The sequence below is a fragment of the Candoia aspera genome, chromosome 2, assembly GCF_035149785.1.
Source record: "Candoia aspera isolate rCanAsp1 chromosome 2, rCanAsp1.hap2, whole genome shotgun sequence".
Lineage (NCBI taxonomy): Eukaryota > Metazoa > Chordata > Lepidosauria > Squamata > Boidae > Candoia > Candoia aspera.
The window spans coordinates 15978660-16039607 of record NC_086154.1 but is presented as its reverse complement, the minus strand read 5'-3'; the positions used below and the strand labels follow the sequence as shown (position 1 = coordinate 16039607).

General features: G+C 46.0%; 4 protein-coding genes across 8 annotated transcripts in view; all 4 read left to right on the top strand.

Annotated features, from left to right (window-relative positions):
* The first annotated feature begins 671 nt into the window (after window positions 1–671).
* LOC134492201 (butyrophilin subfamily 1 member A1-like) lies at window positions 672–2993 on the top strand. The gene is made up of 2 exons (XM_063296389.1): window positions 672–765; window positions 2204–2993. Exons 1-2 carry the CDS (start codon window positions 720–722, stop codon window positions 2722–2724), a joined length of 567 nt encoding a protein of 188 aa, XP_063152459.1. The 5' UTR covers window positions 672–719; the 3' UTR covers window positions 2725–2993.
* Window positions 2994–19395: 16402 nt separating this feature from the next.
* LOC134492200 (killer cell lectin-like receptor subfamily B member 1B allele C) lies at window positions 19396–29450 on the top strand. The gene is made up of 5 exons (XM_063296388.1): window positions 19396–19519; window positions 25030–25128; window positions 27816–28004; window positions 28730–28884; window positions 29337–29450. Exons 1-5 carry the CDS (start codon window positions 19429–19431, stop codon window positions 29448–29450), a joined length of 648 nt encoding a protein of 215 aa, XP_063152458.1. The 5' UTR covers window positions 19396–19428.
* A 7896-nt stretch (window positions 29451–37346) lies between these two features.
* Window positions 37347–42475, top strand: LOC134492198 (killer cell lectin-like receptor subfamily F member 2). 2 transcript variants are annotated; one of them, XM_063296387.1, is made up of 3 exons: window positions 37347–37441; window positions 41661–41815; window positions 42296–42475. In XM_063296387.1, the coding sequence occupies exons 1-3, from the start codon at window positions 37429–37431 to the stop codon at window positions 42407–42409; spliced, it is 282 nt and encodes a 93-aa protein (XP_063152457.1). In that variant the 5' UTR covers window positions 37347–37428; the 3' UTR covers window positions 42410–42475. The 2 variants fall into 2 exon arrangements, 1 of the variants encoding a protein (XP_063152457.1); XR_010067398.1 differs by lacking the exon at window positions 37347–37441 and adding an exon at window positions 40873–40935.
* Window positions 42476–58816: 16341 nt separating this feature from the next.
* Window positions 58817–60948, top strand: part of LOC134488949 (C-type lectin domain family 2 member D-like) — an 11521-nt gene continuing 9389 nt past the window's right edge. Inside the window, exons 1-2 of one of the 4 annotated variants that reach the window (XM_063291309.1) lie at window positions 58817–58856; window positions 60753–60810. The gene's annotated coding sequence lies outside the window, so the exon portion shown is untranslated. Of the gene's footprint in view, window positions 58857–59652 lie in introns of those variants that run through there. The other 3 variants (XM_063291312.1, XM_063291311.1, XM_063291310.1) reach the window with 3 other exon arrangements.

Sequence of the window (60948 nt, the reverse complement as noted above, 5' to 3'; positions counted from 1 at the left end):
CAACCACGTGGTTCACTTAACACCTGCAGTGATTTGCTTAACAGCCGGTGCAAAAAAGGTTGTAAAATTGGGTCAGTTTCACTTAATGACCGCTTCGCTGAGCAAACAAAATTCCACTCCCGATTGTGTTCACTAAGAGAGGACTACCTATATGTCACTTGTAATTTGTGAAATTGTAGAAAGTAAGGGAGATGGCCTTGACAAAGATAGGCCAGATCTGTTACTACCTGTAAAGCAACAAGGGGAAAACGCCATCCAGAGTCACTCTCATGAGATGGGCGGCCATATAAATTCAATACCAATTAAATAATGGATTATTTAAATAACAAACAAATAAATAAAGAATAAAAACATGGCTTGAGTCCAAAATAAGGAGGTATGCCCTCAGGAAGATACCTCCCTAATTCACATAAGTATAAATCATAAATCATATTTGAGATGATTTCACCCTAGACAAATGTACTTCTTGATGTTTTACTCTTATTCATAGGGTTTTTCTCAAATAAAATAACTCCTTAAACTGCCTCCCACTGCAAAACACACACACACCCATACACCCCTACAAAATTCTAATAAGTTTTCTATTTAGTTGAGGCATTTATTTTGTGAACCAGAATAAATTATCTCGGATGGCATCCATGTTCTAACGTCAAATTATTTCTTAAGTTTCACAGAAACACGCTGTTCCAAATCTTCCATCAAAACAGATCTCAAGTTGCATGCTGAATTGTATTCCTTGCCAATCAGCGAAGAATAGTATAATAGGTAAGCTCTGCTTTTTCCAGCATGGAGTTGGACCCCCCTCCGCCTGTGGTTTCAGAGATAGGCAGCACACAGCCTCTCGTTTTCTCCTTTTGACCAGGTTGGCAAGGCCCGAGGAGGTTCTGGAGTGAGTGGTGCTAGATTACAAACCCCAGACCAGAGTAATTAAAAAAAAAGTTTATTTTAACAAAGGCAGCTAAGGAAAGATGTGAAAAAATAGGTGATAAACATCAAGTTTACCTGGCATATCTGTATATTGTAGATAGCAATTAGTATTAATCTGAGCAAATAAGGAAAAAGAGGAAGGGAGCATGGGAACAAAACTGAAACCACAATCCAATCTGGATTTTACAGAGTATTGCAAGGGAAGGGTACCTCTTAAAGCCAAATGTCTGTTAAATCAGAATTTAAGCAATGCATATAGATTTTACAGAATGGACATACTTTGTAGACCATATATGCAAATATTATGTAAAACGGATATATGCAAAATACATAAATTGTGTGACTTTATAACATACATAAAAATTGGGTTTTTTTTCCACTGCATCCGAAGTGTATTGTTTGGGGGCAGAAGGTAAAATAGAGGTTTTACTGTATATAATGGAACAAAAACAACCCTAAAAAAAATTAAATACCTTGATGCAATTGTCCATCATTTCTTGGCCAAATTTATCTTACTCCCAAGGCTTTGGGGTTGAAAGTCTTCATCCTATAATGAGGCTAAGAAAATCTGTTTCTTAACCAGCTTGCTTTTCTTGAGGACTTCCAGCCAAGCCTCCCTGGGGACAAAGAAACTTCTAACTTCTTCTCTTCATGGATCCTATACCCCTTCCTCTCATTGGAAGAGGGCACTTGCTTGAGAAAGACAGAATCACCGATTTGTGAGCAAGCCTCTTGATCTCATAGAAGATATGATTTCAGGACAGCTTGGCTGAAAATTGCAACATTTTTGTTAATTACATAAACTACAGGTAGTCCTCATTTAATGACCATTTGCTTAGTGATGGTTCAGACTTACGACGGTACTGAAAAAACCAACTTACAACTGGTGCGCACACTTATAACCATCACACCATCCCCACAGTCATGTGATCATGACTTGGGTGCTTGGCAACAGGTTCACATTTATGAACATTGCAGCATCCTGTGGTCATGTGATCACCATTTTTGACCTTCCCAGCTGGCTTCTGGCAAGCAAAATCAATGAGGAACTACATGATTTGCTTAATGACCATGTGGTTTGCTTAACGACTGCGGTGATTCGCTTAATGACTACCACAAAAAAAGGTTGTAAAATCAGGTTGAATTAGCTTAATGACCACTTTGCTTAGGAACCAAAATGCCACTCAATTGTGGTCGTTAAGCGAGGACTACCTGTAGATGGCATGAAAAAGATGATAACTCCTTCTCCCCTACACGTTTTCTTTCTTCCACACAGCAAATCTGACTCTGGATCCAGGCACAGCTCATCCCCAGCTCTACGTATCTCCTGATTTGAAAAGCGTGAGATGGAAAGACATGAAACAGCAAGTGAACAGCAGTCCTCTGAGATACGACCTCATGGCCAGTGTCCTCAGCCACGAGAGCTTTGCCTCTGGGAAGCTTTGCTGGGAGGTGGAAGTGGTGGAGGGGGGAGAGTGGTGGGCGGTGGGAATAGTTCGGGAGACGGCAAACAGAAATGACAAAATTGTCCTCGACCCTAGTGGGGGTTACTGGGGAGTGCAGCGAATTGAAGGACGGTATGAGGCGATCACCCATCCCAGGACAAATTTGACATTGTGCCATCCCCCGAGAAGGATCCGAGTTTCTCTGGACTATTCACAAGGCCTCGTGTCATTTTTTGACGGCGATACAAATGCTGAAATCTTTGCCTTTCCGAAAGCAAATTTTGCTGGGGAGAAGGTTCACGCTTGGTTCTTGATCTATAAGTGGAATGGGCAGCTTGTCCTCCATCCATGACCGGGTGGTCCAAAGGGCTCATCACACTGGAAGAGCTTCAGACCACCTGCCTCAAGCTCTCCTCCACTCCTTGTGTTTCTCCATGCGCACCATGCCATGGGCGTCTTCGGTTCCCTTTGTCCTTCCTTTCCCCTCTTTCGCAGTTACAAATGCTTCCTCCAGAACCACCAAGGTCTCATCTAGATCAACAATTTCCTGAACTGCAATAATTAGCTATGTTTCAAAATAAAAATTTCCTTCTAACTCAAAGAGCTGGATGAATAAATGATGTTTCAGTCTTTCTCCTGAATTTGAAAACTGGGCTGAATACTTATTTGTGGAATGACACACAAGAAATTACTTTGACTTTGAAAGCTCCCTGCCAACCCACCACCCAAACACGTATCTCGTGGTCACTCGCTCTCAGTATGCTGCTGGCAACTCCCAGTCCCAAGCTTTCTGCTCAGGCTCCATTATTGGTGGGTCAAACCAACTGTTCCCAGTCAAGGGAAGTTGGAGCTGGGCCTTCTGGCTTCTCTTATCTTTGCCCCCTAATGTATCCTAACACCAGTACTAGGCAGACAACCGGAATCAAACATTTAAGGAAGGACAGAGCCCCAGATATTTTTAGATGCTCAGAAAACACAGACGCACGTACATTTAAGCACAGAAGAGAGGACATATCTGGGAACCCTGACGCGTGGTAATTATGACAAGCTTAATGCTACTGGAAGAAAGAGGAAGGTTTGAAGGAGGGCATGACTACGCTGATGTACTTTCATGGGCTAGATTATCCCCAGATGCGTATCCAAGCCTTTGAAACCTCTACCCAATCCTCGCTGCAATTTAAATTGTCCCCCAACTCCATGTTCTTTGGCATTCCACTAATCCCTGAGCAAAAGATCTCAGCAAGGCCAAAGGTTAAATTCTTGCATGATGCCCTTTCTGACAAGATGGTCACACAAGGGCTCACAAAAATCAGAATCAAGATAGGCTGCAGAGTTAGAATTGAAAAGTCAAAACGCAAGGACAAGAGGTGTGGGAAGGAGGTGTGAAAACCCCACTCTAGCACTAGATTCTTGCTTACCAAGTCTGGCAATTGGACCTGGATATAAGCATGATCAGCAGGCTGGTGGTCCCTTTGCTGCCCTATTCCCCTTCTGTGTTCCTCTTTCTCAAAGGCACCCCAGCCCAGAGCAGGCCATCTTATTTATTTCTTTATGGAATACATGTGCATCATTCTGTCAGATATTTGCCAATTTACAGGTATATATAGTGAATAATAATGAATATACAGAAAAATAGAATGCAATATAGGTAGTCCTCGACTTATGACCACAATTGGGACTGGAACTTCTGTTGCTAAGTGAGGCAGTTGTTAAGTGAGTCATGCCCGATTTTACTTATGCTGCGGTCATTAAGCAAATCACCGTGGTTTTTAAGCAAATCTGGCTTCCTCCATTGACTTTGCTTGTCGGAAGCCAGCTGGGAAGGTTGCAAATAGCGATCACGTGACCCCCCAGAACGCTGCAACCATTGTGAGTGCGCAGTGGTTGCCAAGTGCCTGAGTTTTGATCAGATAACCTCAGGGACACTGCCATGGTCGTAAGTGCGAGGACCAGTCATAAGTCACTTTTTTCAGTGCTGTCGTAACTTCGAACGGTCACTAAACAAATGGTAGTAAGTCAAGGATAATATATAATAATAATATTAATATATAATAATAATAATAATAATGTACAATAACGTAATAATGTATAATAATTCTAGTTCCAGCATTGATGGCTTGTATATGTTGACTCTGCTCACTGCTGGAAGTCAGTGGAAGCTATCCTTCCTTTTGTTCAGTGCTTGTGTCATGAGTGCCGTTGAGCTGAAGACATCAGCGCAATGGCACACATGACAATAACAAGGAAACAGGGGAAGGGGCTCAAGATAAGTAGCCATCAACTTACAAAGACTAAAGAACAAGATACAATGGCTAAGCGGATCGCGAGGCACACCCAAGCTGTTAGCGCTAGCGCAACGGAGATCGCCCAGCTGACAGCAATCACCGGAGGAATAGGGAAACCGATGATGGGCGATCCCGGAGCGCCAGCGGGGCCTCGCAACCCCTCACCTACCGGCAAGACAGCATGTTGGACAAAGGGGGGGTGACGTAACCGCGAGTGAGGGGGCGCTGACCGGCGCGGGGTATTTAAACCCCGCACCGGCGCGCTCCTGTCACTCTCAGCTTTTTTCTACTACTGTATCTACACTACGAATAAACCAGAGCCTGCTTCAACGGAATCAGTGTCTGTGTGTTACTCGGAGGTAGGCAGCGCATGACAGCTTGTCCTTTACCCCATCTATAATCATCAGCTGCATATATTTGGACCTGATGACTCTTTTGATCCATGCTTTACACTGAGGACCATGTTCTACAAGCTAAACAATTGTGATTTAATTAAGTCATAGTTATTAAGCTATGGCTTACCATGCCCGATCAAACAGGATGTTATGAGCTGCAGAAAGGAACTTTTTGGACAAGATGCACATTTCACTCCATTATAGATAATTCCAGCTGCTGAGATCTGTAAGCCCAAGGTGTGAAAACTACACGTCCAGTTTCAGTGGGCAAAAAGTAGATGAACCTGGCATCTTCTCTAATCATTTGGAACCAGAGGCAAAGCCACTTTCTCCCATCTTCCTTGGGAAATCCAAAGTCATGTAAGTCTGGAAATTGTTTGTAGGCTCATCGGAAGACAAAGAGCTCTCTTTTGTTTTCCGTATTATGGCTAGTTAAGCTGACAAAGTGTGTTGGACAATTATCATCATCACACATGGAATTTCCTGATAGGAATCTGTACATTAATCATCCATATCACTCACCTCCATGGTAGCAAGGAGTACTTACACCACTTCAGCAAAAACCCTTGGTTCTTTGGTATAGACCTTCTTCCTGTTCTTCTCCTAGATACCCAAACCACAAAGTCAAAATGTTCCCAATCTCTCATATTCTAATTAAAACAGCCTTAAGCTCCTCACCATCTATAGCTATTTCTTTGCCCCTGTTAAGTCTCAACTTGCACAGGGCCTCTTGCCGGGAAGAAAGCCAGCTGCCCGAGACGCACCTTCTTGGCTGGTTCAGATGCACGACTGCAGCCTAGGCATTCACAGTTTATAGATGTTTTCTATATGAATTTAAGAAAGAAAATAGCTTTTCACACTATGCATTATTCTTCCAAGCATGGAATTCATTGGTACAAAACCTGATGCCATCAGTCAAGTTGGCTTGAAAAGAGGTTAGATACCGTTTTGGGCATCATGACTAAAAAAAAAGGTTCTATATTGTGAGCTTAGCCAGAAGGCTGGGAAGAGGAACTAGATGGAAGGAACTGGAATGACAGGACCGCATTCCATATAATGCTGATCTCAGCCAATACAATGCTGAAAGTATCTGGCATCAACTTACTATCTAGCATTCATTTTCAAGCACTAGACCTTGAAATATGAGTTCTGGGAGCAATATGGCAGGCCCATTGCCTTAAACCTCTGATTGGAAAAAGTATGTGGGAAGCCAACATATTCCTCTGTGGGAAGCCAACTGTTAACTAAGTCAGCGATGGAGTGCTGTTTTCTATTAAGAACCATACTGAAGACTGTAGAATCAAGAAGATGGGTGGGGTTAGGAGATGAGTGGTGCATGAATATTTATGAGAAGCCAAGATGAAACATCTTGCTTCTAACCAATTAATGTTTTCAGGAATAGCTTGCAATGTTTTCTCAGTTGAAGGTTGTGTTTGGCCTTTGAGCAAAATGTAGGGAACAGAAATACAAAAGATAGTAGGTGGAGTCCAAACCAACAACATGTTTTAATTCACACTGAAATACTTACATTATGCTCACATTAATTTGCTGTAATTCTGATGAGAAGGCAAGAGGGATTGTTTGCAGCCAGTTATTTGAAGAAATCTCAAGGAGGCCTCCACAGGTATACAGAAGAATTCATAATGCCATTGCACGCTCACCAGCAAGAGACTCCTGAGCCAGCAGGGTCCCATGACCATAAACTAGACTGATTATTTCTGTCACTGCTCAGTCAGAAGGGATCAAACAAGATATGCAGCAACAACAACTCCTTTCCACTCCTTTCCCAATCAGTCACCTGATCTCTTCCTCAAGAGTTGTGGTTGCTGGAAGTTCTGGCAAATCCAGCATGCCTCATTTGCATGTGAATTAACATGTAAATTGAGTTGTCCCACAATGCAACTCTGAGGAAGCTGTTTGTTGCCACTCCCCCTTCCTCTTTCCCTCCTTCCTTCTTCTCCACCAGAAGCCAGCACACAGATGTGTGCTGCTCTCCTCCATTCTGGGCACTGTGTGGTGGGCCTGGAATTCCCCTTTCTTCCACACAGCTCTTGGCAGCTGTAGGGCTGAGAGTTTAGGGCAAACTATGTAATTAGAAAGAAAAGAAGAACAAAGGAACTTCATCTTTTCCACCAAGATGGATGTAACACAAGCAACAATAAAATCAGTAAGAAAATTCTTCTTCTTCTTAACCTAATACGTCTAAGCATGTGATTATTTATGCTTGGGAGGGCTGAATGCGTATGATCCATAACCTGTGTTTCTCTGGCATGCTCACTGACGCTATTTTAAAGATAACCTTTTTCTGTGCCAGCTTCTCAGCTGTGTTATAAGCTCTGCTCCAATTCAGTTGGTTCTAGCAGGCCACTAAATTGGCTTCAGTGGTCAACTCCTGGAGCTGAACTTATTACAACTGGCTGAAAAGAGGAACCAGATGGAAAAAGCAGGGATGACTGGGTCTCATGCTGAACAAGGCTGAGAATATCTAATTATCTAGTGATCATCTTCAGATCAGAATTGGCCCACAGGGCCTCAACTGTCTACAACTGATTGTTACTAAGGGAAATCTTTACCGGCATGGAAGTTGGTTTTGGTAATTGCATTAAGTTGGCTGTTTGAAAAACCTCAAAGAGTTGCCACTTCCTCTTGTGAAGACAGACTACTGTTACCCAAAAGTGCTGGAAGACGGATGAAGTTGGATATATGAATGTAGATCCAACAGGAGAAATCACCACGTGCTGCTCCAAAACTACCAAAGGTATTGACTTCAGACTCTTTTGTTTCTCCCTAATTGCACTCGGTATATTAGCAGAAACTAAAAGAAGGAAAGTTAAGAAAAAGGCGAAAGCGAATCCAGTCCCTGGGCGGTTTCTTTTGTTCTGGCCTTGTTCCTCTATCTCTCATCAGTGCCTAAGCACAAAGTCATTCTTTCTTCCATGAAGAAAAAAATAGAAAACAGAGAATGAGGTTTTAAAAATGACAGCAAATTTGCTCTTTTGAGTACAATGGGACATAATCCTGGAGTGATAAAAATTATTTTTAACTTGTCATAGCAGTGGTACTTTTTGTAGATTCAGCTTCCTACAGGTCTTTATATTCCTTTTTGTTTTGCAAGGAGATCCAAGAATCCAACTCCTGCCTTGATCATGCCTTCATGGCTTCATTTTCTACTGTTTTTCCCTTCTGCCATCATCTAACAACCAAGTTATATTGTATTGTATTGTATTTTTTTTTAATCTGTTCAATCATGTCCAATCCTCAGAGACTGCCTGGACAAGTCCCTGCAGTTTTCTTGGCAAGGTAATTTGGAAGTGGTTTGCCATTGCCTCCTTCCCAGGTGACTGGCCCAAGGTCACCCAGCTGGCTTTGTGCCCAAGGCGGGACTGGAGCTCACCATCTCCCATTTTCTAGCCTGATGCCTTAACCACTACACCAAACTGGCTCTCAATTGTATGTTAATTACCTGTTATTTATTGATATTCAAGATAAGTAAGCAAATAAATTGGGCTTCCTCCACTTTGACCTTGGAAGTCATCCCACCCAATCAGGGATCATGTGGATAAGCAGATCCCTCATTCACCTGTCCCAGTGAGGTGCTGATGGACATTCTGGAGATGTGAGACAAACATGACATTATTGTGTACCCCAAATGCATTTCCTGTATCTCCACCATCGATACACCCAGTAGCCTCATCCTTACCTTCACCCTAACCCTGGATTTAAAAAAGAAAAAAGATATTGGCACAATAACCAGAGTCTCTACTCCAGGGTTTCTCAACCAGGGTTCTGTGGCACCCTCGGGTTCTGCGAGAGGTCACTAGGGGTTCCCTGTGGGATCACGACTTATTTAAAAAATTACTTCAAATCTGGGCAACTTCACATTAAAGAGGTAACTTTCATTCTTTATTTTTAGTTTAAGAATACTGTTCATGCATACATACAGGCCTACCCATGAAATGAATATAATAATTTGTAACTTCTGGCCTATATTTCCGGCCTGAATGTGCTAGAATTCCCTGAGGCCTGAAAAATATTTCAAGGGTTCCTCTGGGGTCAAAAGGTTGAGAAAGGCTGCTTACTCTAACCTAATTCTTACATCATCTGATGCAATTGATTCACACAGTTAATGTTTCTGAATATTTAAAACAGCAACCTTGCTGCGCGTACATGGACTGAGTACTTTGCTGGTGTTCACATAGGACGAGACCTGAGTAGCCGGTTTCAGTATCTTGATCTGTTTTATTTTAATATTTTAGTGTATTTTATTTGCTTCCTTTCTCCTCTAGGAATTGGGGTGCCATTCCTTCTGAAGTGATTAATAGTGAAGAGCCGTTGAACAGAGTCGAATCAAATCGAATCGAATTATCCATTCAGTCGTATCCCACCCTTGGCGATTCAGCAATGACGAATATGAATCAAATTTGGAAAAACAAGGATAGTCCGTACTATCGTGTTCCCCATAACCACTTATGGCTGTGAGAGTTGGATGATGAAAAAGTTGGATAGAAGGAAAATTGATTCATTTGAACTATGGTGTTGGAGGAGGCTCTTGCGCATCCCTTGGACTGCAGAGATAACAAATAAGGAAGTGTTGAAGCGCATAAAACCGGTCATGTCACTTGAAGGAAAAATAACAAAACTTAGACTTAGTTACTTCGGTCACATCATGGGATCAACATCGTTGGAGAAAGACATTATGCTTGGAACGGTCAGTGGCAAAAGATGACGAGGACGCCAAAGAACACGCTCGTTGGATGTAATCAAAGCAGACACAGGCCAAAATATAAAGCAACTGAAAGAGTAGGACCATTTTATTCAATGTATTCCAATGAAAAATTGAAATCGAAATGAGCAGAACTACCCAAGTTTTAAATTACAAAATAGCAGAACAACCGAAGAACATGGAAAGCCTAGTTTACATCTGGATGTCTGTTCTCTCTTATTTTATTTATCTTCTTATCCGTAATATTCAGGGCATTCTATTTTCAATACTTTGGACCTCGAATCATGGAGCCTTCCCCCCCCTCCCCATTAGTTCACATGCCAGAAAAGCATGGTGTGGTCCTAGCTTTGTATTCCGTCATTCCTTATTTATTTAATTTTTATCCTGCCTTTATTATTTTTATAAATAACTCAAGGCAGTTAACATACCTAATACTCCTTCCTCCTCCTCCTTTCCCCACAACAGCAACCCTGTGAGGTGAGTTGGGCTGAGAGAGTTACTGGCCCAAGGTCACCCAGCCGTCTTTCATGCCTCAGGCGGGACTAGAACTCTCCTACCACGTCTGATTGGCTCTTGGGCTGAGAGAGAGGGACTGGCCCAAGGTCACCCAGCCGTCTTTCATGCCTCAGGCGGGACTAGAACTCTCCTACCACGCCTGATTGGCTCTTGGGCTGAGAGAGAGGGACTGGCCCAAGGTCACCCAGCCAGCTTTCAAGCCTCAGGCGGGACTAGAACTCTCCTACCACGCCTGACTGGCTCTTGGGCTGAGAGAGAGGGACTGGCCCAAGGTCACCCAGCCGTCTTTCATGCCTCAGGCAGGACTAGAACTCACAGTCTCCTGGTTTCTAGCCTGATGCCTTAACTACTAGAGCAAACCAGCAGTTTTCTCAAATGTGATATTTCTCCTTAGCAAAAACACTGATTTATTTATATTTACAAGTTTTACCAAACAAAAAAACAAAAAAAAAACACCAGAAAATGGGGAAAAGAAAAACATAAAAAAGAACAAGAAGCTTCTCTCCATGAAATTGTTGGAGGTGTGGATTAAAGGATGCTGACTGTTTAGCTCCTCATGATTTACTAAACCCATGGAGGCTGTAGAGCAGTGTTTCTCAACCTTGGCAACTTTAAGATGGGTGGACCATCTCCCAGAATTCCCCAGCCAGCCAGTTATCAAAATATTTTTAAAAATCAATTCATTCTAGATAGTGAGATTTATTAAAGTTAATAAACATTTTTGGAGTCCAGAAGCCATAAATTATTTTACTGTCTATTTTCATCATTGGACAAAAAGCTACATTTCAGTTAAAGATAAGGGAAAACGAAGTTGTAATATTTTTCCCATCCCAGTTCTCGGATCCCTTGAAATCTATCCACAAACCCCAAAGGGGTCCTCGCCTTAGACAAAGCCCAGATAGAATGACAGACAATAAAACACACGCACACAGAGAGAGAGAGAGAGAATTCCTAACTATCTACACACTACCGCAGTGTCTCTCAACCTTGGCAACTTTAAGATGGGTGGACTTCAACTTCCAGAGTTGCCGTCTTGGCTGGCTGAGGAATTCTGGGAGTTGAAGTCCACCCATCTTAAAGTTGCCAAGGTTGAGAAACGCCGTCCTAAGGAATCACCCAGGTTTTCCTCTTGTGGCCAAACTTCAGACGAGCTGCTTTGAGTGGTAGATGAAATCCTCTACCTGAAACACTGTATGTCGCCCGTTCTTGGCCTGGGCAAAAGCTGCTATTTAATTTTTCATCATCTTCTCACTGCAGGTTCTTAAATTACCTTCCCTGGAAATCTTTGTAAAAGGGCAACCTGTTTAACTTGGAAGCAGACGGTTAGGCTGTAATGGCTCTTGGTTTTATTTCTGAATTTTTATTATTCTATTTTTGCATCTTTATTATCATTGTAATATTTGCTGATGGATGCCTTGAATGTTAAAAAGAGAAAAAAACATGATCATTTATTCATTGGATTTACAGTATAACTCACCTTTCCTCCAGGGGCTCGAGGCAATATACAGGAGTTTGCAGGAAGGAGCAATGTAGGGTGAGTAACACCATGAGCATCAGGAGGCAAACAACAGCTTTTGCATGTGTGTGTGTGACATCACGGTGCAGGTATGAATAGGAGCTTTGGGTGCAGAAAGCTGTTAATAAAACATTGTCAACCTGCACTGTTTCTATGTGTCTAATCCTCTGGATAAAAGAGGACCTGAAGTACCCCAGGTGCTTTCCAATCCTCAATACCACAATTCCTATAATACAAAAATATTGTACAAGTAGTCCTCACTTAATGACCACAATTGGGACCAGAATTTTGGTCACTAAGCAATGGGGTCATTAAGAGAATCCAACCTGATTTTATGACCTTTTTTGCCATGGTCGTTAAGTGAATCATGTGGTTCCCCATTGATTTTGCTTGCTGGAAGCTGGCTGGGAAGGTCAAACATGGTGATTGCATGACTGCGGGACGCTGCAACTGTCGTAAATGCGAACCAGTTGCCGAATGCCCGGATTTGGTCATGTGATTGTGGGGACACTGTGACAGCCGTAAGTGCGAGGACCGGCTGTAATTTTTTTCAGCACCATCGTAATTCCGAACTGTCACTAAACAAATGGTCATTAAAGGAGGACTATCTGTACATTAAAACGGAGGTAGAGATAGCAGCGTGCGTGTACAGACTTTGGCACTTTCAACGTTCAGGCAGATATAGCAGCGTGCATGTACAGCATCTGCGATAGACATCCCTTCTCAGGGTCATTTATAATCCTCATGGACCATGGAAGCCCTACAAGAGGCCCATAATCCACTCCAGCAGTGTCACTGCAGGGGTGCATGGTACTGATTTCAAGGATCTACTCCTCTATAGAGCTCAATTTCTATAGCACTGGAGGTTTCTAATTATCAAACCTTCCTGTATGGACGTCCTTCACAACTGAGTCTCGGCAGCATAAAGACATGAATAGAACCTGGTATATAGTGATTGCAGGCAGAACAACGTCCTTGCTGTTTTAGCACAGCAGTGTGTAGGAAATACACAGTTTTAGGGACACCGAATCTTATTGAAGAGTAGAACTCCTTAGTGATCCACTTACGAAAAGTTCAGTTGTTGGCCTAAACGCGAGATGAATTGCCACTAATATTTCCATATACTTGGATTTCTGTCATTCATTCTGCTTGCGGCTGCCGCCAAATGCCATTCAAAAGCTTCAGTTGGCCCAAAATGCTGCAGCCCACATGCTTACTGGGAGTTCACAACATTGGATATTACACCACTGCTGCACTGATTACTGATGTGTTTCCAAACGCAACTCAATACGCTGTTTGCAGCCTGTAAGGCCGCAGTGGTTCGGGGCCTAGGTATCTAGGAGGTGGGTGGCCATATAAAGTGGCCTGAATGAATACATAGAATCCCGTTCAAATTTAATAGACATTCTACTTTCATAGATATCTCTTCTCCCCTATTGGTCCATTAAATTGAACATTTGCCTCAACTTATACAGTAGACACTCAGTTAACTGGAACTCAAGCAACCAGCAGAAAAATCAAACAAAAAAACCTGACGCTCTCCAGGGCCGCAACTAGGGGGGGCAACCGGGGCATGTGCCCCGGGCGCTGCGCTGGGGGGGCGCCAAAATGGGCGCGGAATCCATGTTTGCCCCCGGGTGACACAGGCCCTAGTTGAGGCCCTGGCACTCTCAAGCAACCAGAAAAAAAACCCAGCACTCTCAAGCAACTGGCAAAAATAATCTGTAACTCTCTGCTGTCATCTAGTAGGTTTAATAGTAACTCTCAAGCAACCAGAAAAAAAACCCAGCACTCTCAAGCAACTGGCAAAAATAATCTGTAACTCTCTGCTGCTGTCTAGTAGGTTTAATAGTAACTCTCAAGCAACCAGAAACTACAGTTATCGGGCATCTGCCAATCCCCATGGGTGCCGGTTAACCGAGAGTCTACTGTAATTCTCATTGCACTTAGCTATGATTTTGTTATGCGCCACTTTTCTTAACTACTTCTTCTCCCAAACATAGGAGATAGTTTGCATTACAGAACTGTCAGTAAAGAATACTGAACTTATACAGGAGACCAACCTCTAAAGACGAGACTAACGGCTACTAATGTTTTATAAAGCTAATGTTATATGCAAGGTGGAGTCAGTTATAATGGCGATGGGTGCAACATTGGAAGACCGGAAGGACTATGTTTGGGAGAGATTATCATAGAGGAAATCTATGCAAGGATCGACACTGACTTGATGGCACATAATCAATCAGTCAATATAATAAAATCTCAGCTTCAGAGCAGTATAGATAGATGAAATCTATCTATAGGATCTTCATAGATAATCAATGTATCCCTGATGCACAGTAGGATGTATTTTACAAGATCACGTTCCAGAAACCACAGAGTGTGTTTCAGCCCTCAGAGTTGCCGTGATGATTTTAGGAGGCCTTCAATAGCACTTCTATACCCTTCTTTGTGGCTTTGATACACTCCTTCCGCTGTAGTGCAATGTGTGTCCACCTCTGCAGCCAGAAGAAACAGGTTTCTGCCACAAGATACAGGATGAGGGCAACTAGACGTTCAAGGAACAGGACCAGCTCTGCAAGAAGGAAAGCCTATGGCATTTGTTTACTTAGAGACAAGAAGCACTATAAAGGACTTTAAAAAGTAGATTTCTTCCTCTCTTTTAATTTTAGAAGCGGATTAGATTCAGGAGGTATAGAAAGAACCTCTTCGGCTCAGAGATATGTGTGAAAATCTTCATAAATTGCTGAGATGGGCAGCTATAGAAATCAATTGAAGGAAGGAAGGAAGGAAGGAAGGAAGGAAGGAAGGAAGGAAGGAAGGAAGGAAGGAAGGAAGGAAGGAAGGAAGGAAGGAAGGAAGGAAAGATAGATGAGGGCCACTGGTTTGTTTTCTTCAAAAAGATAAGTCAAATTTGTGGGGAATAAGCTTCTCAGTAGCTACAGGAGACATGATGGCTGTAAGATCACTTCTAAGACTGGAGCTTGCTGGCAGGAGAATTCTGGGAGTTGAAGTCCACACATTTTCAAGTGGCCAAGGTTGAGAAACACTAATCTAGATTGTCCTCTGCTGCAGAGTGGCACAAATGCAGGGCTCTTTTCTTGCTTTCTGCTCCCCTGTTTATTAACCCGAATAAAGGATTTCAGGACTGATGACAGCATGCAGCATTTCCAGGGAGGGATCTTTCCTTTAAGTAATTAGATCTGCTCAGAAAGGGCATGACAGTTACTATGGCGAGCAAATGTTGACTGATGAAGGCCAGCTCGGGCAACAAATAAAAATTAAAAGCCGTACAGGCTGGCAGATATAGAGAGTGAAGGAACACCTAATTCCTCTTCCGATGACAGTCTACATTTGCATGTTTGGCTGATAGAGCTCTGGCAGAAGGAAAAGGCAAATAGGAATGCAAATATAGACCCAGGAATGAACAAAATGCAACAGTCAGGTTCTTCCAGAGACGTTTGCAGCGGACGTAAGAGAAAGATCACTTTTTGAATGAGGCAGACAGAAACGGTCTCATCTAGGTGTGACTACCATAACACGAAACCCTTCTTAATCTGGATATGATTCCCTCAGAGCTCTCTACTCTCTCCACTTCTTCTTAACATGGACATGAGACCGTGTAAGACCATGGGAGGGGGGAAGCGACATGGGTGCAGACAGTCCTCGCTTAACACCGCTTTGACCTTCAGCTCCCTGGTTCTGGAAGCAGCAGCAGTGTCCAGGAGCACAACTGCTCAGGTCCTTCTAGGGTACCAGATGCAAGCATTCCTGACTGTTGGAGTTGTCAGCAATAAATCACACCTTGGTTACTTGGTGATTGTGCTGCACTCCATGTGGGGCATTTGGGATCTTCCGCTGGTGCAACTGAGGCAGAGCGAACATCCGGAGGGCATCAGGTTGGAGGCAGCTACTTTTTTTGACATTGTGCCCTTTCTAATCAGTACATGCATCCAGATGGCTGAGCAATTTCACCTGGAAGGCAGATCTGAATACCCCACCCCTTTCCAATCATGCCCCAATTCCGGGAATGATTTCAACATCACCAGTCTAATTTTACCAGAGGACATAATGTATTCATATGAGCTACATATATTCTCTTCTGTTGAAAGAAACACTTTCGATAAATTTGATTAATAAATAAATAAATAAAATAAAAAAATACAGTAGGTAAAATATCTAGGCAAGAATGGCTGGCTGTGGAATTCTGGGAGCTGAAGTCTACACGTCCTGAAGTTGCTGAGGTTGAGGAACACTGATCTAGAAAACTAATGTCTTTCTAAATATTGTTGCAGGCATAATCTTCCAGCCCTCCTTTCTGCAACAGGGGAGCTCAGCCAATGGCTGTTATCAGGCAAATCTGTTCTTTCCAGATCAATGGCTTTGCATCTCTTTTATTCTTCACTTGCTGATAAAGAATGAAAGGCCCCCTCTGAAGCTTATATGGCCAGAGGAGTTCCTGCCCATCTTATTTTCCCTCTTGGCCGGGGTGTGGGGGAGCCTGTCTTCAGATAATTACGTCCTTGAGTTTTCCTGGCAGCCTGGCTAGCTTTTATGGAAGTTGGTGTCCCAGCCCAATCTGTGTCTTTCACTTTGTCCCATGTTCAATTAAAAAAATATTCTCAATGCCTTTCCATTCTGTTTATGAAGACACGTGCAAATTCTGGTGCTTCGTTTTGCTTTTTAAGCAGCGAATTGCATCCTTGACTGTACAAGCCTTAAGCTCTCAGCAACAGTCAGTAGTGTTGTATTATTATTATTAATTAGTTTTTTATGGCCACCCACTACAAAAGACTCAGGGTTTCCAGACAAATTGGAAATCAATTTTTCCTTTTCAAGCAACGGCCTTCCCTTCCAGATAGCAAAATTCAAAAAACATCCTTCCAGCTCTATGTAAAATAAGTCGCTGTGTTGTTAACTAAATATTGTTGGTGGGTGTCCCTTCATACTGAGTACTGATTACCAGGTAACAAGAAAAGAAAAAGAAAAACGACTGTGATTTCCTGCTCTGAAGAATTTACAATCTGAAAACCATATTAGGAGGGGCATTCAGTTAATAAGAGACTGAACACTACAGAGAAAGAGATGGTGATCAAGCTCATGAGAATAATATGTTTTCTGTTTGCAAAAGAGCTTTTAAACCTTTTTAAGCCTTTTGATCTGAAAGTTCCTTCCTCTGACCAGAATTAGTAGCTATTATATCTTCTGATGCACAGGAAGTAAGTACGGACGTTCCAGACTATGTGGTTTGAGCCGATGCAGCAAATAGCTCACTCCTCAAAGCTGAGGTGTTTCAGTAACTGAGACAAAAGAACTCTTCAGCACCTGTCCATGACTGTAAAAATAAAAGAGTGATACTTCTGAAAAACAGCTGCTTTAAGATGGCTGCTACAGTCTGGCTAATAAAAGGGCTAGCCTGCTAAATCCAATACAGACTGAGTTAGATGCAATGTAACAAGGTTAAGCAGCTGTAGCACATCCCTAGCCTGGTGTTCTGCAGCTACATTAGGACTGCAGTTCCCAGGATATCCAATTAACAGAGTTTTGTGCAAGGGTGTTATTCTGTAGCCCCAAACCATAATCCAACTGTAGGGTTGGGATCCTGGTGCCTTTCAGCGGCTGTTGAACTACAACTCCCAGCATTCCTTGCCATTGGCCACGTTGATGGGGTTTGCCGGGAGAATTATTTATTTATTTATCTATTTATCTATGGTATTTTTCCACCACCCATCTCGACTCTGGGCAGTGTACAAATAAATTAATACAGTAAAAGTTAATATCAGTTAAAAAGATACATTATAAAAATATAAATATACGAATATAATAAAAACTCTTAAATATAAAATATAAAATCTAGAACCCAAGATGGCGAATCACAGTCTTGTTAAAATTTCCCGGGGCTGAGTCAAGGAGCCAGCCACCCCTACGACGAACTATCCCCCCTTCCACCCCAAGTGAGGTGGCACAGCCACGTCTTGAGCCCCTTTTGGAAGGCTGGGAAGGTGGGGGCTTGCCTTATCTCTGGGGGTAGCTTATTCCAGAGGGTGGGGGCTACGGCAGAGAAGGCCCTCCTCCTGGACCTTGTCAATTGACAGTGTCTCATGGACAGGGTCTGTAACATGCCCTCCCTGTCTGACTGGGTGGAACGGGTCAATGTAACGGGGATGAGGTGGTCCCTCGGGTAACCTGGGCCCATGCCATGTAGGGCTTTAAAGGTGATAACCAACACCTTGAATTCCAATTCAAGCAGACTGGCACCCAGTGCAGCTTGTGCAGCAAAGGTATTACATGTGCCAACCTTGGGGCACCTAAGATTGCCCGCGCGGCTGCATTCTGGACCAGCTGTAGCTTCCGGATGCTCTTCAAGGGTAGCCCCATGTTGAGCGCATTGCAATAGTCTATATGGGAAATGACCAGGGCATGAGTGACTGACCGGAGGTACTCCTGATCCAGGAAGGGGCGTAGCTGGCACACAACACGTAGTTGGGCAAAAGCCCTCCTGGCCACAGCTGCCACCTGCTCTTTGAGCAGGAGCCGTGAGTCCAGGGGGACCCCCAGGTTCTGCACCGGGTCTGTCTGGGGCCGTGCAACCCGATCTAGAACCAGAGATGGTAAATTTCCGGATACCCAGGAGCCCCCAACCCACAGCCACTCCATCTTACCAGGGTTCAGGTGAAGCCTGTTGTTCCCCATCCAGGCCCCCACAGCCCCCAGGCACCGAGAGAGGGTGGTCACAGCATCACTTACTTCAACCGGGACGGAGATGTATAATTGGGTATCATCAGCATATTGATGATTCCTCATCCTGTGGTGACGGATGATCTCGCCCAGCGGTTTCATGTAGATATTAAAAAGGAGCGGAGAGAGTACCGAACCCTGCGGCACCCCACAAAGGAGGGGCTGTGGCCCAGATTTCTAGCTGCCTATCACCACCGATTGGGACTGGCCTTGGAGGAAGGCTTTTGTTGTGTTTTTGTTCTGAAGAACATCGCTAGGCTACAAAATGGATGTTGTTTAAGATCTTGCAATACTTTCTGCAGGCGGGGTAAGGAAGAATGAGGTAGTGGTGTCATTTGAAGGCAGGGAGATTTCAGAAGTGGACCAGTAAGAGCCAATTGTACCCAATGGTCAGATCATACCAGGTGGTTGACGAAGGGGAGGGAGGAAGTCAGAAAGAGGAGAGCAGATGAAATGGCATGTCCTGGATTTGGGCACGATTGCCATCTTGAGCAAAGGTAATTTCTTCTGGGTGGGTGCGGAGGAGTCCCGCCTGTTGAATGTATTGGCCTGGCAGAGGAGAGCCCAAACATAGAAAAAGGAAGTGCAATCTTTTCATCTTAGTCTGCTTTGGAACTTACAAGGACGACTCAGCCTCATCTGTACTGCCGCCTGGAAACCACCCACAGAAGAGCACATTTCATTACAGCCATATTGGCTAGAGATTTTCCTCCCTTCAGCGTAGAGGCACATAACCACAACTGCACACGAGCAGAGAGAACATCCTCACACATAGGAGAGGTGATAGGTGGTGAAGATCGACAGCGTTTCCGTGAGTCATATGCAGGCGTATCAAGAATCTCTCACTTAGGCGTATTGCTTCCATTCCAGGCTGCAGCTGACCATGGATGCAGGCCCAGTCTATGCAGATATTGTGTTATCTGAAGATTCCTCATCCAGAAGAAGCACACCTTTAGATTTTGTTCCACGGGCAGGTAAGCTCGTTTACCTCAGGACAGACTCTCAGACTGAGAAAGATGGCACATGTTCTGAAAGGCTTTCCATCCCAGCCTCTTTTCCAGCAGTGTGAGTAAAAGCTCAAGCCCAAACAGTCAGTAGGGCGTAGTGATTAAGGATGTCCAGGAAGACCCAGATTTAAGCTGCCGGTTGGTTACGAAGCTCACTCAGTGACTTGGAGCCAGTCACAAATTTTCCCAGCTTCAGTTCTCTCCAAGGGTTGTTGCTGTGCAGGTAACAGAGGGGAGGCCCAGTTCGTCTGCTGCTCTGAGCTTGTAGAGAAACCGTGAGACATAATGCAGTAATGAGCACTGACAATATCCAAAATATTATTCATGGGACTGGATGTGGTTTGTTGCATCTTCTCATACAGAAAACAGAAGCATGCTGTTTGCACTGGATGTCCTGCAGGCTACTGTACATTTGCTCCCAAGTAACTGCACAAAATCTAATCACAGCTTGGAGGCCCTTGAGGTTCCCAGACACACGGAGCGCTGCATGCCTAGGCGCTTTCACAAAACTGTGGCTGCACTGCTCGGCCATGAACGAAACATGAAGGATCACTGGCAATGTGGATCTCTAAAAATCTTGTAGGCCTCCGCCAGGGACTAGGTTTCAAGTACTATTTGAATGGAGACGTTCTATGTTTGTCACCTTCCTGCTAAGAGGTATGCCCATTTTATTCTCATGATTTTCCTGTGGTTTTGCCAATCAAATTCTAAGGGCTGCCAGCCATTGCCTCTGAAGGTTGCTGTGGCCTGCAGCTACGCGTTGCTCTGAATGTCTGTTCTTCACCCACACAACTCCACCCTTTGCGAGGTCTTTGATGAAGAGGCAGTATGGATCCTCTCCCTCTCCCTCTTTGCCTCTGTTGTTCTGTTTTCTGAATCTCTGTCATTGTCACAAGAACTGGTTCTCTGCTGCTTTCATTATAATTGTTTTATGCGCATTGTACGTCTGTTATGATAAGACCAGGTTATTTGAGAGCCCCTAGTTCCTGCCTGTCCAGCAAGATGGAGCTGAGCGGGTGCACTTCAGGTCCCTTTGACTGAACAGCCTCAGCGATTTAAGGACCTGGGAAGTAAACCTTCTCTCCCGCATCATCTGACCTCTGGCATAGCATTGCAGGAATTTTTAGCTGAAAGAAACAAGAGGCGTTAGAAATTCTTCCGGACAAGCCTTTCTCGCCCACTAGAGGCTAGGTAAGCGTTTGAGAAAGGGAAGTGCTGTTCCCTTGTGTTGGATATAAAAATCACGAAAACTAGACCAGAGATCTCTGAAAAGGAACTTACTTTATTGAGCGGTTTGCAAAGCGCGGTGGGTACCTCGACCAGGCTACGCAGAGCCTGATCGAAAGGAGAGATGCCACACCCAAAATTACAAATACACACTTTCTTATACCTTTCCCTGTCCAGCCTGCCCCCCCTTTTCTGGCCTGTTTCCCCATTGGCTGGGTACTCTCAGACGCACAATCCTCCGACCGCCTCGTCCCCTGGACCCCTCTATCTTATTTTGCTTACGCTTGTAAAAGCCTCATTTTGAAACATTTAAAACATTCCAAGGTTTTCACACATTGAAATCTTTATAGGCCAATCTCTCACATGGTGACATTTACTCTATCTCCTTGCTTAGCTCATCCTGGAGGAGCCTTCGTTTGAAGTTCTTATCACACATCTGGCATATGTCTCCTCTGTTGGTCAGTGTTAGACTACAAGACATCTGAAGGCCAAGCTCTTAATTAGGCCCATTTCTTCCCTTTGTTCCTTTTGAAAGCGTTCTAAGTTGTTACCTTATTTGTAAGCCTGCCAGTTTCCACCTCATTATCCCAAGGCTTTTACCATTTAAATCTTAGTTCTTATCATTTGGTGAGTTTTCCCTACTGTCTCTGTCTGTCTTCGCGTTAGTTTAATTATTTAACATTGTGTTGCTCACTAGCTTGAACTTATTTACACATATTGCTTCTTTGCTATTACCTAATATTAGTATTTACACCTTAAAATCTCCCCAACCAAGATCTATATGTTATTGCCTTATATGGCGCTATATATATATAGATCTTCCTTATTTACAAATTGTATTTTTCTATACCTTACACTTGCAACAACACATTCCAGGTTAGCTTCAGGCAAATAGACTGGAACTAATGAATGCTGCATTCTCTTCCACTGATAAGTAACTGTATTTTGTTTCGAACTAAACCCGCCCTGAAGTTACTATTGATGGATTGATGATTCAAATTTTGCTACCGCCCATCTCCCCCAAAAGAGGGACTACATCAAATATGAGGCTGATAATTACATTAAAGCAGGTTGGCAAATGAAATTAATGCATTCATGTGTCGTTAGAAGTATAAATACTACATGATCTCTTCGTATGGTGCAGCCGCCGTATACAGGGTTATTTTGAGTTGCTTTGTATACTAATAAACTTATTTCTGACTCAGCCAATTAGAGGTTTCAATTGGTTCCCAGCTTGGGAAACGAATGGGAAGATTTCCACCTTCTAACAGCATCACTGCAGAGACCGAAATGGCTCCTGCCTTAGTACTACCCCCCAAACCCTTAAAAACGCGGGTGGTCTTCCAAGCTTTGGGGCAGGGTGGTTGTTCAACCCCTGTTGATTTTTGTTTGGAAGTGCTCCATATGTTTTTTTTCCTGGAGGTATATGATTTTTCCCCTCTATTTTATTGTTCTTTACTTTTAAAAGTATAAGCTGTCCATAGTCATTCTGGTCAGGTGGCCTCTAAATTTAACAAAACAAATAAATGAAATGATGATAACTCTCCAGAAAGGCAATTGAAAAAAAACCCTGCACTTTTAAACCAATACTTGAATTAACACTTACCAAAATCCCAGTTCTCCAGTTTGCAATTGAATTCACCAATAATTTAAAAAGGTTATTAGAGGAAAGTCTTTACAAAATGTGCAAGGTCAGTGAAGCAATGCACAAAAATCATTATACCAAGGGGGGAAAAATGCTCATTTACAGACATGTGTCCCCCAATACCTACAAATTTTAGTTCAACCATACTGTTAAAAAAAATCAAGTTCAATGAACTCAGTTCAAACTCTTTTTAAAAAAAAATCTCAAATTCAATGAACTTAACTTGGTATATTGGCAAAAACGAGAACCTAAGAAAAATGTAACTGGAGCAGAAGTCATGTATTTAATCTGAGTAAGATTTTAAAGTCTTTGTCCAACACAGGGGGCAGTATAAACAGCAAAACAGTTTGGCCCATATTGATCTTTTTTTCAAGATTTTTTTATTAGATATTAGACAAAGATAAAAACTACAGAAAAACAAAAAAACACAAGATGAAAAAAGATTTTTTTAGAGATTACATAAAGAAGTAACTTCCGACTTTTAACAGCAACAATATACAACCATTTCCCATAATCAATCCCTTACTCTATATTAAACCAAAATCACCTTATTTCTATAAACCATTCCATTAGCACATTATAAAAAATCACTAAATACAATTGCTCCTTCCCCTTGAAAAAAGAACAAACACAAATCTCCTAATCAACTTCCCCCCCAAAGATAACGTTTATTCAATTATTTCCTTCCTACTACTGCTCTATAATTTCTGTCTACTACAATAAAAATCAAACTAAAAAGCATATAAATTGTCTGCTATTATAATTAATAATACGATGATGATAATCTTAATCATATTAAGCTTATAACCAAACATTTGTTATTATATCATATTAAACTTAATCCAAATTGTTAAAGAGAAATAAAGTAAAGCAAACCCTAGAAGCAATCCGGATAAATATTTTTAAACTCTTACCCCACTTCAAAAAAGACCAGAGCGCTTACAAGTTTCCAGAATACACACAAGGCATTTTTCACAAAGACATCAGGCAGCCCAACTGCCCCTCTTAAGAACTCTGACTTCTCTGCAGAAAACCTCCCATAGAAAACAACCCCCTCTTTCCCATAACATTCCATCAGAAAAACAATCCCGCTTGCAGCTTGCAATTCAAACTCTCCCTTTAATTTCTTCAGCCCGACAATCCAACTGTCATCTGGCATTTCAGCAGAAGCTTCAGTCTTGCCATCAGAAGGAACATCTCCACCATTATTAAGCATCTCAATTTCTTCCAGAACTTTCCCAACCAGATGGCACATTTCAGAGCTAATATTCTCCACAAGGCACATTTTATTTATCTTAATATATTTTATGCTCTTCCCATCTATTCACCTTGTGAGGAAAGTTTTCCTAATGAATGGAGCAGGCTAACCCAAATTGAGACATAAAGGTATGTCAAAGGCAACCTTGGGGCTATCTCACACCAGCCTCTGCAGCTTCTGCTAACTTTTATCAGGACATTCCTATAGCAACCCACGAATCCCTCTATTCAAGAGGTTTGCTCCCTCCCTTCTTCCTACTAAGACAGTGGTTTTCTTCAGAGTAGATGAGTAGGACAGAGAGGAACTTGAGATCTATTGCTTATGAATATGTATATTTGCCTGCATCATATGAATATGTATACTTCTATCGTTTCCTTTTCTGTAATGTATAAATATCAGTGCATTTCTTTTGTCTGCAGGGGAGGCACCCACCATCTTGGTGAGGACCCCTCCGCTGTGCACTGTATGACTAAAGACCGCGGTCAGCCTTGATTGTTTGTGCTTTGAGTCCTGTGTTGATTCCACAACCTCACAGCAGTGTACAAATTATTAAATATAACTATGGAATTACAATATGTTAAAAAAATTCATAAAAACGTATAATTAATAATAATTTATTCATCTTACAGGACCGGCTAATCAAAACCTTCAGGGTGGTGAATTAAATAAAATGGCTTAAAAGCATTTTTAGAAAAACCTAAACAATACAGGACCAAATGCAGTAATAAAAGTCTGCTGGGGAATACATAAAAATTCAAATAGCAGCCATTCAGGTGGTTCATAAATCACTCTGATTCAGAACTGCTGGAAAAGTCAATTTTTAAAAATGTTTTTATTAATTAAATAAGAAAGCAAAAACAAAGCAAAGGGAAAGGAAGGCATATACATATGTAAAATAAGCTTTGAAAAGCCAAGTTTTTAATGCAGATTGGGGTCAAAAATGTGGAATGCCATTCCAGAGGGCGAGAGCAGTGAAAAAGAAGACATGCCTCCATGGTCCCAAGGAGGGCCAAAAATAGATGAAAATATATTAAAACTTCCTTACAATATACATTTAAAAAGGTGAGTGGCAAAATGAGAGGGGGAAAGTTTGTAACATTCAGAGTGGGAATTCACCATAAGGAAGTGAATGTTTTGCTTGATGAAGGCTTGTCATATCACACGTCTGAAACCCTGGAGGGTCAAGGAGACCGTGCTGAGCTGAGAGAACCAATAGTTTGCCTTTTAAATAAGACTTTCTTGTTATTTAGTAGAATTTTCAGGGGGTTTGCAAAATACATGAGATAAGAAGCTCCTATCCGCCTGCGTTAGAGCGACGTTCCGAATGTTTTTGCCTGATTTTTGCAGATCACCGAATCTGTCCTCGCTGGCATCGGACTGTGCTGTTGCTTGCCTGCGCTGGAAATGTGCTATGGATGGTGGCTGTGATACTGATGGGGGTTTATGGTGAGTATTATAGGAGGGGAGAGCATGATGAGACTCCAGAATTAATATATAATAACTCCATAATCAATATATACATTAACTCCATAATCAATGTACTGTGCAGAGGTCCAAGGAAGAATCAAAGATTAAAAGCATCCTTTCTCACAGAAGCATAGCTAAGACAGCTTCTGATGCCCAGAGTTTTTAAAAACATAATTATATTGATCTTCCTGGAGATACAGATAAAGTAGGGGGAAAAAAAACAGAAAAACAAGACCTGAAATAACTTAAAAGAAAAACCCTAAATAATCTAGCATAACTGCTAACATAGGTACTAGGAAAACACTGGAAAATTAGTTGACAATAAAAAGAAAACAAAAGAGACAAAAAATGTAAGAGTTAAAAACTTTCTGTTGAAATAAACCTGAATTCATTTTATTTCTGAATAGGCATGCACAGGATTGTGAGGTTTGTATGGAAAGGAAATCTGGTCTGTTGTAATCCTGAAGCCTGGGGCACATTTCCACTACAGGTAGTCCTCGTTTAACCTCTGCCTTGTTTAGCAACTGTTCACAGTTAAGATGGTGATGAAACTTTACGACCGATTCTCGCATTTCTGGCCTTCGCAGGTCTGTAAAGCAAAGGAAAACTGAAGTAAGATCATAAACACAATCATGGTTTCACTTAGCGACTACTTCACTGAACAACCGAGTCACTGGCCCCAATAGTGGTCGCTAAACGAGGACTACCTATACTGAAGCCTATCCTCCACAGATTTCAAATAGTAAGCAATTTTTTGGATACTAGGCCTGGCAGAAGAGTCTGGGAGAAAGATGGGAGCCCACTCTGTACATGACACAAACAAAAACTCAACATTAGAGTTAGCCTGTTTGCCTGATAGCTGCATGCAAAACACATTTGCAAGCTTGAGCAAAGTTTGACAGACAGCTGGACCCACCCCTCTAGCCATCTGTCAAAACTTGCCTCCTTCCCAGCCCTGGATCCACCCAAGTTAAGGAGGGTGATAGGAGGATGTTTTCCTTCCAGCTGGTGACATTTGGTGAGCGGGCAAATGAATCCAAGGGAATCCACCGATTGCTTTGGAGTCCTTGCTGCTCTCTGAGCCTTGTTGTTTTCTTGCAGTTGTTTCATTGCCAGACTGGGCAACATCTTCAGTGCAAACCAATGAAGGGCAGTGCAAAACAGGCCAACATATCTTTCTGCTGCCTCAAGGTCTGCAGAAAAGCTGTGTGATTTGGCTGTGGGGAAGAGCCCACTCTCTTTGCCTCTGACAGGGCGCAATCTGAAATCTTCCATCTGAAACCGCCCCCATTTGATATCAACCTTGGGTCTCCATACAAATGTCCTGGCTCTCTAATCAGCCCTCAGGGACATCTGGTGGGCAGTCCAGAATGGCAAGATGGCAGCTGTGACAGGGCAGTTGGAATCCACCCCTTTTTTATGTTGTGGTGGTAAAAGGTACTCCCCATACACACGTGAGCTGCATTCACTAGCAGCCCTGTAGGATGCCCCCATCCGTGTGGATTTAAATTAAGAACTGTTAATATCTCCACCTTGGATTTTATATTTTACATTTACATTTACATTTAAGAAGTACTGTTTTCATTATCTTTTAACCTGTATTTATTTTTAGCTTTGTTGTCAACCGCCCAGAGTCGCTCTTTGAATGAGATGGGCAGTGGCGAAATTTGAAATATAAATAAATAATAAAACTGCATAAAGTGCCCTTGTAATGAAACATTCACAGCAAGCTGAAATGACCCTGAGTGGCCACAGCAGGGAGAATCGGACAGAAACCACTGACCCAGAAAACCACACTGTTTATATTCACTGGCATATCTTAAGGATAGTATTTTATTTTATTTTATTTTATTGTTTTTATAAATAACTCAAGGCAGGGAGCATACCTAATACTCCCTCCTCCTCCTATTTTCCCCACAGCAACAACCCTGTGAGGTGGGTTGGGCTGAGAGGCAGCTACTGGCCCAAGGTCACATAGCTGCCATGCTGACCTAGTAGGAAGGGATAAATAATGAGAAGTTCACCCAGATGGGTTTATCAAAAACATTGCAACGTCGTGCTGAAACTTACGCTGAGTCTGCCTCTTCCTCTATCTTCGTAATGTAGTGGGCCCAAGTTCTGCAAGCTGCAGTTCTGCTTTGGCTCAGGGCTGCTCAGCAAGCTGCCAAAGCTTTGCTCGGAGTTCGGTGAACACCATATTCGTAAGCGCACTTAATAAATTGCTGTTGTATCTTCAAAGTGATTTGGTTGCTCTAGGCGGGTCAAGTTTGGGCCACAACAATGTAAGGGCTTTGATTGCATGGTCATGGTCACCATCTTGACATTTTTGTCCCTCCTTGCAGACAAACCCTCTCAGTCTTCCTTCTAGTCTATCACCTTTTTGCTCAGGCACTCGTCTTGCTTAATGAAGAGTTCAGGAGAAGGCAAACAATTGTGCAGTGTTTTGTGAACTCTCATTTAGTTTAATGAAGCAATTGCCCCAAAATTAAAAGACTGAAGCCTGTGGGAAGCTACCAAAAGGTACTAAGTGGCACCTTAGTACTGGTTGAATGGCATTATGAATCCCTGGGAGAATCCAGATGCGTCTCTCTCTGTCCAGTGCACAATAACAGTAATGTTGTACAGTTTCAATTAGGTACCTATTATTCTGGCTAATTTCTTCATAGGCCTGGGCCGCAATTCCTCAACAGCGCTAAAGAGAAACCCAGAAAACCCTAAGAAAATGACTGAAACACCCTTGTGCATTTCAGACATGCATCAATACAATCAGGATGAAAGCAAAACAAATAGCCAATCAAAAACATTCAGATCTTTCCTGAGAAAACATTTGTGTGAGGCTGCAAATGCATCTCCAGGTAAACTCCTTCTGGTTTTGGCTCAAACTTTCCAAAGGGGCCCATATTATAATTTCCCAGAAATTATCATCCCCCAATATTTCTGGTACCTTTTCTGCCATCATCACCCTATTTCTGTTTTCTCCCTGAATCCAAACTGCTGTTTGTGCACGTGCTGCCCCTTTCTCAGGACTACACACCATCTACTTCAAGTGGGCTGGGATCCACTAACCGTTAGGCAGCGAAGAACTGCTAAGCTTTCACTGAGCCACCACACAGGAAGCTAGAAACCGAGAGAGAGGGAGAGAGATCTCATGGCTGTGTTGATGCAGTTGTGAGTCGAGGACTGTGAAGATGACACGGGGGAAATCTCCAGGGCTGAAACTGCCCTTCCAGTCCCACACAGCATCCCCAGTGGTGAGGGATCCCCGTGCCTGCAAGCACGCTAAGCCACGGGCCTCGGACCCCTTCCCTGGAACTAGTGAAGCTGCTTCCCCGTGGTGAGTCAGTGGTCTATTTGAATTGCCCGGCAGTTGTAAATGAGCTTAGTGATTTCACACTTGAAAATGTAAACCTGTGCAAAGTCAGCTTGACATTGAATGACTGAATGAGCCAATAAAAATTATCGCATTTTAAACGGGATCCTCTCCTTACCTTTCAAAGTGACATTAAACAGCTTGAAAGATACCCATTGAGTTGATTACAAAGATAATTTTTAAAAAAATAAGATTTGTTTTCCTTCTTAGAGAATGGATCCTGCAGGATGTGCCCTGTGACATGGCTTCTGCGTGATGACAAATGCTACTGGTTTTCTAATACCATCTGGACCTGGAACCAAAGCTACGGGGACTGTTTGGCAAGAAGATCTCAGCTACTAGTGATTTCTAATACAGGAGAGCAGGTAAAAGGATTTCTTGCAGGGGAAGAATCCACATCTTTCTTACTCCATTTTAATGTTGAACACAAGGACTTCAGTGGCTGGGATAGCATTCAACAGCAGGCTGCAGGTGGCATTTCAAACAAAGTGGCATGACCCAGGTGGGTATAGGGGCCTTCTCTCAAGGTTGTCCCTATTGATCCTACTCTGATGCTTAGCAACACCTGCCTCCTTTTATGATCCTTAACAGCCACCTGCCTCCTTAAGAGCCACCACCTGCTTTTCCACCTGAGGGATAAGCAGGAGGGGCAAAATTCACCTGCTAAGCTTCCCCACAGCATCAAAGGCACAGCTGGCAGGAAGTCAGAGACCTTTTGGGATAGGCACTTCATTTGGGGAAACCTAACAACCTCAGTAATGGGACATGGTTCGGGATTCTTTCATTCTTGTAATGAAAATTTATTTGTCTTTTATAGAAATTCATCCAGGATGCAATAACGTCTACAAAAATATGGATTGGACTCAAAGTCAACCTGCCAGAGAAGAAGTGGATGTGGATCGACGGCTCTCCATTAAACCACACGTTGTGAGTATTCGAATACCCATGGAAGAAAACTTCTGTAATGTAGTGTTTTTTGCAGAAAAAAAAGTAAAACAGAAAACAGAAACAGAGAAGTACAGATAACATAGATATCTAGAGCCACTACAGAGTCTAGAAGCATCTTAAAGAGGTTATATGGTCAGCTTTCACTTCATCAGAGAAGGACCACTTCATTAGAGCTGTGAAAAAGCTTTGCCCAAGACAGGATCCAAGGTTTTATTCCATTATTTGTGGCTATCTGCTGGTGTGAGAAGCTGTTTTTAAAAAATATAACAAGGGGCAAAACGAAAAGAATAAAAGATGGCAAGAACTGGACAGGAAGGAAAAAAGGAAACCAACCCACAAAACCCAAGCGGGCTTCGCTCATCCTCGCCGACGACCTGGGAGAAGAGCCAGGTCTTCAAGCCCCTTTGAAACCCGAACAGGGTGGGAGCCGTCTGGATCACAGGGGACTCTTATTCCAAAGGGTGGGCATTGCTACAGAAAGGCCTGCTTCCAGGGTCCCAATAGATGGCGTGGTCTAATTGAATGAGACCGGAGTGTGACAACCCTGCTAGAACGAATCGGCTAGGGAGATAGAATGGGAGACGGGTGGTCCCTCTACTGTGGAGGGTTTATAGTTAAGGGCCTGCACCTTGAATCACGCCTGGAAGCAAACTAGCAACCAGCGCAGCTCACGGAGCAGGTGCCACATGGCCATACTGAGGCATGCCCATCACTGCCCACGCTGCTGAATTCCCAGCAGACTTCACGGGAGGCCCATATAGAGCATGTTGCAGCAGTCAAGCCATGAGATGACCTGGGAGCGAGTGACTGTCTGAAGGGCCTCTTGAAGGTGCTGCTAAATGAAAATGAGCATCAGTAATAGCGGAGGGATTAATCACATAAAGAAAACAGACCCGGGCAAGGAGGAATCCTCTTCCCTTTCTTCCAGTCTGTACTCTACAGGTTGGACTCTGTGGATGTGGCCCACTTCTTGTAAAAACAATAGAGGGCTCAATGTTTTGCCGTGCCTTTCTAAAAAATAGTTAAAGATAACTTATAATTTGACATACGAAACAAGATGCCGAATTGGATCCCCATAATAATCCTGTGAAGAAGAACAGGGTAAGCGACGGAGGCCTCCTGCACAGGTCCAGCTTGCCCCAGTACGAGAACAGCCATCAACTGCTTCTTGAGGAAGAACGCCCAGTGTTGTCCTCAACCTGCCCGTCACAAAGGCCAGCTCCATCCTTTTCTGCTCTGCATCCAGAGTTCTGTCCTGTGACTTCTGCTGGCACAAACGGTGCCAGGCGGTGCACCTGCTGTGCTTCATCTCATTGTGGGCAATGCCTCTGCTTCTATTGGCGATTGGAGGTAAAGGAGCTGGGGAATCTGCCATTTGAGGTCCATGGCAACCACTGTCCTGACAGAACACCTGGTGAGCTCTGGACTTTGTGGCTTCCCAGGCCAACATTTTTCCTATGGCAACGTCTGGACACCCCAACCCCCGGACCACCACCACCACCCCGGATTCAGAAGCAAACCACAAACCTGACTTTTAAATGATCTGCTTTCTTAGTTTGTTGCAGTTCCAAAAGCACAGAAGCCTCTGACTCGCTAAGTCTAACACAGTTATGGAGGCCTCACCTTCCTATACATTACCATTCTGCGTGTGTTTGTGCACATGTGTGTGTGTGAGAGAGGGAAGGAGGGAGGGAGAGAGAGACAGAGAGGGAGAAGGAGAGAGGGAGGGAGAGACAGAAAGATGGAGAGGGAGAGGGAAGGAGAGAGGGAGGGAGAGACAGAAAGACAGAGAGGGACAGGGAGAGGGAAGGAGAGAGGGAGGGAGAGAGAGACAGAGAGGGAGAAGGAGAGAGGGAGGGAGAGACAGAAAGACAGAGAGGGAGAGGGAGAGAGAAGGAGAGAGGGAGGGAGAGACAGAAATACAGAGTGGGAGAGGGAGGGAGGGACAGAAAGACAGAGAGGGAGAGGGAGAGAGAAGGAGAGAGGGAGGGAGAGACAGAAATACAGAGTGGGAGAGGGAGAGAGAAGGAGAGAGGGAGGGAGAGACAGAAATACAGAGTGGGAGAGGGAGAGAGAAGGAGAGAGGGAGGGAGAGACAGAAAGACAGAGAGGGAGAGGGAGAGAGAAGGAGAGAGGGAGGGAGAGACAGAAATACAGAGAGGGAGAGGGAGGGAGGGACAGAAAGACAGAGAGGGAGAGGGAGAGAGAAGGAGAGAGGGAGGGAGAGACAGAAATACAGAGTGGGAGAGGGAGAGGGAAGGAGAGAGGGAGGGAGAGACAGAAAGACAGAGAGGGAGAGGGAGAAAGAAGGAGAGAGGGAGGGAGAGACAGAAAGACAGAGAGGGACAGGGAGAGGGAAGGAGAGAGGGAGGGAGAGACAGAAAGACAGAGAGGGAGAGGGAGAGAGAAGGAGAGAGGGAGGGAGAGACAGAAAGACAGAGAGGGAGAGGGAGAGAGAAGGAGAGAGGGAGGGAGAGACAGAAAGACAGAGAGGGAGAGGGAGAGGGAAGGAGAGAGGGAGGGAGAGACAGAAAGACAGAGAGGGAGAGGGAGAGAGAAGGAGAGAGGGAGGGAGAGACAGAAAGACAGAGAGGGAGAGGGAGAGAGAAGGAGAGAGGGAGGGAGGGACAGAAAGACAGAGAGGGAGAGGGAGAGGGAAGGAGAGAGGGAGGGAGAGACAGAAAGACAGAGAGGGAGAAGGAGGGCTGCAGAAAGCAGGAGTCTTTGTTGAGGGACCAGTTGGCTCCTGCTTAGCATCCTTCCTGCGCTGAAAGGGCCTTTCTCTTTCCCTTCATAGATCTCAACCCTCAGGGACTAACTGTGGTGCTCTGACAAAGAAGGGAATCCAGTCTGACCTGTGCAGTGCAGAGCTTCGCTGGATTTGTCAGAAAAAATCTGTATTGATCTGAGGGTTCGCATGCAGAACTTTTTCAAAAAACATCTCACCCTCACCACGTCCCCCTGCAAATGTTGGCTGCCCTTGTCAGCAATCATTGTTCCAACATCTAGCAAAGAGCTGCTCAATTCTCAGGCCAGCCTTGTGTCGATGAGAAGAGGAACACAGAACGGAGTGGCCTCCAAATGAAGAGGATGTTGTGGGATCCCCCAGCAAATACAAAGAGCTTTTGTGGAACAGCCCAGCAAATAAGAGAGCACAAAAATGGGCACAGGTGCACCAATGTTTTCATTTATCAAATTTTTAAAATAATATTATCAAGAAGAAAAAGGAAGCTGCCTCCTACAATTTAGTATTTTACAAAAAGGAAATACTGTATATTTACTCAGAAGTAAGCAATCATGACTTGAATAGGAAGGGGAAGTCTTCCAAGACATTTGTCATGCGTATTTACCACGTCCATCCACCCAACCTCTGGGCTGGGTGAAGGTGGTATTGCCAGTTCATACCAAGCGCCAAATTTCCTTTGGATTTTAGCTGTGCAATCCTAAGGGGGTGGGGGAGCTCTAAGCACCATATTAATGGGATTGGGGGAGGGCATGTTGACCTTTGTGCCCCAGGTTGCCCATTCTTGATGAAGAGCAGTGTTTTTCAACCTTAGCAACTTTAAGCTGTGTGGACTTCAACTCCCAGAATTCCCCAGCCAGCAAGGCAGGCTGGGGAATTCTGGGAGTTGAAGTCCACACAGCTTAAAGTTGGCAAGGTTGAAAAACACTGATGTAGAGGAATAAAGATGGCCGATTGCTGGGGATAGCCCCTCATTGAGAAGTTGCCTAAGACACCAAACATTTAAAGTTAATTAAAAACAAAGGATCACATCCTGTGAATCTGTAGGTGCAAAGAAGTTTTTCACAGGCACGGTGACACTGTTCCCATCCCCTTGCCAGGGACTGTGGCAAGGTCCTCAACTTTCTTTGGCCAGTGGGGATGTTTGGATGCTCAGAGCCTGTTAGGAACACGCTCACAAACTGCCATAGCCATGGCAGCAGGACAGCTGTCACAAAATACCCATTTTCCAGAAGGAAAGTTTTTTATTTAGGCAGGGGGACAAGGTATGTCGACCTTTTCCTCCTCTTCCACAATCCTAAAAAATGTGTTTCTTCCTCCTTCAAGACTGCAAAACAGCTGCTGCAGCTTCTGTGGCTGTTGATTCCGCTAAAAGGCTGTCTGGCGGAAGGACAGGGGCAGTCTCAGGGCTGATCCACAAGGCCAGGTTGCCCCCAGTGCAAGGAGAGGCCGCGAACTTAGGGGCCAGGAGCACACGCTCCACCCACCCCCAGCCCACCCAGAAGACAAACTCTGCCTGCCTTTTCCCGCCAGGCCTCAAAGTAGGGTTTTCCAAGCTGGGGTAGCACAAGCAGTGCTATCTGGTTCACTACTGTGCTTCATTTCATTGTAAGTAAATGCCTCTCTCCAGCTGACTGTCCCTACGGTGGCAGAAAGGATCCCTCCAATCACTGGTCCCTGCCCTTCGTGGCCATTTCATCTTTGGCTGCTAGACTGGTCGAAGCCTGGTCTCTCCCTCGCTCCCTCCCTTCTACGCCTATTTTCTCCCTCCCTCCTTCCTTCCTTCCTTCCCCATCTTTTTTCCCCCTCCCTCCCTCCCTCCCTCCCTCCCTCCCATTTTTCTTCTTTCTTTTTTTCTTTATTCCGTATTGTAGGAACTGGGGGCAACCCTTGAGTAGGACAGCACAGTCTCTCGATATGGAATGTCCCCAGTCCAAATGGCCGCCTCCAGCTGAAGTGTCAGGAGTAGAGATGATGGAGGTTCTTGGCTCTCTTTCTGGCCATTCAGACAGGATCCTAGTTTCTGCTGCTTTCTTATAGGATTTAAGGCATGGATGCCAGAGGCAGCAGCTCTATGCGATCCATCTCACCCTCCCCTTCGGACTTCTGTCTTTTCACTGGAGTGAAGTAACACAATAAAGAAAAATGTGACCCATCAGGATTTGCCTTTTGGGAATATTTTGATTAAATATTTTTCTGTTTATGAATGATAAATATCCTTCCATTCAGGACACAGTGCTGCTCTTAACCCTTGATTGATTGGAAAGTGGGTTAAGATCCCGTTTAATACCTATTTATCTTTCCATATTACCCATTGCTTTAGAAAGAATGAGACAGAAAGATGGGATAGGAAACTCTTAAAAATAGATCATTCTAAATTATCCCATCAAATGCTTATGCAAGGGTTTAAGGAACTGGGTTGAAAGCTGGTAATGGAATGCAATCTAAGGATCTTTTAAACACCACGAGATATTCTGAAAAGTGTTAGTTAAGCAAGAATCTTATGTAATAAACAGTTGCATTTTTTACTTGCGCTCATGAGATTTTCTTTTCTTATTTTTAACCTGCTCTTCAGTCCTGGGAAAGGGCAGAAACTTGGCTTCCCGCTTTTTGCCATGCTACAACTCACAGGGCGTTTCCTTGCTCGGCTGAAGTGTTACCCATCCATTTTTGAGTCAGCAGAAAATTCTACTGGCCTAATTGCTGATCTCCATCCAGCTTTATCGACTCTGGTCTAGCTTGCAACTGAGTGGAGGTGTCCTGATTTTGCACATGCAGATCATGTTAAGCAAAGCAGTGAATTGGTTCCTCTGCTTCTGTTGCACTCCCTACACCAAATGGCACCAGCCAGTGGGAAGATGTCCACCGGTTATGAATGCATTGTGGGAATGAGGCAGGTTCTAACCTTTGTGGCCTGCGACATTTCTCTTGATTAAGTTTAAGTACTTGAAAGTGAAACTGATCACAACGGGAGCTGAGTGACACACACACACATACACACACATCACAGCAGCTTGCAAAGCTTACATATCCGGACAAGATCACACCACAAACGTTGCAAGAAGTGAATCACCTTCCAGAGCACACTGTGGCATCTTCATCTGACTGCTCCTGAACACACCCACACGCCCACATGTACACACTTAATTAAAATATAAAGGGAAAATGCACAAGCTGAGGCTTTAAGATGGCTGTAACTTATCTTGGAAAGTAATCATCAGCTCTTAGTGGGGGAAGAATCTGGTGAGATCTACATATATCCCACCTGTACTTCATCTAAATCCTGCCTTTCTCAGGTTCTTCCTTGGCACTAATCAAACATACCAATGACAAAATGGATGCAAGAGCACCTATGCTATTGTTGTGAGGAGGACGGTGTGGGGCCGCTGCTTGTCCAGAGGTCTTGTGGAGGCGCAGAGTGTGAGAGATGACAGGCCGTTGTCTCGGCCTTTTCCAAGCTCCCTAGCATGGTTCCAGAGAGGGGTAATGTTTTGAGTGAGTTAGCGCCCCATCTGGCACTTTTGCCTCCACCTGAAGCCCAGGCAAAGCTCTCTGGAACACTGCAGGAAACAAAGTGATTTTGCAGATAGCAGAAAAGTATCAAAAAGTCCCCAGCTATTTCCGGATGGAGTGGGGATCCGAATGACGGTGGAGGAAGCTGCCGGAAAAATGAAGGAAAAGGGCTATGCCCACATCATCTTCAAATGACCAATAAGCCCTGGGTTGCTCACTCGTTATTTATTTACTCGCATTTTTGCCACCCCCCATTTCCCCCCGCAAGAGGGACTCTTATTCAGTCCCACCTGATCGCGCTGCCAACCCAATGGTGATACCAGATTTCACACACCTTGCAACTGCTCCTGGATGCTGCCAACTTTAGGAGGAAGACATTCTTTGACAACTGAAGGTCTGTTCACCCATGGCAAAGTCATTAGAACAAGACAGAGAAAATGTGTTGCCCTAGCATGGTTGGCCTCCAGCTGGGTGCAACTGGGGAAAGGAATTACACTTCAGCACCATCTAAGAGGTCATGCTTTCCCATCGTCATCATCATCATCATCATCATCATCATCATCATCATCATCACCATCATCTGGAATCAGTCCACTGCAGGATGAAGGCCTCTTCACTGAAGTTGATGGATTGTAATCTACCATCCTGGTCCAGTGAGGGTTGGTAGATACCTCTTTCATTATGTCCCAGTCTAGGGCTGGGAGTGAGTGACTGGTCCAAAATCACCCAGCTGGCTTCCACATTGGGAAGAGAGACTTCCACCCCAGTCTCCCCACTCCTAGTCCAGATCTTAACCACTGCATCACACTGGCACTCCCCTTATGAGAGCACAAATTTCCCTTTCCATTAAAAAGAGCCAGTCTGGCCTAGTCGTTAAGGCTCCGGGCTAGAAACCAGGAGACTGTGAGTTCTAGTCCTGCCTTAGGCCTGAAAGCCGGCTGGGTGACCTTGGGCCAGTCGCTCTCTTTCAGCCCAAGAGCCAATCAGGCGTGGTAGGAGAGTTCTAGTCCCGCCTTAGGCCTGAAAGGGGGCTGGGTGGCCTTGGGCCAGTCACCCAGAGACCTTACTGAAATCTGTGTTGGTCTTGTGTGAGGCTGGACAGATACCCTGGATATCCAATGCCCAGGGGAGATGCCACCTTATTTGTCTTTATTTGTATTTCTGGTGATACAAATTAGCAACTGCATTTGGCAGCCAGGGCTTTGCTTTTTTTTTTTGTTTGAATAAAGGCAAATGGTTTTCTAATGATCCCTCTGCATATTTGCTATCTTGGGCTGAAACACAATAAATAGGGTCTAAAGGATAGGTGCTTCTTCTGTATATCTGTGGAATTATGTAATCCAAGTGGCTTTTAATTTTGGTCAGAGCTCAGCTGTTACAACGGTTTTCAGACGACTCACACCTCCTACTCTCTAAGGAGGAAAATTCAAGTAACGTCTCATTGATCATGTCACGGATTCTCTTGTACCCAGGGTTGATTATTCAGACTCCACAAAAGATTTATTTATTTATTTATTTATTTATTTATTTATTTATTTATTATTCAAATTTAATTACCGCCCATCTCCCCCAAAAGAGGGGAGACCGTTGCTCCTAAAATTTCCCCCTCATTTTTGCAGATCAGCCGTTCTTCCGTCACTGGCATTGGATCGTGCTGCTGGTTGGATGGGCTGGGATCATCTTCTTGCTGGGGGTTGCGATAAGGATGGGAGAGTTCAGTGAGTATTATAATCGGGTGGTTTTGACAAGGCTGCATAATTAAGATAGGCATATCTAAAATGGGGCAGAGGGAGAATCAAAGGTTAAAATTATTATTTCTTCTATGTAAAATTACTTGAGTTTTAAAATCGGCTTCAGAGCCCTGTTTTCTGTGCCAGGAGTTTGTTTATTTGTTTTATTCATTAAATGGATGTCCTGCCTTTGGTTTATCCAACTTGCCTGGCATCTCACAGCAATTCAATATACAAATTATAAAACATAAAAATTCAAACGTGATTAAAATTAGGAAAATCTAAAAATGGTATCATTATCACTCAGCTCAACTTACAATTCGGAGCCTGGCAAAAGAGATGGGTTTTCATCCGGTTCATAAATATTGGGGTGGATGCAAATGCACTTCCGCAGGGAGTACCTTCCGCAGCCTATGGGCCTTTCAGGAGAAGACCTTCTCCCGTTTACCTGGTTCACAAACTTCTAGCAATGGGGAATCTTCAAGGGTGCCTCTCTGGGTGATCTAAGTGAACAAATACAGGCAATAGAGGAATTCAGATAAAGTGGTATAACAAAGAGAAGCTTCTGAGTGGTAGCACCAGCCTCTCACATGCCTTCCTGGACTGCCCGCCTGTCACCCACCACCCTTCTATCATGGGGAGATTCATGAAGTGTACTGACTGTCTGATTGCCTAATCAGGACATTAATTATTTTTAAACTTTTGGACTGAAACCTTCTCCCACATTTCATATTATCACCATGACTCAATGCAGACAGCTTGCTCTGGAATTAGCTAGGAATTTCTTTTCAGTTGTTTCGCTTTGCTTAGAATTTTGCTGGACGAAGGGCTTAAGAGAACTCAAACAGTTGCACTACGTTTTCTAAGCCTTGAGTTGGCCCAATAAAGAAAATTAAAAGTAGATTCAATTTAAATTGAATTCTTCAAAGTCTTTGGATGTAGTAATAATGATAATAATAATTTATTAAATTTATTTGCCGCCTGACTACTGGTGACTCTGGGAGGTTTACAGTGGCTGTACGCTACTCAGAGTCACTTTTGTGAGATGGGCGGCTATATAAATTTGATAAATAAATAAAAGATAAATTGTTCAAACATTTAAAAGCAAAGAACAATAGAAAACCTCCCACAAAAAAACAGCACAAGACAGAAGAACAACGATGGCAAGGAAAAGAAACTCAAAAGGGAACAAAGGGGAAGAAAGGGACATCCGTTGTCCTCGCCGAAGGCCTGGGCGAAGAGCCAGGTCTTTAAGGCCCTTTGAAATACCAGTAGGGTGGGAGTTGTTCAAATCTTGGGGGGAACCTCATTCCATAGGACAGGTCTGCTTCCAGGGCCCTGACAGGTGGCATTGTTTAATCGATGGAATCCAGAGCTCGCAAACCCTGCCAGATCAAACGATCGGGCAGATACTATGGGAGACAGGCAGTCCCTCAAGTAACCACGCCCCATGCCATGTAGGGCTTTGTAGGTGGCGACCAGCACCTTGAATTGCACCCAGAAGCAAACCAGTACAGCTCACAAAGCAGAGGAGTTACATGGGCATACCAAGGCGTGCCCATCACTGCCTGTGCTGCTGCATTATGGACCAGCTGAAGCTTCCGGGTGGTCTTCAATAACAGCTACACGTAGAGTGCATTGTGGAGCCTTTGGTGCTCTCTGAGCCTTGTTCTTTTCTTGCAGACATTTCATTGCCAGACTGGGCAACATCTTCAGTGCAAAGAGGGAGTGAGCCTTGCTCTCAGTTTATACACCGTGGCTTGCCCTGCTTGTGTTGGTGGGGGTGTTGTTCTCTCCTTGGGAGCTCCTTGATTGGGCTATTGTTTGCTGCTTGGTTGATTGCCTGAGTTGATAGTTCCTTGATTAGGGTGTATTGTGCTGTTCGATGGTTCATCTGGTGTTAATCCTAGTGTTGATTTTTGCATATCTGGGTGTTGATTGCTGGCAAGGGAGTGTCCTGGTCTTTTGGCTTTTCTATTGTCTCTTTTGAATGGTACGTAAATGTGGTTTACCTCTATGTGTCTGTTGACGGCTGCTTGGTCTGAGTGCCAGGCTTCCAGGAATTCTGTGGCCTTTTTGGATTTGGCTTGGTTTAGGATGCTCACAGTTTCCCAGTTGAAACTATGGTTGAGTCTGTCCGTGTGTTGTGAGATTAAGGAGTTTCCATCGTGTCTTCTGACTGCTAGTTGGTGTTTGTGGATGCGCTCTGCTAGTCTTCTGCCTGTCTGTCCTGCATAGTGGCTGTTACAGTCTTTGCACTGTATGTTGTAAATAACTCCTGTTTTTTCTTCTTGGGCTACTGGGTCTTTTGAATTGCTTAATATGTTTTGAAGAGTTTTAGTTGGTTTATGTGCTACAGTGATGCCGTGTGGTTGTAACAGTCTGTTGGTGGTTTCTGAGATGTTTCTGATGTATGGCAGTGTTATCCTTTTCATGGTTTCCATTGGTTGGGTTGTAGTGGGTTGGGTGGTGAGGCACTTTTTGATAAAGTTGAGCGGGTATCCATTTTGTTGGAAGATGCTGTGCAGATGATCTTTTTCTTTTTTCTGGCAAACAACAGCCCAATCAAAGAGCTCCCAAGGAGAGAACAACACCCCCACCAACACAAGCAGGGCGAGCCACGGTGTATAAACTGAGAGCAAGGCCCACTCTCTCTTTGCACTGAAGATGTTGCCTAGTCTGGCAATGAAATGTCTGCAAGAAAACAACAAGGCTCAGAGAGCACCAAGGACTCCACAGTTCAACCCTGAGCTACAAATATTCACTTCAATTGGTAGAGTGCATGTTACTAGTCAAGCTGTGAGGTGACCAGGGCATGAGTGAGTGTCTGAAGGGCCCCCCGATCTAGGAAAGGGAGCAAGTGGCACACCAGATAAAGCTGGGCAAAAGCCTTCCTGGCCACAGCTGCCACCTGCTCATCAAGCAGGAACTGTGAGTCCAGGAAAAGCACCAGATTGCACACCATCCTTGAATGGGGAAGTGCAACCCCATCCAAGGTCAACATTGGAATATGCTCAGATCTGGGCAGTCCAAACACCCACAGCTACTTGGTATAGTAAAAGGTACTAAGCAGAGGGTCAGTATTGCCCCAAAGATATTATGGATCCTTGGGAAAATCCAGATGGATTTCTTTCCTGCCCCCAATGCTGTCGTTGACAGTGTTTAGCTTTACCCATGTAGTATGTGGATTCTGACTCATTCCTTCAAAGGTCTGGGTGCAATTTCCTCACAAAAACCTGCAAAAATGTCTGATGAAAATATGTAACTACCAATTCTGATTCATTGCTTCATAGGCCTGGGCCGCAATTCCTCAACAGCGCTAGAGAGAAACCCAGAAAACCCTAAGAAAATGACTGAAGCACCCTTGTGCATTTCAGACATGCATCAATACAATCAGGATGAAAGCAAAACAAATAGCCAATCAAAAACATTCAGATCTTTCCTGAGACAACATTTGTGTGAGGCTGCAAATGCATCTCCAGGTAAACTCCTTCTGGTTTTGGCTCAAACTTTCCAAAGGGGCCCATATTATAATTTCCCAGAAATCATCATCCCCCAATATTTCTGGTACCTTTTCTGCCATCATCACCCTATTTCTGTTTTCTCCCTGAATCCAAACTGCTGTTTGTGCACGTGCTGCCCCTTTCTCAGGACTACACACCATCTACTTCAAGTGGGCTGGGATCCACTAACCATTAGGCAGCGAAGAACTGCTAAGCTTTCACTGAGCCACCACACAGGAAGCTAGAAACCGAGAGAGAGGGAGAGAGATCTCATGGCTGTGTTGATGCAGTTGTGAGTCGAGGACTGTGAAGATGACACGGGGGAAATCTCCAGGGCTGAAACTGCCCTTCCAGTCCCACACAGCATCCCCAGTGGTGAGGGATCCCCGTGCCTGCAAGCACGCTAAGCCACGGGCCTCGGACCCCTTCCCTGGAACTAGTGAAGCTGCTTCCCCGTGGTGAGTCGGTGGTCTATTTGAATTGCCCGGCAGTTGTAAATGAGCTTAGTGATTTCATACTTGAAAATGTAAACCTGTGCAAAGTCAGCTTGACATTGAATGACTGAATGAGCCAATAGAAATTATCGCATTTTAAATGGGATCCTCTCCTTATCTTTCAAAGTGACATTAAAGAGCTTGAAAGATACCCATTGAGTTGATTACAAAGATAATTTTTTTAAAAATAAGATTTGTTTTCCTTCTCAGAGAATCGATCCTGCAGGATGTGCCCTGTGACATGGCTTCTGCGTGATGACAAATGCTACTGGTTTTCTAATACCATCTGGACCTGGAACCAAAGCTACGGGGACTGTTTGGCAAGAAGATCTCAGCTACTAGTGATTTCTAATACAGGAGAGCAGGTAAAAGGATTTCTTGCAGGGGAAGAATCCACATCTTTCTTACTCCATTTTAATGTTGAACACAAGGACTTCAGTGGCTGGGATAGCATTCAACAGCAGGCTGCAGGTGGCATTTCAAACAAAGTGGCATGACCCAGGTGGGTATAGGGGCCTTCTCTCAAGGTTGTCCCTATTGATCCTACTCTGAAGCTTAACAGCCACCTGCCTCCTTTTATGATCCTTAACAGCCACCTGCCTCCTTTTATGATCCTTAACAGCCACCTGCCTCAACAGCCACCACCTGCTTTTCCACCTGAAGGATAAGCAGGAGGGGCAAAATTCACCTGCTAAGCTTCCCCACAGCATCAAAGGCACAGCTGGCAGGAAGTCAGAGACCTTTTGGGATAGGCACTTCATTTGGGGAAACCTAACAACCTCAGTAATGGGACATGGATTGGGATTCTTTCATTCTTGTAATGAAAATTTATTTGTCTTTTATAGAAATTCATCCAGGACGCAATAACGTCTACAAAAATATGGATTGGACTCAAAGTCAACCTGCCAGAGAAGAAGTGGATGTGGATCGACGGCTCTCCATTAAACCACACATTGTGAGTATTCGAATACCCATGGAAGAAAACTTCTGTAATGTAGTGTTTTTTGCAGAAAAAAAAGTAAAACAGAAAACAGAAACAGAGAAGTACAGATAACATAGATATCTAGAGCCACTACAGAGTCTAGAAGCATCTTAAAGAGGTTATATGGTCAGCTTTCACTTCATCAGAGAAGGACCACTTCATTAGAGCTGTGAAAAAGCTTTGCCCAAGACAGGATCCAAGGTTTTATTCCATTATTTGTGGCTATCTGCTGGTGTGAGAAGCTGTTTTTAAAAAATATAACAAGGGGCAAAACGAAAAGAATAAAAGATGGCAAGAACTGGACAGGAAGGAAAAAAGGAAACCAACCCACAAAACCCAAGCGGGCTTCGCTCATCCTCGCCGACCTGGGAGAAGAGCCAGGTCTTCAAGCCCCTTTGAAACCCGAACAGGGTGGGAGCCGTCTGGATCACAGGGGACTCTTATTCCAGAGGGTGGGCATTGCTACAGAAAGGCCTGCTTCCAGGGTCCCAATAGATGGCATGGTCTAATTGAACGAGACCGGAGTGTGAGAACCCTGCTAGAACGAATCGGCTAGGGAGATACAATGGGAGACGGGTGGTCCCTCTACCGTGGAGGGTTTATAGTTAAGGGCCTGCACCTTGAATCACGCCTGGAAGCAAACTGGTACCCAGTGCAGCTCACGTAGCAAAGGTGTTGTATGCACCCTTCTAGGGGCGCCACAAATAGCCCGCGTGGCTGCATTTTGGACCAGCTGAAGCTTCCGGATACTCTTCAAGGGTAGCCCCATGTAGAGAGCATTGCAGTAGTCAATATGGGAGATAACGAGGGCATGAGTGAGCATTCGAAGGGCCTCCCAATCCAGGAAGGGGTGTAACTGGCACACAACACGAAGCTGCGCAAAGGCCCTCCTGGCCACAGCTGCCACCTGCTCTTCGAGCAGAAGCCGTGAGTCCAAGAGGACCCCCAAGTTACGCACCAGGTCTCTCTGGGGCAGTGCAACCCCATCAGAACCAAAGATGACAAAGTCCCAGATACGGAAGAGCCCTTAACCCACAGCCACTCCGTCTTACCAGGGTTCAGTCGAAGCCTGTTGTTCCCCATCCAGGCCCCCACAGCCTCCAGGCACCTGGAGAGGGCAGTCACAGCATCACTTACTTCACCTGGGATGGAGATATACAGTTGAGTATCATCAGCATACCTCATCCCATGGTGACGGATGATCTCACCCAGCAGTTTCATGTAGATGTTGAATAGGAGAGGAGAGAGAACCGAACCCTGTGGCACCCCACAGGGAGGAGGATCCCAGCCCAGTTGGTCATAAAAGCAACAATTCACAATTGCAGTTTGCTTTTTCTCCGCAAAGTCAGTTTCAGTAAGGTATGAACGAGGTCACGGTGAAATGGCAAATAAATGTTCACATGTACGGTACGAGTGGGGTATCGACCCTCCCCTGATCTGGTTCAGATCCTTAATTCAAAGGTTGACTCAACTGCCTTTGGAAAAGAATGCTTGTTTGAAAAGCAACCAAGTCATCAAATCAGGCTGATTTGACAATTGGTTTGGGTGGAGGGATTTAGAGATCTGATCAAATGGCCTTCAAATCAAGTGTCTTCATCAAATTTATTTATTTATTTAATTAATTTATTACTCAAATTTAGCCACCGCCTATCTCCCCCAAAAGAGGGACTCTGGGCGGTTTACAGTAAAATCCAGCGCAAAATATGAACATTAAAATCTCATAAAAACAGTTATAATAAAATACAGTAAATGTCCTAACAGCCAGGAACCACGCTGAGACAAGGAACAGGTCTCTAGTGTTTTATTACTGCTACATAACAGAAAATCCTAACAAACTGAAGAAGCGTGGGAAAAACCCAGACATATAAACCCCAAAGGTTAAGGCGGTCCCGATCTGTGTCTCTTGGAATGGCTACCTAATTCATCAGTGCTACGCATGTGCTTTACAGCCTGGATAGAGGCCCCCTCCTGCTCGCCATCCTTACTCATGACATCACCCTCCCCTCCAGATTCACATTCCATTTCAGCCCCCTCCCCTCCAGAGGCTTGATAAGATTCGACGTCTCCTTCTAAGGTCCCATGGGAACTGGGCAACGATGGAAAGTCTTCAAAGGAAAACTCCTCCAAGGACGAACCAGTGCTGCTCTCCAGGTCTGATAACGCTTCTGGCCCAGGTGGCTGCTGCTGGAAAATAGCTAGATAATTAGAAGAGTCGTCCCCCCTCCCCCCTGGGAAATGCACACCTGAGGTGGAGGGCTGCAGCCCCCCCCCCCTCCTCTGTAACTGGAGTCAAGGCTTCAGGCGGGGGTGGAAGGTGCAAACTTATGAACTCCGCTGCTTGGGATTCCTCTGCCTGCTCATCCAAGTGAGGAGTCTCTGGTACAGTGCGAGGCTTGGGTTTGTGAGGGAAAAGCTGATGGAACCGATGAACCAGTGCTGGAGCATGTACATCTCTGGCATTCTCCCACGTGCACTCTTCCTCAGGGTACCCTTTCCAGTGTATGAAATATTGGATGCCCCTTCCCCTCCTCCTAGAGTCCAGAATTTCCTCAACTTCATATTCCTCCTCCCCCTCCACAATTACTGGAGGTGGGGGGGCAGTTGCGATCGTAAGGCACTTGGGGGAGGGTCTTTGGCTAGCAAGGCTCTGTGAAACACTGGATGGACTTTCATGGATGCTGGTAGCTGTAAACAATAAGCCACTGGATTTATCTGCTGCGCCACAGTGAAAGGGCCCACAAACTTAGAGTCCAATTTCTTGGAGGGTCTGGTAGAGGTCAAAAACTTGGTAGAGAGCCACACTTTGTCTCCTACCTCAATCGCTGGCCCCTCTTGTCTGTGAGCATCTGCAGCTCTCTTGTAAGCACTCTTTGCCCTGTTCAGCTGCTCCTTTAACAACTCCAGCCGCAGCTTGTTGCTCTTTAAGAAAATCAGCCGTGGCTGGAACCGTTCCTTGCTGGGAGGAGGTGGGCAACACCCGAGGGTTAACCCCGTAGAGTGCTTGGAAAGGGGACATCTTGGTCGAGGATTGCACAGAATTATTATATGTAAATTCTGCCATGGGTTGTCTTGCTGATAAGTGGTGTAACACCTGAGATACTGCTGTAACCATTGGTTAATTTTCTCGGCTTGCCCATTACTAGCAGGATGATGCGCTGATGACAGGTGGATCTGGACCCCTAATGACTGGAAAAGGGCCCTCCAGAACCTGGGAGTGAACTGTGGGCCCCTGTCACTCACCAAGTGATTCACCATGCCTCTATACCTAAAAACATGGTCCATGAACAACTGCGCTGTGGCTGGTGCAGATGGGAGGCCCTTGCAAGGAATAAAATGTGCCATCTTTGTGAAAAGGTCCACCACCACCAGTATGGACGTCAGCCCCTGGACCGGGGGTAAATCAGTGATGAAATCCATGGAGATTGTATCCCAAGGCCTACTGGGGGTGGGTAGGGGTTGCAAGAGTCCTGTGGGCTTCCCTGGGAGAGGCTTAGCTCGTCTGCAGGTGTGACAAGAAGCAACATAACCCTTTATGTCTGCAGTCATCTTAGGCCATCAGTAGTCTCTCAGAGCTCTATGGAGAGTTTTGAAAACACCTCCGCGGCCTGCCGTTTGGTGGTCATGGCAAAGTCTCAGTACTTCTTCCCTCAATGAAGGGGGAATATATAATCGCCCACTATGCCAGAGGATTCCTGCCTCCACATTGAATGGGGGGGCAGTGTCTTGCGGGCCCCTCTGGAGGTCATCCATCCTGGCCCTGGCATACGGGTCCTGTTGCTGCTGAGCTCTGACTCTTGTAAATAGGTCCTCTGCTTGTCTGCCTGCTGCTAAAATCTCTGTTTGGTTCCCCCTCATAGACTGATCAAAGTTGTGAGGTTGTAATATAGTAGCCTGTACCTCCTGGTGAGTGGCGGGGGTTGCCTGAATGGATCGAGACAGGGCATCTGCCAAACGGTTTTGTGCCCCAGGAACATAAGAAATAACAAAATTGAAACGGGAGAAAAACTGGCTCCATCTGATCTGGCGTGGGGTGAGGGATCTGGTGTTTTGTAGAAACTGTAAATTCTTGTGATCGGTGCAAACTTTCACAGGAAAGGCTGCACCTTCTAGCCAGTGCCTCCACTCTTGGAATGCTGCTTTAATTGCCAGCAACTCCTTGATAAAAACATCATAGTTTCTCTCTGCTGGTGAGAGCATGCGTGAAAAAAAGGCACACGGAAGCAATGTATTCTCGGTTTTGTTTGTATAGTGCAATAACACTGCCCCAATGGCAATATCTGAAGCATCTGAATGCATTATGAATTGCTTCGTAGGATCAGGGTGTCTTAACAGTGGCTGGGATGCAAAGCGTTGCTTAAATTCTTGGAAGGCTGCTTGCTCTCTCTCCCCCCAAATGAATTTTGATCCTTTCTTCAAAAGCTGTGTGAGGGGTCTAGCCCTGTCACAAAAGTTTTTTATGAACCGCCTGTAGAAATTGCAAAATCCTAGATATCTTTGTACTTCTTTAACATTTCGGGGAGGTGGCCAAGAGAGAATTGCCTGGACCTTAGAAGGATCCATGGATATGCCTTCTGTTGATACTTTATAGCCCAGGAAATGTAATTCAGTTAAATCAAAGGCACACTTCTCTAGCTTGGCAAACAGCTTGTTCTCTCTCAGTCTTTGTAAGACATTACGTACATGGGTTACGTGAGTTGTAGCATCCTCAGAGAAAATTAATATGTCATCTAGATAAATGACCAGATACTTATCTAGTAAATCAGAGAAAATCTGATTCATAAATCTGGAAAATATGGCTCCTGCATTAGACAAGCCAAAGGGCAAAACAAGGTACTCAAATTTACCAAACCTGGTGTCGAAGGCAGTCAGATATTCAGGCCCCTCTTTCATCCGGATCAGATTGTACGCATTCCTGAGATCCAACCTGGTAAAAAGGTTCTGTAAGCAATCTAGCAGATCGGAGATTAAGGGCAGAGGATAGGTTTCTTTTTTTGTGATTTTATTGAGGGAACTGAAATCGTGGACCACTCTCATGGGTGTCTCCTGGGTTGCAGGTACCAACGGGTCAGGCTTCTTTGGTACGAAGAAGGTAGGAGCAGACGCTGGGGAAGTAGATGGTCGGATGAACCCCTTTTGGAGATTAGAGTCCAAGTAATCCTGTAAGGTGGCTAGTTCCTTGGGAGACATGGGATATTGTTTCCTTGCTGGAATCCTGGCTCCTGGTATCAACTCAATGGTGCAATCACAGTCCCCATGGGGGGGTAGTGCTGTGGCCTCTTGTTCACTGAAAACGTCTGCGAAATCTGCATACTTGGCTGGCAACTGGACCCCCCCTGCTTCCGTGACTGCGTTAGTTGCTGGAGAGTGGAGAGCGGCTTGAATCTTGTGGTGCTGGCATTCCTTAGCTGGGAAGGAGATTGCTCCCGTAGTCCAGTTCAACAATGGGTTGTGGATCCTCAGCCAAGGCGTGCCTAGGATTACAGGCACATTAAGTGATGCAGTAACATAAAGCTGGATCCACTCAGCATGGTCTCCCGTTGTCAGTTGCACCGGTTCTGTGAGCCTTCTAATCGGCCCTGCCTTAAGGGGCTGGCCGTCAATGGTCTCCACTTCTATGGGACATGGCAATTCTATGGTCGGGATGTTGAAGTCTTGTACGGTCTGCACATCAATAAAATTGGTTGAAGCTCCGGAATCCACGATGGCCTCTAGCTTGACCTGGTGCTCTGGGTTGACGTGCATTATTACTAGTAAGTAGTAAAAGGATTGCCTGGAATCCTCGGAATGAGCCCTCCTTAATTGACTGATGGTCTCCCTGCTGAGCTCTGTGGAGGGAGACCAACGGAGTTTCCCTGGTTGGAAACAGAGGCGGAGATGGCTCTTGTTTCAGCTGCTTGCCCTGGGGGTCTTACTGAAGTTGCTTGGCTTCTCACTGGGCAAGCTCTCACCATGTGCCCCTGGGCTCCGCAGTAGAAACAGAGGGCTCTCTCTCTCCTTCTCTGCCTCTCAGCCTCGGAAATAAGCCTCCTGCTCGCCCCGATCTGCATCGGCTCCTCTGGTCCTGAGTGAGTGGATGCTACAGAGAGAGCTGGAAATCCTGGAAATGCTCTGAGGGCCCTGTTTCTCCCTGGCTGCATCTGTCTGAGCTCTTCTAGCCTGGCATCTATGACCACAGAAAACTGATATAAGGCTTCTAGGTTAGCTGGTGTTCCCTGGCGCACGAATTCATTCTTAATTTCTTCATCCAGCCCCTGTTTGAATTGGTCTTTTAATGCACTCTCATTCCAGTCCAGATCTCCTGCTAACAACTTGAAATCATCAACGTAGATTCCCACCCTCTTGTTACCTTGCTTGAGCTTCTGAATTTCCCAGCTGGCAGTGACACCTCTGATCGGGTTGTCAAAGTGTGCTCGGAACCCTGCCAAAAAGTTCTGGTAGTCGTTGAGAATCGGGTCGTTGTTCTCCACCATGGGAATAGCCCATTTGGCTGCTGGTCCCTTTAGCAGGCTTAGGATGAAGGTGACTCTGGTTCTGTCTGTGGGAAACTCTGCCGGTCTGCTGTCGAAAAACATTGTGCACTGTGTGAGAAAGGTTCTCAACTGTCCTGCTTCTCCTCCAAATTTCTCTGGTAGACTGCCCTGGGATCTCAAGACTATTGGCGGGCATGCTGCTGCTGCTGCTGCTGGCGCCGGTTGTGGGTTAATCGGAACTGGTTGTTGTAACTGCTGTAGCATGGCAGCCTGTAATGTGTTAACCTGTAGATTTACCTGTTGTTGGAGTTGTTGCAGGGCTGTTGCCAATTGTTGGATGGCGAGCCGAATTTCTTGGTTTTCTGAAGACATTTCCAAATGGCTCTCCTTAAATTCTTGTTCCTCCCTCTTTCGATGGGAGTAGGAGTTTGTTAGGATTGATGTCCTAACAGCCAGGAACCATGCTGAGACAAGGAACAGGTCTCTAGTGTTTTATTACTGCTACATAACAGAAAATCCTAACAAACTGAAGAAGCGTGGGAAAAACCCAGACATATAACCCCCAAAGGTTAAGGCGGTCCCGATCTGTGTCTCTTGGAATGGCTACCTAATTCCTCAGTGCTACGCATGCGCTTTACAGCCTGGATGGGAGCCCCCTGCTCGCCATCCTTACTCATGACAGTAAATAAATAGAATCCAAGAAAGGTATAAAATCCAGGCTGGTGGGAGGGCCTCTAGGGTGCAAGCCACCCCCAAGAATGGTTATTCACTTTCCCACCCCAGGCGAGACGGCAGAACCAGGTCTTCAGGCCCTTCCAGAAGGTCAGGAGTGAGGGGGCCTGCTTCACCTCCGGGGGCAAGATATTCCAAAGGGCGGGGGCCACTTCAGAGAAGGCCCGTTTCCTGGACCCTGCCAAGTGAAATTCTCTTATGGACGGGGTCCGCAACATGCCCTCTCTGGATGATTGGGTGGGGTGGGCCGATGTAATGGGGATGAGATGGTCCCTCAGGTAACCTGGCCCCATGCCATGTAGGGCTTTAAGGTAATAACCAACACCTTGAATTGGACCCGGAAGGAAACTGGCACCCAGTGCAGCTTGTGCAGCAACGGTGTTATATGTGCCGACCTAGGGGCACCAAAAATAGCCCTGCATTCTGGACCAGCTGAAGCTTCCGGATACTCTTCAAGGGTAGCCCCACGTAGAGCACATTGCAGTAGTCTATATGGGAGATAACCAGGGTGTGAGTGACTGTTCGGAAAGCTTCTCGGTCCAGGAACGGGCATAACTGGTGCACAACCCGAAATTGCGCAAAGGCCCTCCTGGAAACGACTGCCACCTGCTCTTTAAGCAGGAGTTGTGAGTCCAGGAGAACCCCCAGATTACGCACTGAGTCTGTCTGGGGCAGTGCAACCCCATCCAGAACTAAGGATGACAATTTCCCGGAAGATGAAGCACCATCAATCCACAGCCACTCCGTCTTACCAGGGTTCAGCCGAAGCCTGTTGTTCCCCATCCAGACCCCCACAGCCCCCAGGCACTGAGAAAGGGCAGTCACTACATCACTTACCTCACCCGGGATAGAGATGTATAATTGGGTATCATCAGCATACTGATGCTACCTCAACCCGTGGTGACGGATGATCTCACCCAGTGGTTTCATGTAGATGTTAAACAAGAGAGGAGAGAGAACCAAACCCTGCGGCACCCCACAATGGAGGGGTCGAGGGTCGGATCTCTCCTCTCCTATCACCACCGACTGGGACCGGCCCTGGAGGAAGGAGGTCAACCAGCGCAGAACTACGCCACCCACCCCCAACTCCCTGAGCCGTCCCAAAAGGATACCATGGTCGATGGTATTGAAAGCAGCTGAGAGGTCAAGGAGAGCAAGGATGGATGCACTGCCTCCATCCCGCTCCCGCCAGAGATCATCCATAAGTGTGACCAATGCCGTTTCTGTCCCATATCCGGGCCTGAATCCTGACTGAAAGGGGTCTAGATAATCCATTTGACCCAGAACCCTCTGGAGCTGTAATGCCACCACTTTCTTGACCACTTTCCCCAAAAACGGAAGGTGGGAGACTGGAGGAAAATTGTCCAATATAGTAGGGTCCAGCAATGGTTTCTTGAGGAGGGGTTGTACCAACACCTCCTTAAAGACAGATGAAAACAGCCTCTCCCTCAAGGATGTATTAACCATTGCCTGGACCCATCCACATGACACCTCCTGAGCAGCTTTCACCATCCAGGAGGGACATGGGTCTAGCAGGCATGTGGTGGCATTTACTGTCCAGAGGATCCTGTCCACTTCCTCGGGTCCAACAGGATCAAACTGTTCCCAGATAACTAGGTAAGTCCGTTCCCTTGGTATCTCCACGGACCATGCCTCATGCTTGGAGTCTAGCGTAGAGCGGATCCGAGCGATTTTATGCTGCAGATGCTCTGAAACTCCTCTGCACGGCCCTGTAGGTGGGTCACCTGGCCCACCGTCCCCAAAAGGGATCGAGTGATTTTAAACAGGGCCGTCAGGCAGCATTCTGCGGACACGATAAGGGCGGAGACGTATTGGTGCTTCACCGCTCTTATCGCCACCAGGTAGGCCTTAATAGCGGCTCCAACTAGTGTTCGGTCAGATTCGGTCTTTGTCTTCCTCCACCGGTGCTCTAGATGTCTCTTAGTCCTCTTCAGAACCCTCAGCTCCTCCATGAACCACGGGGAGTTACAGGTTCGATGGGGTAAGAGAGGTCCCACAGGTGCAATCCTGTCCAAGGCCCCAGCCACCTCTCTATTCCAGGCGGCAGCCAGGGCCTCCACTGGACCATGCAGCAGATCATCGGGTATAACCCCCAGCTCCCTCTGAAACCCTACGGGGTCCATCGGTCGCCGGGGGTGGACCAATTGAATGGGTCCAGCCTCCCTGTGGAGGGGGGCAGCATAGGAGAATCTCAGGGCCACCAGGGTGTGGTCTGACCATGACAATGGGGACAGCTGTAACTCTCCCCTCAGATCACGTTGCCCCTGCTCCAACAAGAAAACCAAGTCCGGGGTGAGACCACTGTCTCGAGTTGGGTCCCGAATAATCTGAGACAGGCCCATGGCTGCCACGGTTGCCATGAACTCCCGAGCCACCACCGAGTCACGCCCCAGGGACGGCAGATTGAAGTCCCCAAAACCATAAGCCTGGGGAACTCCACTGCCAACCCCAAGACGGCCTCCAGCAGCTCGGACAGGGGGTTTGCTACGCAGCAGGGAGGCTGGTACAGCAGCAACACTCCCAACTGTTCTCGGGAACCCAACTTGAAGAACAGGGTCTCACAGCCAGCCACTTGTGGAGATGGGCCCCTGAAGGCCACTGGAGACTCTCTGATGACAACTGCCACCACTCCTCCCCTGCCCTGGGATCTCGGCTGGTGCAATACAGTAAACCCGGTCGGGCACATTTCCAAAAGGGGCACCCCCCTTCAGGGCCCAGCCAGGTTTCAGTAATAGATGCCAGGACTACCCCCTCCTCAGTGATCAAATCACGTATGAGGGGGGCTTTCTGGTTAACAGACCTGGCATTAAGTAGCAGCAGCTGGAGTCCAGGGCCCCTATTAATCTGCTGACCAGGGCCTGGGTCTGAGCACAGAGGGCCAGAACACGCCACCAGTAACAAACACCGAGGGCGTCTTCCCCGAAGATGGCCCGCCCTCCAGCACCCACCATAACATCCCCTACCCGTCACCACCTCAATCGTATAACCTGCCCTACAACCCCCAGGGACAGACAGAAAGTCAGAGAGGGAGAGGGAGAGAGAAGGAGAGAGGGAGGGAGAGACAGAAAGACAGAGAGGGAGAGGGAAGGAGGGAGGGAGAGACAGAAAGACAGAGGGAGAGGGAGAGAGAAGGAGAGAGGGAGGGAGAGACAGGAAGACAGAGAGGGAGAGGGAGAGAGAAGGAGAGAGGGAGGGAGAGACAGAAAGACAGAGAGCGAGAGGGAGGGAGAGACAGAAAGACAGAGAGGGAGAGGGAGAGGGAAGGAGAGAGGGAGGGAAAGACAGAAAGACAGAGAGGGAGAGGGAGGGAGGGAGGGAGAGACAGAAAGACAGGGAGAGGGAAGGAGAGGGAGGGAGAGACAGAAAGACAGAGAGGGAGAGGGAGAGAGAAGGAGAGAGGGAGGGAGAGACAGAAAGACAGAGAGGGAGAGGGAGGGAGAGACAAAAAGACAGAGGGAGAGGGAGAGAGAAGGAGAGAGGGAGGGACAGAAAGAGAGAGGGAGAGGGAGAGAGAAGGAGAGAGGGAGGGAGAGACAGAAAGACAGAGAGCGAGAGGGAGAGGGAGGGAGAGACAGAAAGACAGAGAGGGAGAGGGAGAGAGAAGGAGGGAGAGACAGAAAGACAGAGAGGGAGAGGGAGAGAGAAGGAGAGAGGGAGGGAGAGACAGAAAGACAGAGAGCGAGAGGGAGGGAGAGACAGAAAGACAGAGAGGGAGAGGGAGAGGGAAGGAGAGAGGGAGGGAAAGACAGAAAGACAGAGAGGGAGAGGGAAGGAGAGGGAGGGAGAGACAGAAAGACAGAGAGGGAGAGGGAGAGAGAAGGAGAGAGGGAGGGAGAGACAGAAAGACAGAGAGGGAGAGGGAGGGAGAGACAAAAAGACAGAGGGAGAGGGAGAGAGAAGGAGAGAGGGAGGGACAGAAAGAGAGAGGGAGAGGGAGAGAGAAGGAGAGAGGGAGGGAGAGACAGAAAGACAGAGAGCGAGAGGGAGAGGGAGGGAGAGACAGAAAGACAGAGAGGGAGAGGGAGAGAGAAGGAGGGAGAGACAGAAAGACAGAGAGGGAGAGGGAGAGGGAGGGAGAGACAGAAAGACAGAGAGGGAGAGGGAGAGAGAAGGAGGGAGAGACAGAAAGACAGAGAGGGAGAGGGAGAGAGAAGGAGAGAGGGAGGGAGAGACAGAAAGACAGAGAGGGAGAGGGAGGGAGAGGGAGGGAGAGACAGAAAGACAGAGGGAGAGGGAGAGAGAAGGAGAGACAGAAAGACAGAGAGGGAGAGGGAGAGAGAAGGAGAGAGGGAGGGAGAAACAGAAAGACAGAGAGGGAGAGGAAGGGAGGGACAGAAAGACAGAGAGGGAGAGGGAGAGGGAAGGAGAGAGGGAGGGAGAGACAGAAAGACAGAGAGGGAGAGGGAGAGAGAAGGAGGGAGAGACAGAAAGACAGAGAGGGAGAGGGAGAGGGAGGGAGAGACAGAAAGACAGAGAGGGAGAGGGAGAGAGAAGGAGGGAGAGACAGAAAGACAGAGAGGGAGAGGGAGAGAGAAGGAGAGAGGGAGGGAGAGACAGAAAGACAGAGAGGGAGAGGGAGGGAGAGACAGAAAGACAGAGGGAGAGGGAGAGAGAAGGAGAGAGGGAGGGAGAAACAGAAAGACAGAGAGGGAGAGGGAGAGAGAAGGAGAGAGGGAGGGAGAGACAGAAAGACAGAGAGGGAGAGGGAGGGAGAGACAGAAAGACAGAGGGAGAGGGAGAGAGAAGGAGAGACAGAAAGACAGAGAGGGAGAGGGAGAGAGAAGGAGAGAGGGAGGGAGAAACAGAAAGACAGAGAGGGAGAGGAAGGGAGGGACAGAAAGACAGAGAGGGACAGGGAGAGGGAAGGAGAGAGGGAGGGAGAGACAGAAAGACAGAGAGGGAGTAGGAGAGAGAAGGAGAGAGGGAGGGAGAGACAGAAAGACAGAGAGGGAGAGGGAGAGAGAAGGAGAGAGGGAGGGAGAGACAGAAAGACAGAGAGGGAGAGGGAGGGAGAGACAGAAAGACAGAGGGAGAGGGAGAGAGAAGGAGAGACAGAAAGACAGAGAGGGAGAGAGAAGGAGAGAGGAAGGGAGGGACAGAAAGACAGAGAGGGAGAGGAAGGGAGGGACAGAAAGACAGAGAGGGAGAGGAAGGGAGGGACAGAAAGACAGAGAGGGAGAGGGAGGGCTGCAGAAGGCAGGAGTCTTTGTTGAGGGACCAGTTGGCTCCTGCTTAGCATCCTTCCTGCACTGAAAGGGCCTTTCTCTTTCCCTTCATAGATCTCAACCCTCAGGGACTAACTGTGGTGCTCTGACAAAGAAGGGAATCCAGTCTGACCTGTGCAGTGCGGAGTTTCGCTGGATTTGTCAGAAAAAATCTGTATTGATCTGAGGATTCGCATGCAGAACTTTTTTTTAAAAAATCTCACCCTTACCTGACCCCTCCACAAATGTTTTTCAGCAATCATTGTTCCATCATATAGCAAAGAGTTGCTATCCAGGGGAAGAACTGCTCATTTCTCATGCCAGCCTTTTGTCGATGAGAAGAGGAACACGAAGGGAGTGGCCTCCAAATGAAGAGGATTTTGTGGGCCCCCCCAGCAAATACGTGAGCCCGTAAGAAAGCATGTGTGCACCCATATTGTCATTACTTTTGAAATATAGTCCAGTAAATAAGAGAGAATAAGGGACGCGGTGGCGCTGCGGGTTAAACCGCTGAGCTGCTGAGCTTGCCGATCGGAAGGTCGGCGGTTTGAATCCGCGTGACGGGGTGAGCTCCCGTTGCTAGTCCCAGCTCCTGCCAACCTAGCAGTTCGAAAACATGCCAATGTGAATAGATTAATAGGTGCCGCTTTGGTGGGCAGGTAACGGCGTTCCGTGTAGTCATGCCGGCCACATGACCACAGAGGAACTGTCTACGGACAAACGCCGGCTCTTCGGCTTGAAACGGAGATGAGCACCGCCCCCTAGAGTCGGACACGACTGGACTTAATGTCAAAATAAGAGAGAACAAGTCATACTTGCATTTTTAAATATAGCATGTGAAATTCAGAATCCCGGTTTCCAGGCATAGCCAACGGGGAGGAATGATGGGGAGTGACCGTCCCGTGTTGCGCATCTTGACTGTACGGGCCTGTCCATGGAGATGCCTTTTCTGTCTCAGAAAATAATGGGGGAAGAGTAAGAAAGGTGGAAATTATACATCAGAAACTAAAATGCTATAGAAATCAAATAAATAAATAAATAAAGCAAAAAAAAGAAACCTGTGGACTGTTTGAGAGGTTGTAGTTGTTTTTACTGCATCTCTTTTTATGCCTCATGACATAAAGCATTTTCAGTTTCAGATGTATAATTTCCATCTCTCTTACTCTTCCCCCATTATTTTCTGAGACAGAAAAGGCATCTCCATGGACAGGCCCGTAAAGTCAAGGTGGAAAAGGTGATACCCCCCCTGTTCATGCAAACTCAGAAATATCACCAAGAAATTAACAACATATGAAAAGAGAGTGTTAAGGAAAAGGAAAATGTTACAGCATTGAATTGGCACAATTGTGACCCCTTTACTATTAAATTGCTTTGAAGCACAAAGGCCATGCATGACTTGACTGAATCATTGAATTGGGGAGTTTCCCTGCACTCTTCACGTTTATTTATTAGAGAAGCTCAGAAGAGGAAGGACCATTAAGGGCATCCAGATTGGTTTCCCTGCTCAGTCCAGGAACAAGAAACATTTAAAGCTACAGAATAATGGTAGGCAAGGAACGATTAAATATGTTTTATCTTTTCGAGGGGAGAAAGGTGTTTAGGTGGTTTATATGATTTTTTTTTTATTTTAATATAAGGGGGAGGAATAACTGTACTTAGTGATTTTTATTATAAGTTAAAGGGGAATGATTTATAGAAATAATGTGTTTTGGTTTAATATAGCGTAAGAGATCGATTATGGAAACTCTGTATATCCTTGCTGTTAAAAGTCGGAAGCCACATCTTCCTGTAAATTTATTTTTTTCCTTCTCTTGTGCTTCTGTACTTTTTTAGGGTTTTTTTTCTTTTCTTGTAATTTTTATTTTTTCTTGAAACTTAATAAAATTTACTATTAAAAAAGCATTTAAACCATCCCCAGGAAGTGGTTTATAGCCTCTGCTGGAAGGCATGTGGAAATGGGAGACCCCACCACAATCTGAGTGACGTCAAACTTCTGAGTTAGGAAGTTTTCTGTAACAGACAGAAATTGCCATCCCCACCAACATGGTGGGGCAAGCTGCTGTATGTAAATCGGGAGCAAACCTCCCTGGCACCGCTGGCATTACTTAGTTGGGAAATGAAACAGCTGCAAGCAAACAGCCAAGCTCAGAGGGCACCAAGGACTCCACAGTGAAAGACCTGAAAGTACAAACTGGACGATTCCGGTCCCTGGGTGCAGCTGATAAGAGGCAGGGCTGCCTGCCGATTATTGCAGAGCAACAGCAGCCGACTTGGAACAGATACAAGCTCTCCAGATGGGGGGTCTTGTTCAACCTTTCCTCTGAGTCACCGATGTCAAGGAACCAACCCTCGCTAGTGTGAATGCTCTCGGGCAGGCGTGTGAGAGGAGAGATCCCGCTGAGGTACTGTGGGGACCCAGAAGGGCTGTAGAAAGGATCCTCAAAGCAACAAGGGGGGATTTGGGCTCGATCATTCTGAGCCTCTCAATCGAGGGTTCTCTGTTTAAATAATCATGGTTTGGGGTGGGGGTGTTGGTGTTTGCTTTTTATGCCGTAGGCCACCCAGAGTCACACTGTTTTAGTTTGGGGGAGGGGTATAAATCCTGCACATAAATAAGTAAGTAAAACTTGAAGAATTCTATCAGGGCCGAGCGATATTGAAGAGGGAGCGGAGGGGCCATAGAAGGAAAGACCTTTACCAATGTTACTTCCCCCGTGGAAAAAAAGCTGATACTGAACAGCAGCTCATTCTAGCCAGAGAAAGGTAAATGAGATAGAACGGGGAACTCACAATAAAGTCCTTTTTTAAAAAATGGAATAGCTTTGAGATGAGAAGTATCAGAGTTAAGTGCAGAATTGGGCACCAGGCAGCAAAAGACGGAACACTTTTGCCTTTACTAATTTACCAGCAGCCGAGACTGAGATATTTCCATTCCAGCCAGAGAAGTTAATGACTGCCTTAAGCCAAGCAGTCACTTCACAAATTTGGCATCTCCAGGAGGTTGAGCCCTAAACGGGGACACCCAGACAGGTCAAGGGAAGCCACTGGGGGCCCATTTGGGCTGAGAGATTCCTTAGTAGCAGCAGCCCCAGCTTTGTTATAGATTCGTTGGTTACTGCCTTTCAGCATAGCAGCATTCTGGATACGCAGAAAGTACCTGCTTGGGACAAAGAGGAAAACGGTGTTGCCGGCATAAAGCAGCAAAGAGGCTGGGCTATGATTTGGGGAGGGTGGAATTCCTGCTTAGATAACACCTGAGCAATAGCAGGGAGGCCCTCCCCCTGCTTTTTTGTCATCTTCATCTTGCCTGATGAAGGGTTCTGGAGAACCTCAAGCTTGCCCATTCTTAGATTTGGCCCAATAAAAGGTATTGCCCACGTACAGATTTTGTCTTCAGCTCAGATATAATCAGCTGTTACAGCACAAAACTGTCCTGTAGGCTTCCAACTTGAAAATAACAGCGCTGATCTAACTTCATCTCCTAGTACTAGAGGTTCTCTTAAGTCGGGAATATGTCACACCGATGTTACCTAGTTGGGTAAGCCAACAGCCAAGCTCAGAGAGCACCGAGTTCTCCACAGTTCAGCCCTGAGCTGCAGATAAGATATTCTCTTCTCTAAGGCTGTAATTTTCTTCCCCATCCAGGTTCGGAGAGCCCTGAAATCTATCCACGGATCCCCAGGAGATGCACAGACCCTGAGTTCAAAGCCACCTGCTTGTCGTACGTCGCGACAGCCTCGGAGATGGAGGGGGTGTTGTTTTGCTGGTGGCGAAGGGCGGTTGTCGGCTGAGATCGGCCTGAAGGCAGGGCCGCAACTAGAGGGGGCAAGCGGGGCATGTGCGCCGCGCTGGGGGGGACGCCAAAATGGTCGTGGAATCCATGTTTGTCGCGGGTGGCGCAGACCCTAGTTGCGGCCCCGCCTGAAGAGCGGAGGGAGGGAAGAGCCGGAGCCCAACGCTGCGAGGGGAAAGGAGCGCCCGGGAGCTGGACGCTCAGGTGGGGAAGGGGGGCTGCCTGCAGCGTTGCCAGCTGGGGTAGTTTTAGAGAGCAGTTGCGGGAAAGTTTTGGCGTTTGCGGGTCGCGTTTTGGGGGCTACTTTTAAGGGGTGTAGTTTCGGGGCGACGGCCGCGGGGGCGGGGCGTTTAAAGAGCCTCTCCGAAAGCCTCTTTCCACTCCCGTGCGCCCTCGGTGGGCCTTCAGGCTGGGCGGGAGCTGCTTCCCTCGCGCTCCGCCTCCCGCCAGCGTCGTTGTATGCCGGTGGGTGGGGAGGGGGCGTCATATCTCAGCCAGCCGCTGAGGGCAGCCCCCAAGCCGCGTCCCCCTGTAGCCCCGGCTCTCCCGCCTGAGGGGGAGCTTCCCTCGCGGCCCTCGGAAGGCCAGTCCCGCTCCTGGCCCCGGAGCAAGCGAGCAGCTGCCTGGGCTGACGGCGCGGAGCTTTGCCGGCCTTTGTTCTGCCGAGCTCCAGGCGTCCCCCGCCAATTCTGCCTTTCTCTTGCTAGCCGCGAGAACGGTTTTATCACCAGCTGCAGGTGCCTTGGAGCGGAAGGCGGCAGCTGCAGAGCAGCGGGTTGCTGTGGCGGCAGCTGCGAGATAAGGGGTTGGCCTCTCGGCCGCCACCTGGACTAAATACTGTTGAGGAGGAGGGGAGGGCCTGCCCCGTCAGTCGGGGCTGAACCCTCAAAGGCCCGAATAGCTGCCTCCACCGGAGTTGGGCGTCCCGGATACGCCCGTATTCCGTGGCTGACTCTCGGTGGGGTTGCGCGTCCCCGTGGCGGCTCGCGCACAAGTGCGCCTGCCCCTTTGAGGGTTAATCGCAAGGGTTTGTTCCAGCAATGACTTTGCTAGCGTGCATATAGGGGCCCTCCCGGTTTGGGGGCTTTATTTTTCGAGCAGGGCATACAGTAGCTTGGGTCACACGCGCGCGCTGCTAAGGATGTGTGTAATGCTATGATTACTAGGACCGCTTTATTGCATTTTGGGGAGCGTGCGGGTTCTCTAGTCGTGGGATAATGTGATTACTGTCTGCGAAATGAGGAAGCCCAGCAACAGCTTTGGGGGACAGTTTGGGCTGTGGAGGAAAAATCTGTTTCCCTAAAACTCTGTAATATCCTTTACAAAATCCTCCCTCCCTCCGTCTCTCTCCCAACTTTCCAAAGGTTTGATTGCCATTTTAGCCACTTCTCCCTTTATCTCTGGGAACAAGGAGTGTTTGTACAAAGAAGCCAAACCTCCATGCTGTTCTCCAATAGGATTGAGGTCAGTAACACAGTGAGTGAGTATCCATAGGCCTTGGCAAGATCAGAAACAATACACAAAGAACATCTGCTGCAATAGACCTTGAGTGATTTATGCATGCGTGAGAAGGTCAGCTAAAATGTGGTTTCCTCAACACAATGAAAGGTATCCCTTAAATCAGCCTTTCCCAACCTTTTGACCCTGGAGGAACCCTTGAAATATTTTTCAGGCCTCCGGGAACCCCTGCACATTCAGGCTCAGATACAGGCCAGAAGGTACAACATCATTATATTCATTTCATGGGTAGGCCTGTGTAGGTGCATGAACAGTGTTCTTAAACTGAAAATAAAGAATGAAACTTCTTTATCTGAAGTTGCCCGAATCTGAAATAATTTTTAAAACCGTGATCTCCCAGGGAACCCCTAGGGACCTCTCGCAGAACCCTAGGGAGCCGCATAACCCTGGCTGAGAAACCCTGATTCAAGTGGAGGGCAGCAAGTTGAAGAAGAGTTGTTTAAGGAAGCATCTTCTCTACAGTAATATGTCAAAGATATAATAATAATAGAAATTTGAAAAAACAGAAATTTGAAAAAAATAAATGTCAACGATAATTGTCTACAGGAATGAGCAATGCCAATTTCTTTGATTTCCATGCAGTCTGAATCCTGGTTTCGTTTGTAACAGACAGCTTGGACGATGCCAGGGAAAATTACAGGTGAGGCATTAAGATCTTACTTTCACCCAGCTGAGAACTACAGAAATCAGGACAAAAATCTTAGGGTAACTGATGAAGTCAGAGGAAAACTCTTACGGATTCTGTGGCTAAAACCTTTGGTGTCTATTCTAAACAGAG

What these genes read in the sequence shown, in the direction of transcription:
- LOC134492201 (XM_063296389.1), top strand. Translation starts at nt 720, where the DNA reads ATGCTGAATTGTATTCCTTGCCAATCAGCGAAGAATAGTATAATAG. An exon ending in AGCGAAGAATAGTATAATAG is followed by an intron (nt 766 to 2,203) that starts GTAAGCTCTGCT and finishes TCTTCCACACAG; the next exon opens with CAAATCTGACTCTGGATCCA.
- LOC134492198 (XM_063296387.1), top strand. An exon ending in TTTCTAATACAGGAGAGCAG is followed by an intron (nt 41,816 to 42,295) that starts GTAAAAGGATTT and finishes TGTCTTTTATAG; the next exon opens with AAATTCATCCAGGACGCAAT.
- LOC134492200 (XM_063296388.1), top strand. Translation starts at nt 19,429, where the DNA reads ATGGATGCAGGCCCAGTCTATGCAGATATTGTGTTATCTGAAGATTCC. An exon ending in GATACTGATGGGGGTTTATG is followed by an intron (nt 25,129 to 27,815) that starts GTGAGTATTATA and finishes ATTTCTTCATAG; the next exon opens with GCCTGGGCCGCAATTCCTCA. An exon ending in TTTCTAATACAGGAGAGCAG is followed by an intron (nt 28,885 to 29,336) that starts GTAAAAGGATTT and finishes TGTCTTTTATAG; the next exon opens with AAATTCATCCAGGATGCAAT.